The sequence below is a fragment of the Pseudochaenichthys georgianus genome, chromosome 13 (genome assembly GCF_902827115.2).
Source record: "Pseudochaenichthys georgianus chromosome 13, fPseGeo1.2, whole genome shotgun sequence".
NCBI classification, from domain to species: Eukaryota; Metazoa; Chordata; class Actinopteri; order Perciformes; family Channichthyidae; genus Pseudochaenichthys; species Pseudochaenichthys georgianus.
The window spans coordinates 15,230,867-15,286,852 of record NC_047515.1 but is presented as its reverse complement, the minus strand read 5'-3'; the positions used below and the strand labels follow the sequence as shown (position 1 = coordinate 15,286,852).

Genomic DNA, 55,986 nt, shown 5'->3' with positions numbered 1-55,986 from the left:
TCGGCACGACAGATACCTAAAGAAAGGTTGTTCCTGGGCAAACATGATCTTCATCTCACGAGAATCACCTCACAAATTAAATATTTGTATATAATGTTTTTTAATGTGTGGTATGGTCTCCATCCAGTACCATCCAGGTTGCGGTTGGCCCACCTTTCAATTAACAGCGCTACACAACTATATAATGCAAATTGCAGTCTTCTTAGAAATAGATCAGTAAGATAGTACAAAAACAACAATACAGTAATCACCCATTTGTGAGTAGAAGCTCAACTGAAGGGGCTTCTTCCTGAATTGTTTGAACATGGGTAGTGAGTTCGAATCCACCATGATCCCTGTGGGTGCTCTCCACGTGTCAGGATGGGTTTTCTTCGGGTTCTCTTATTGTGAAGCCCTGTGATGGACTGTCATCGCCCATTGTCAGCTTGGATTGGATATTAGTGTTTTATTCAGCTCTAAGAAAAGCCAAATATGTCCCCAAACAGCTTGTGCAGCATAATCCAGGAGCTGTATACAAACTGTTGCACCATGTCCTTTATTAACCTCATTATTGCCTTTATTTTCCTCCTGTGGACAATTATCGCCTGAATGGACTGGGCCACTGCCAGAGAGCAACACGAAGGAGGTAATGAGGCAAACATTAGACATTTGGACCCGCTATGCAATAGTTTGGTAATGATGAGTGTACAAGATGCTAAGGGGATTTTACTGAACATTAAAGGACCTTACCGGTGTATTTTCGACGTTCAGTTCCTTAACTACCTGTAGGCTACACTTTACATTTGTGCCAAACATTTCGGCGAACAAATGCATTGCTTGTATTTCTGGTCGTCTCCATACATTGCTGTGTGATATTAATTATATTGGCAGGATAAGGTAGTGCAATACATCACAGTTAATGTTAGGTCTTCGTATTTTAAAATATAAAATGATTCGGATCGTTGTATTGTCATATCATAATGGGATTTTCAAATATCATATAGGACGTGAAAGGACTTCAGATCAGTACAATGTATTTCATATCTGCTCCTCCCACAAGTTGTAAAGCAATCTAACATTTGATTTACTTCACTTGATCCAGAGTGTTAAATTGTTTACCGGCAAAATTGTAGTTTAGAGTTTATTGCTGTATGTACCGTTGAAAACTTTTTTAAAACTGTGTCCGCCCGAATAGGGACTTGAACCCTAGACCCTCAGATTAAAAGTCTGATGCTCTACCGACTGAGCTATCCGGGCTCTGACAGACATGCAACGCATTACGTTTAGAAAAATGACACAAACACCAGGTAGTTTTGTGATTATGGTTTAAATGTTTGGTTTCAATTCTTGAAATGTTTAATCGTCGAAAAAGAACAATCATGGCGACATAAAAAGTTACAACATTATGAACAGTGTGGACATTCAAACTTGTACACAAACAGACACAACAAAGCACATGCATACAATAAAAAATGAAAAATACGACATGCAACCATTTGAAAAGCGAAATCCGCTTTTATAAAACAATAAGACAAACAGGACTAAATGTTCTATCTATAACATTATAAATCGTCATGGAAAGTCTTACGAGCCTTTATGGTCAACTACCGCCATCTAGTGGCCACGCTGCACAGTACAGCTGAGTATCTCGCCCTACGTCATACAATAATAAGGAAGTAGCGGTCCAACAATCAACACGAGTAGATTATTTATGGGTGCCTTAGTCTACACGTTATATCTCAATGTAAACAACGAATACGAAAAGACAGAAGTCTCATCTCAAGAGCATACATCTGTTGAAACCAGTTTAGTTGTATTGTTGTCATCCTTTGTGGTTTCGTGTGTTTCTCAAGGAGCTCTATGGAGAGATACTCACTCCAGAAAGTCATCGGTGAGGGCTCTTTCGGTCGAGCTTTGTTAGTTCGGTGTAAAAGCAGTCAGGAGAAGTATGTGGTCAAGGAAATCCAGCTTCCCAAGGTATGTAATTTACCACATATAACAGCTGTATGATAAGAGGTTTGTGTGTAGGCTACTGTAGCCTACAGCCTGTATCCTTACATGTGTAATGGCACAGGGAACAGAAGTGGTGGACCCTGACAAAGTCATATCAGTAACACATTTGTTCTTCAGTGAATTAAACATAAACATATTTGAATTCAGACTGATATGTTATAGAAGGGGGTCAGATATGGAAATGTTATTTAACCTACCCTTGTTGCCCACACAGGGACGTGGGGGCTGGTGGTTTTGCATAACAGAGAATGTATTTGTGCTTGTATTTGCATTTTTATAGAATAACTCCAAATTGGAGAATCCGAGGAGAGAAGCCATCCTGCTATCCAAAATGAAACATCCTAATATTGTGACCTTCAGGGAGGCCTTCGAAGGTATTCACAAACCCAACTCTGTTACACAAGACATACAGTTGTTATGGTCTGGATTGTGGAATGTGCAGTGTGATTGTGTTTTTCCAGCTGATGGCCTCCTGTGTATCGCTATGGAGTTCTGCAGTGGAGGAGACCTGCTCCAGAGGATGCAACAGCAGAAAACTACGCAGTTCTCTGTGGACCACGTAGGCCTCGACTTCCTGCAATTATCCTCACTAGTTTATGTTACAGTTTTGTTTTAAATTTTGTTTCATTGTATTTATTTTTCCAGATCTTGAGATGGTTTGCTCAAATGTGTGCTGCGGCACAGCATATCCATGATAAAAGGGTTTTGCACAGAGATTTGAAGTCTAAGGTACAGTAGTACTTATAGTTTATACTTAAATATGTTAAAAAAAACTGTTAAACTACATGGATACATTGCACAGAATTCATTTTTTGTTTGTTCTCTCGATTCGAACATGAAGTAGATAATTTAGTTTATTGGTTGAATGCATGTTGATAAAATATCATCATCGTGAGCGCTGTGGAGTGAAATGAACAATGATAAAACCGCTGATCGAGATAAAATAACAACATTATCTCCCACTTCTGCATAATATCATCATTTTGCAATGGTTGGCAGCTTAGTTTGGCTTCATGTTATGTCATCACCTCTCTTTCATTTCCTTACCCAGAACATATTCCTGACAGATAATGGGACAATCAAGCTCGGGGACTTTGGCTCGGCGTGTATTCTGAACAGGTACAGGAGGAGAGCGGCAACAATTTACAATTTGCCTTCACTGCTGGGTGCTTGATTTGCTGCTACTCATTTTAACGGACTATTTTTGTGTTGCAGCTCCAAGGCATACGCTAATACATATGTTGGAACACCATATTACGTGGCTCCAGAAATCTGGGACAACAAGCCATACAACAATAAGAGGTTTGCGTTTGTTGTGCAAGTTTTTCTCCATTTAATATGACAGATTAAATGTCAATGAAAGGAAACACACAGAGAAATCTGTATATACTTTGTTTGTTCTTTTTCATAATTGTGGCCTAGTTTTAGGACAAACTTTTTTTTTTAAACTCCCATTTGTAGTTCTTTCGACTTGGGGATACTTTATGTGTGTACTTCTAAAACCACTTGGTTGCAAAGGGACATAACGTTTTTGGAAATGTTTCAAGGAAAGTTAAGACTTGGAACTTTGGAAAACTTTAAGATAAAACTTGTACTATTTTGTCAGTCACTTGCATTTGCAGCCCACGTTATTTCACAGTTTGAACCAAGAACTACATGTATTCATGTTAGATGTTGATTAAATTACCATTTTAAATGATATGTTTTAATATTGTTTATGATATTACAGTCAACCAGCAGATGGTAGCCTGATGCAAAGCACACACTGTGCTAACACCTTCTGCTAGTTGTTGTTAGCGAGCTGTTAGCATATGGGATGTAACTTGGTTGCGCATGCTAACTGAGGAGTTTTAATAATCTAATTCCACATTCTTTATAGTAAACATTTATTTTATGAGTTAGTTGTTTATTTACAACTTATTCTTAGTTAACAGACAGCACATATTGCCAGCTTGTGTTTTGAAATGACCTGTAAGTAATCCATTAGTAAACTTGCTAGCTAGCTAACTCACCACACAGCATATTGGATGCATTTGACAAATGATTGGATTTATTTGGCTCATAATGGATTATGTTTAATAATGATCAAGTAATGATAGTTTCTATTTGAATATGATACAGTAAATGCAGCCTGACCAAATCATCCCTAGTTATTTTCAACAAGATCCCCATGAATTCCCGTGTAAAGTTTCCATCTTGGATATTCCCAGAACAACAACCCTAGAAGTGATTATGTAACTGATGCGTGGGTTAACCAATCTTGTTTCTTTTTGCCTGTGCTGGTACATGACGCATGTCTGGTGTGAATGAATAACCATCTCTGTGTTTATGTGTTCTGCAGTGATGTGTGGTCTCTGGGCTGCGTTTTGTACGAGCTCTGCACCCTGCGACACCCGGTACCTCCCCCTCCCTCCTATCTGCATGTTCCAAAGATTTGACTGTGGGCCTCTCTCTCCTCTATCATTGTATACAATACTTCTGCTGTCATGTTACTGCACAGTCAGATACTGCAACACGATGGAGGCCCGGTCTCTTCAGCTGAGTTAGATTACCGGCTGTCTATTTTTTGTGGCTCGGATGTGTATGGTTTGTTGTCCCGGATATCCTCACATCTCACCCTTGTGTCTAGTTCCAGGCATCCAGTTGGAAGAGCCTCATTCTTAAGGTGTGTCGGGGTGCGTACCCTCCCCTCCCCAATCACCTGCCCTACGAACTGCAGTATTTGCTAAAGCAGATGTTTAAGACAAACCCAAAAGACAGGCCGTCCATGCACAGCATCCTGACCTCCCACAGGGTTTCCAAACTCCTCCGTGCACATCTGCCCTCCCAGGTACAGACCTAGCCCCCCTCTGTGCTCCTCAAAAACAGTTCACTGATCCTCCTGCCTGCATGGTGACAGTCACTCAAACAGTTGAACCTGATGAAGTGATTTTACTGCTACCTATCCATCAGAACGACAAACAGTCATAACATGGTGTCAAAGTGAGAATTTAAACTCTTACACAATTTCCCCTGCTGTGGTGACCCTACGTGGAATCTGACCTTTGACAAGCTGCTGTTGGTTCAGATGGCCGCGGAGCTCGTGTTATGTGTTTGATTTACGACAGGCGCTAGAGACGCAGGAACAGGGGAGGCGGACGGCTCGATGGAAGAGAGAAGAGGGGAAGAAGGTGGCTAATCTTCTGGGAGAGAAGAGGTTGATAACAACGTCGACATGTGAAGGTAGAGTCCAAGTCGAAGTTAACAATTGGTTGTGAAAAAGGGAAATACTGTTGCAATTATGAGACAACGACATCACATACGTTGTTGTGAAGAGTGGTTGGAGCATATATGTTATTGCAATTAGAAGGGAAATAAATCATGAATATGTTACGTGATTAAATGTCATGCCGATCTGAATCACAATTAAGATTTTGATCATTCTGATATGACCATTCTTTTTAAAACAAAGAAATATGTATCATCATGAGCACCTTCTCATTTCTCTCTGCTTGCTATTTCATCACCTGTAGATAGGTTTCCAAATCCTTTACATTTCCTTTTGTTTATTATTTGCTGCTCATATTTTTTCCTTGCTCTTTGTGTTTTTATGCATGCACCGTCTACACAGAATACAAATGTTGATTTAAGATAATATAAGATAAGATGGAACTTTATTTATCCCTTTGGGGAAATTCCGGCGTTTATAGCAGCGACAGTGTCAGAATGAAAAACAGGATTCACACAAGGTAAAAATAATGATCAAATAGAATACAATACAATAATACAACGCACAAAAAAGTGGTAAAGTAACTATTGAAACAATATTTTACAGTAAAAAGTTGAGTATTTGAGTATTGTTTACATAAGTGTGCAGATGTGAGGGCAGGTTAAAGTCTTGTAAAAGGTCCTTTATTGTCAGTGTTGTGGAAATATTTTCCAAGGCCCATAACTTTGACCCAGTTTATCAGTTCAAACTGTCCTGACTGAGCACACGCACCTCGTAACCTTGGCTGCTGTGCTCTCAGTGTTCTGTCTCCCTGTTCCTGCCTGTCGGCGTCAGCTGATAGAGGTGTTATGGTTCTATGTTCCTGCCTGTTGGCGTCAGCTGATAGAGGTGTTATGGTTCTATGTTCCTGCCTGTTGGCGTCAGCTGATAGAGGTGTTATGATTTGATCTTGTTATGCAGCATGTTGATGATGCTCTCGGAACTAGCTAAATACTGTACAGGGGTCTGAGGTAGAGTTCTTTAGAATTGACGTGTCAACCCACCCGTGCAGTCAGATCATGACTGCTGTGACTTGTGATGTGAATCCTCCGGCCGTAACTCCAAATAAACCTCCAGTGTTTGACATCGAAGCTCCTGCTCTACCGTGTCTCTTTCCTGAGTCGGTGACTCCCACTGCATTGCTACACAGAAGTTTCCCTTACAGTCAGGACCTTCTTGAAAACGATTAATATAACAAAACATTCACCATGAGTAACCCTTTCCCTCAGGCGTGGAGTTACATGAAGCCCACTCTGAAAGCAGAGAGCCGGGTCCTCGTAAGCAGTGGGCCGCGGGGCCCTCGGACACTGTGCTGCAGATGTTGGCCAACACCAGCCTCGTCTCCTCGGACAGCATGGGGTCAACCTGCCAGTCCCTCACAGGTACTATTCGGCGGAGGGGGGGGGGGGAATAGAAGTTTCCCCTTGCTATTTCTAAAATCTTCTAAAAATTCAAGTTTAGTCACTAAATTCCAGTATCAGAGTTTATCAGCTGTGTCCTTGTTTTGTCCCGTGTATCAGAGGAGCCAGGGGACAGCCGGCAGAGGAGACGATGGGACAAGGATCCTCCAGAGACGCTTCTGAGTGTGTTGGAGAAGGCCCAGCTGAGCAGAGCCTTCAGCACCTTTTTAATAAACCCAGGAGGTCTGTTCATTTCTGAATATTTTGTATTTGAATTGGGCTAACATGATCTTTCCTACATTTCAGTCATTTCCCTCTGATTGGAATACAGCTCCAGAAACAATTAAGAGACCACTCCAAATGTTTCTTAAATCTCAATTTCTACATGTATGGCAGACATTCCATTGTCTATTGAATTCAAACACAGATAACTGTTGTCAGTAGTTGAAAGAATAAACACACACCTTTAAAGTAAAACCAGAGAAACTGATCATTTCACAGTGATCTCTTAATTTTTTTCAAAACTGTATGTGGTTTTAGTGGGTGAGATAATCAGTCCTCTGGTTTTCCATCTCCAGGTGAGGACCCTCTGGTGGGACCCCTCTCCCAGCCGCAGGGGGACCACCCTGATGGTCCTGAGCCTGAAGTGGCCTTAGATGAGGAGCGACTGCAGCCTCGCTCTGATGATGAGGACACGTGAGTAACCCAGATACAAAGCTGTGTTTAACATGACATTAGTAAGGCAAGGCAAGTTTATTTATATAGCACTTTTCAACACAAGGCAATTCAAAGTGCTTCACAAAAATGAAAGACATTCAGAGCATAAAACACATTAGAAACATTCAAAAGCAAAGATAATAAAACATGAATAACACAGGAACATGAATAACAGTTACAGTGCAGTGTAAGATGTGAATAGTTTAATTAAAAGTAGCGGCAAAAAGAAAGTATTCAGCCTGGATTTAAAAGTAGTGAGAGTTGCAGCGGACCTGAAGGTTTCAGGTAGTTTCCAGATATTTGACAATATACCAAATGTTCACATTTCTCCACCCCTACCCATCCCATGAAATTATAGTTTTTTGACAGTTTTCTAACCTTTTTATATTCCTTTCATCCTTCTCTTTCAATCATTTTGCATCCCCAGACAACACATTTCCCCTGTTTTACTGTTACCCCAATCCATCTTTGACCTTTAAACCACTTTTTTAGTAGCTAGGAGTAGATCACTATTCTAGACAGAAGAGAATTGTAATAATTGTAATTAATAGTTTAATTAAATATATATTTTTGTGTTTGTATTAGGGATGGGAATTTGAAAGCAAATGTATATTCGAATATTCGACCCCCAAAAAAACGGTTAGCCGATTAACGGAAATGTACATATCCTATAAAAAAAAAAATTATTTCATTTTGAAAAATAAATAAATACATGTTCAAATAAGTATAGAAACCAAGTCGAATTTGTCAAATGTATTGAACTGGTGATCAGAGTTTGAACAGTTGACAGCTATAGGCCTACAGCTTTCATGCTTAAAACATAACTTGGTTTTTAAATGAAAGAGGGATCAAACACGAACAACATAACCGGTTAGGTTAACGTAACCCGTGACAACAGAGATCAACAACCTATAACAGGGCCTATGCACAGAATGCAGCTATTCAATACTCATTCTTTTTTAAGAATGTCTACATGCTCAGGGGAGAGGCGGGTGCGGAGGCGATTCACAATCAGGCCAGCTGTAGAGAAGACCCTCTCAGCTGGAAAGTGGGCATAAGATGAGGTTTGAGTCTGCGTGACCTGCGTGTAGGGAGGGGCAGCAGCCATATCATTAGCTCGAACTAGCTAGATCTGATGGATTTGGACATAAACGCGAGTGAAGTATAACCGGACGCGAGAGAGAGAGAGAGATCAGCACCTGCAGCTCTGCCCACTGTGAGGGACCGGTGAGCGGAGCAAAACACACCTTTTAGATCTAACACATTTAGCTATTGAACTGTCGTATACATTGAATTATTCCATTTGATAATATGTAATCAACTTAGGCAGCACTCCCAAAGAAAAATTAAAAATTACAATACAAATATTCATAACTCATATTCCCCCACCTGAATAATTTCTAATATTCGATTAATCGTCCCCATCCCTAGTTTGTATACATATGTATAATACTGTCTGTTTACATTTTATTTTGTTAAAGAATCCTGTAAGCACTATTATTTTTTTGCTGATTTGGGAAAATGTTCATTCCTTTGCTCAGATTGAAAAACAAGTAATGCTGTTATGTGTGTGATGTTTCAGGGAATGTAACCAGATTTTATGCAAATAGATTTAGGTTGTTTATATTAAAGACCGCTTTCCTACAATGAGAAAATTATAAAAATAAAATATATATATAAAAATAGCAAAATATCGCTTTGGCTCATACTTGTGTTTTGACAAAGTGTTTATGGGTGGGAAAGATATGATACTGAACCCATGTGTCTGTTTCCTTTATTTATCTTTATTTAAATATTTATGTTGCCAAAGATAAATTCTAACAAAATGTCTGACTCACTCTTTTTTGAGCTTCCAAAGCAGAGACATATTTAGATAAATAAATAAAAACATTATCCACATTAAAATTCACATGAAATATGAATGTACAAGGAGAGGTTTGTATGAATCTCTACTGGATATCCGTTCAATGTACAGAATGTCCTGTTTTTGTATGACCTCTCAGATGATAACAAAGTCAAAATGTGTCCTACTGTTTCTCCTTTCTTCACAGGGACTTTGAGGAAGAATATCCATGCGATTGGATGGATGAAGTTGAGAAAATGCTTTCAGAACACTAAAGTCTCATTTCTAACAGGATGCTTACACAATCACACTGTAAACAATCACAACAGACACTAACTGTTTGCCAAAATCATTTCACATCATATATATGAGACCAGGTCTGGATCTTTTATCCAAGTTTACAGAAACCCAGTTAAGCTCTAACACTGGGTTATTTATAGTGTATGTTTCAGGTGCTGCATTGATTTTTGTATTTCGCAAACATACACTAAGTTCAAATTGTATACTGTTAAACTTGTTTTCGTAAAACCTCTTTTACATAAAGATATCTGAGTTGTGTGTGTGCTCTGTCTCTAATTGGATTTGAACATCTGCTGGGTACTGTTCAGGTTACCAATGATAACATTCCCAGCAGAATGAGGCCGTCTGACGGGGGGCTTCTGTTTGGCTTGTCGGGGAAGCAGGAAGTATTAGACTCAGAGCAGCTGGGTCTCCAAGGGGTCACACCATTTTGAGCCCGCCCTCAACTTTTGATGTCAATTTCCGCTGCAATATCAAAAGTAGACAAAACATGTTGAGTCATCGGTATTCTTTGTGTTTTATTCTCTTTGCGAGACACAAGCAAACCCAACATCTGGACCCTTTAGCTGTTGTGTTATTTTTAAATGTCTGTGACCACTAATGGCTGACAGAGAGGGAGATGACTGCTCGTCTTTCATACAGCAAGTGTTCATTTTGTACCACTAGGTGGAGTTGAAATCACTCGTGTGAACCTTTGTTGTGGGCAGGAGTGAGAAATGTTTAGATCCTGGTTCAAATATAGATAAACCTTTGTTGAAATAATTCTGCTTGTTAGAATCTTATAGTCCGAAAAGTGCTCACCGTGCTTGTATGTGAATATAAGGGACTCTGCTCTTGGTTTTAAGAGCATAAATACATTTAATGAGAGGGGACAAGTTAGTCTTTGTTCTGCCAAATTAGAAGCTCTACATAATGGAGTAATTAAATAGCCAACTACATGTTTGGCAACAGTAAAACCAAAAGAATGCTACGCCCATGACCGTTTGGGCTCAACAGGATACATAAACTGCAGACCCTTGAGTCAACAAAACCATAATGCTGCTGATTCACCAACAGTCCTGCTGCCAAAGTTCCTCCAGGGACTGAACCTCCCCTCGGCTGACAGGAGGACTCTGCTATATGAGAGGCTTTTTCCAGATATCTGCCAGCGATGTGTTTAATTGAGGAAGCTCTGGTCCCTTATCATGAAGCCACACTGAATCCCCCTCCAGGGCTCACACCACAGACCCCTGCTTTTTTTTTATTCCCACTGTGTTTCCCCTTGCCCCTCCAAAGATGTCCATGTTTAGTAAGGATACAGATTAAGTGGTGTCGCATAGCTGAGCTACAACACCCCCATGCTGTGTGTCCTGCAGATAGGAGGGTCTCCCAACAGTTTCACAAAGGGCTTGACTGCATCTCTCTAGTTTAGCCTTCTAATATTAACTGAGGAGTTTAAGCTTGAATGGTATAATGAGGATCGGGTTATTAAGAGCAGTACAACATGTTTTTGAGGGTTTCATTTATTGAATCAACTGATTTCTGGACAGCCTTCAGTATCAAGAAGTGTTAGGAATTGTAAGTTGGCATTAAATGTTCAGTCAGATTCTTATGTTTGATTATTTATTTAGGTGAAGGTCTTTATTAGACACTGATTCTTTCAGCAATTTGGCATTAAATAAAAAACATGCTGACATTTATGTATGTACTATTTGACTACTCTGATATCACATTGACACCAGTGTTAAACCAAGGCCTTAATCCAAGTGTGGGGCGATGTTTGTAACACATTGTAATATTAGACATAATACATTTTGACCTAGAATGACTAACCTTGTGCAAGTAGCTAACAAACAACATTACAGTGAAAAAAATAGTACTATAGTATAAAGTGTTGTCTTTTTGTTGTGGTATTTTCCAAACTGTTTATAATTTCTTCACTTTTTTTATCTGATTATTGAGATTCTATTCATATTTACATTATTCTCAGTGGCACTGATAAAGCAAGCCAGAAAGTCGGCCCACGTAGCCTTGAGTCCCAGCGTCTGCTATTTTTTGGTAACAATTAACATAGACAGATGTTGTCATTAAAATATAATGACAGCATCTCACACTATGTGTTTTCTAAAAACAACACCAAAGACTCTCAGAAATTAGCATCCCTCATAAAGAAAAAAGATGATTATATCTTTGTGAATTTAAACACGATTGCTTTACGTAACATTGTTTTTCTTAACAAGTATAAGCAAAGACCACAAATGTCCCTGTTCTGTACCTCGCGTGCAAGCTGAGCAGCTAAAACCAAAATCTATGAAACTAAGGGCACATATCGTGATGACATTTCCTCTCCATTCTTTCTCTGTTCGCCTTACCTTGTCGTCTTACTCATTTGATAGCAGGCTACATCCTGTATTTCAGTATCTATTCAGAGGCACAGTGAGGCTGAATCTCCTGCCATTGCCCAGACACCTAATCTGAAGTACAACATTGATTTTCCTTTCTGCTCATCCTCGTGACCTGATAGTAGCTTCCCCTCTTATCAAAGGATTCACAAAAAACCTTTCATTTTGTCTATTTGGAAGTGGTCTGCACACCGCACACTGTCATCACCCTTAATGAAATATTGACACTTGTTATCTGCAACAATCTCCGTTCCCCTTTTGTTCGCCTGTCATAGTGCTTCTTTTTCTGGCCTGCTTTCTGAGCGCCTCTAGCTTCACACAGGAAGAGCGCCGCAGATGCAAGATGACCCAGTGAACTCCGTCTAGCTAGCCATGCTTCGAACGGCATTTTTAACCAAAAACCTCTTTCAGTGTTCTTATTCAGAGCAAACTGAGTTGTTTTAAATGTTCGTCATTTCTGCATTGTATTTGCGTTTTTAGGGAAACGTTTAAATCCACAGTGGTATCAACCACACACCATGACTCACTCATAAAGAGAAGTGCTGTTTATTCTTCACGGGGAGCAGCTCTTCCTGTTAATAACAAAGCACTCAGGCGCTGCAGTTGGGAGTCTCTTTGCAACTATAAATACGGGAAATGTCATTGTTGTGATTATTTTAGGCCATCTGCCTTGACCCTCCATTGTCTCCTGCATGTTTTTTGTAGCTCTGCACCAGACAATATAAGAGCAGGGTTTGTCGTGGAGCTCCACAATTCATCGGTCGCTCACTGTACAAAAAGCTATGTGAAGGGGGACAGTGCAGGTTATGTGGCCATTTGCAATTAGAGACTCTGCTATTGTTTGTGGCTCACACATTTGTCATCTCCTGAGGGGATGCTCCACCTTGAGGCTGGGTCACAGGCTCTGCTGCCTGTCCCTTTGCCACCTTTTCTCTGAGATAATAATACAGCAATAGCAGACTTTTCAACAGTCTTGAAAAGTTTTCCTTTTGTAGCTTATATAGATTTTAATGAAATCAAAAATAAAGAAAGTAGTATAGTAAGCAGAGAGCAGAGGTAGGAAACACTATAACTAAGTACGTCGTTTACACAACTTGAGTATTTCCATTTCAGAGGTAAATTGTGTATTTTTACATCATTACATTTATTTTGTACCTTTAGTTACTTTCGATTAATGATGAAAAATATACTCAACACTTAAATCAGACTTTAGTTTCACCTGGAGTAAATTCACAAGTTTCACGGCAGTATACAAAGTCATTCAAACTAGCTGCACCTTTACCAGCTTTGATAAACACATTAATGCATCAATAATTATAATCAAACATATAATACATATTTTTCTGAAATGAGCTGATCTGCTTGATAAGTACTTTTACTTTTGGTACTTTAAGTATATGTTGATGCTAATACTTTTGTACTTTTACTTTTGATTGCAGGACTTTTACTTCTAGCAGAGTATTGCTATTCTAGTAGGCTACTTCTACTTTTACTCAGGTACAACATCTGACTACTTCTCCCACCTCTGTAAGTAAGTATATCGCTCTGATGAAATGTATTTAAAAGTAATACACGTATATATTTTTGTTTTGAATCCCATTCATTCAAATTGTGAAACTTATCCTTCCTCGTAATGCTATAAAATGTTTCCTGTGTAGCTCCCAGGGACTAGTGTCATGGGGCATTGGGCGTGGCAGATTTTCCTGGCAGTAAGGAAACTGTGAGCATCTCTAGTAAAATATATCCAGCTTAGTTCTCAGATGTACTATATTGTGAACTCTTGGCCTAATGTTCTACTCCTGTCAGAGAAGAAAGTTAAATGTAACGCTTGCTTTCTTTTCGTTGCACAATTCTTCTACCATTCTATCTGTTTCATATCCTGTGAAATGCAACACCTTGCAAGAGTTATGAAACAAGTCTAATTTAGCACTGGTTGATACCTCTATTACGAACACATGCACAGGAAATGCCAACAGTATACCTCTGCTCTTCTTGAAAGTGTTACTTTTTCAATAAAGTACAGCACTGAGTTTGATGCAAAGTAAGTTCAGAACTGCTGGAAATGCAACGTATAGAAAAATGCTAGTGCTGTGTTTCCAAGCATTCTGTTTTAGAGGCACAGTTTGCATGTCTTATTGATTTTGAACCATCAACACTACACAAGTTCAAACAGGAAAGGATGACGAGTTAATGATTTATGTTTTTATCAGCCATGCCACTTGGAATTTCCCAGCACAGCCAGCACTGTCCTCAACACTTAAAAATGTCACACAGTGAAGACCAAAGGGAAACTATTGGTGTTAAAAACGTTGCTGCTTGAGATCGGAGGACCATATTAATGATGTTTCATGTTTTAGCTCGTAAACTTAATCAAAATACTTTAGAATTGTATTCCAGTGTTTCTAATGTATTTCCAGCAGCTTTTATTTATTTTCGACTCTTCAAGTTGTGTGCCCTTATCAAACAAAGCCTACATTTAAAAAAAGAAGAATCTTGGATTAAAGAATGAAGGAAGTAGAAAAGTGCTTGGTAAGACAAGGGGACTATTGTTGAAATGTATCAGTGTAAGTTGCCCATTGACGTGTATGTGTATGAAATGTGCCCCTTCTTTTTTTATTGCATGACATATTACGTTTGATGTTGTTGCTCTGAGCTAGTATCTTAAAGTTGTGTAATTAATCATATTTAGCTGTCAGATCCTCAGGGCTTTATCATTACATCATCGTTGTAATGAAACAATTAAGTAGCTGAAGAAATAAATCGAAATATTCAATGTGATGAATAACACAATCTAGTGTTTAAGAGGAAAGACATTTTTACAAAGCTAAAACTCCACGTGATGTTCAGCTAAACAGTTTTTAGCATAGGAGTATTCATGACTTCTTTGTTAAGGAGCTAAGACTTACAAAACATTCCCCTTATTCTCTATTAATGGATTACAGGTAAAGTAGTACAATCAATATTTTATGATCAGTTATAACTTGCCTTTCTTGTTTAATGATACCAGTGGAATTATCTTGATTGTATCAGTCTGGGCTAATTGTGTGTGTTTTTTTAAAGATGACCTCAGGGGTATCAATGAGCTGTGTCCTTCCCCACCCTAAGGCCACAGTGTTAATACATTAGGTGTCTCCCCGGGAGCCTGGTTCAAAGGGACATAGAGGTCGTATTTTAAGCTTGTCCTTTTTACATTTGACACTCACTGTTCTTTTGTAGGAGATAAATACCTACAGAAACCAACAGGAACTTGCAGAGTAAACATACACTTGATTACATCTTAGTGAGAGCTGTGTGGATTTCTGTGAGCAGTTGGTTGAGAAGATGAGGACATCACCTCACTTGGGAATTGAAGAGTGACTTCTTTCTGCGGTTGAAAGAGACAGCTCATAAGAGAGGGAAAGTATTGTGTGGTCTGAGAGGCTCTACTGAAATTCCTCATGGGGAATATGCTGACCTCGATGCTGACCTGTCAGCGTCAGCTTTTATGTGGTTGTGCTGTGGAGTGGGCTATGGGCATTTGTTTATGAGTCTGTGCTGTAGTATTAGTGCCGGGGCCCGGGTATCACTAATCCTGCCATGCATGGAGCCGCTGTGTAAAACTTGATAGGTCTAGTCTCAGTAGTTTTGCTGATCAGTTCTTTACTGTATAATTCTGTTGTTGAGGAATATCATTTGCCCTTTGCCAAAGCTATGTACAGTGAACACACAGAAAAGTATTCAGCATTAAGAAACAGGTAGTCACTTTAAAATGTGCCCCTAAACCAAAAAATGTCATGTCATACTGTGAGCGAAAGTATTATTATGGTAATTGGTTGATTACTCTTCAAAAAGGTTTTATTATTTTATGTCACCTAAATATTGACTTTTAAAGTACAAAATCATGAATAGATGTTCACATAGGTGGACAATGTTATTTTTCATGATCAAATAAAGTGTTTACAATAAAACTAGTAAGGCTGAAATGTAATATTGTATTTATGAAGCAAGGTATAGCATAATCATACATTTTCAAGAAGCCCATTTTACAACATGTTGTTGGTTTAATGCCATCATTTGGTGTAAAGGCGCTTTGACAGAACATGTAGGGCATGTGGCTGCTGTGGGGTTTGACCCATCGACCCTTCCCTTCTCTCATGAGACTGTCAGTCGCACCAGTGGGCTGTCCTCTCTGGTTAGAAGCTGTAGCTCCCGGGGAGGATTAATGTGTCCACATTGGCTAGTCAGACATTGTTTAAATCCCCAGGAGTTTCCAGAGGAAGGACTCACAGCTAAGGAAAGCCCAACCTGTCCCATGAAGCAGAACACACCTAATCATAAAGTTTGTTTTCTTCAGTCCAACAGACTGTAATACCATGTTCATCCGGGCTGAAACTCCCAGACTGAAACAAAGGCAGCACATTGCATGTACTGTTGTACAGTATGTACTGGGGGTAGAAACAGTCTCCTATGTTTAAAGTACTTTGATAGGGGTGTTTCCGTACTGAATTATTGCAACAGTGTGTATAATCGCGTGTTAGTGTGAATTCCCCGCTGGATTCCCAAAAAAGATTTAGTGATAACTGTCAACGCCTGTTCCTACAAGTCATATTTCCTGCTGGGGCTGCAGATACACTCCGGTGGTATTTCACATCTTTAATTAGGTCCTCGTGAACAGCCACATATGGTCACACAGTCAGTTTCATTTTTACATTATTACATTACATTGCATTTAGCTGACGCTTTTATCCAAAGCGACTTACAATAAGTTGTTCTACCCACAGAGTACTATAAATGTTCCTCTATCAGATCTTTCAATTTCACAAGAAGTTCTTGGCTCCTATTGTTATGTCACGCACGGCAACCACCCTTTTCCAGGCTCAAACAAGTTCTGAGTTTTTGCCTAAAGGTGAAGACTCATCCGGTCGATAAAGATAAGATTAATTACCAGTATTGTTCATACATTCTTTGCCAAAGTGGTTGAAATGTCCCAATTGAATTTCCTGGCTGCATTGCTGAAATATATAAGAGAGCAGCATGAGCTTCCCTGTTCATAACAGGCTGAACACTTGCATGCTGCGTACATGTTTTGGGTAAATACCAGGGCACCCAGATGAAGGGAGTGTTTTATCGACATTTTGTTTATGCTTTCTGTTTCATTCCTAAGATGTTATGCAACCAGGAGCTGATCTGGTCAAATAACTCCTCCAGGGATTGATGAGGGCTGTTTATGGTTCCAGGCGACGGGGAGTTAGGGAGGATTACTGGTGTGTGCAGTTATTTAGCCTACCTCCCTCCTCGTAGACAGACTGGTTATTAGTTCAGTGCTGCCTCTGATTTTACAATGAGTGAGGTTGTGTGCTAGCACAACAACCGTCTTTTTTTGTCAAACCGCATCCTGACAAATGGTAATTTAATGCAATTTTCTGTCTCCCGCATTGTGTGTTTTTATTGCCTTCTCTCTCCCAGTCTGGAAAGTTGTCATGCAAGCAAGTAATCTGCCCCCCCCCCCCCCCCCCCCCCAGAGAGCAACAAACTTTTTACTGAGCGATAATAATACCTGTTTACCCCTAAAAGCAAGGTGGGATAATACATACCAGAGATGTTGAATGTGATTGTGATTCCAGTGTAAGTGTGGGAAAATGTTGAAAATGTTTAAATGGGCGCTGTTATTATCAGGTGATTAGCAGCCATTTCCTCCTAAATGTATCCTGTGAGCCATGCAGGAGAAATGGTGGATTATCCTGAGACCCCCTTCCCCCCACAGATCTTTTATTAGTGGGACAGGCACTTCCCTTGTCATGTGATCCTGAGCTGTGGAGTGAATCTGAGGACGAGGACCTCACCCCCTACCCAGCTCATCTCCCCTGAAAAAGCACACACACAGAGGTCCCCTTTAATGCCCCCGCAGAAATTACTCCTGACACGAGTTCTCATCACACCCGAGGATCTCCAGTCAGTTGGGTCTGACAGAACTTCAAAGCAGCCATTAGGAGGTTCATTGGAGAAAACATGCTGGGTTTACCACAGGGGAATAGGAACATGAAGCTATAAGTTAAAGTCTGGATCCAGACTTGTTTGTGTCTTCACTCAGGCCTGGAGGATGGCACTGACTGATGACCCCACAAACGTCACATTGTTTTTGTTGTGTGACATTTACTTAAACATGTATTATTTATATGATGCATCCCTAAAGGCTGATCCATCAAACATTACATGACAAATGTAATTGAAATGACTACGCAACATATTATTATTAATATTATTATTATAAAGAATACTTCATAGAGACAGCTGGCTTCGTCTCCATGTGTGTTAACATTTTACTACAGGAATATTTCACCCAAGAAAATGACCATTTCCCTAACATTTACTACAATTGTTCAAGACTTTTCTCTGATTTTTTGTTCAACATGAAGGCAGGCAAGGCAAAGTTATCTTCACGATTTCTACAGGGCCAGTAATTGATATACAAATTGTCATTTTGTGGGCTGCAAATAAGGTTTGCATGACAACCCTTCTTTGAATGTGATCATCTTAAAACTATAACTGTATGCAATTGTGAAGATTTTCGACATATCAATCCTAAAATAAAATCTCTGAGATCCTCGGCCTATCTTGTACTGTACAAAAAGACCTTGATGCAGACTCCCATCTGAAATTACCCGAGCGAAGCAGAACAGAGTGTTGTGTGATGACAAGCAGTGTGCGTCTGTGTTTTCTCACCCTGCAGCCCGCTGAGAAGGAGAGGTCAGGCTGATTAGATAACTGTTGTGTATGCAGAGGAGCCTGCTGGGCTCACATGAGGGGTCCCATCTCTGATACTGAGAACTTATACAACCGTAAGACTTTACTGTATACAGAACTGCATGTCCTTAATATTAGTCATCACAGGCTTTGTTAAATGTAAACAATTAATATTGAGTTTCATCAACCATTGTTTATGAAGAAGGTTCATTGTCCGAGAAGATGCAGAGATATTCAGAGAAAACTGCATTTGTGCTGCTTCCTTTTTTTAGTTTAGTGATCAAGGTATTAACATATCTTAACTGAATTTGAACTGTGACTTCCTGTTTGTTCCTGTCCGTCTGAGTCCTGACCTTTGACCCAGATGATAACAACCTTGATAGTGGTTGTATGTGCTGAATACACACCACCCTACTCATTCATGCAGTTAAACCTAGTTAAACATAGTGATTATAACAATGACGTCTGAGGAGTCCTAGTTAATGATGCTCAATAAGCTTGTGGCCAAGTCGCAGCTACTATTATGAGGATGCTACTCCAGTGCATCTCATCCAGATGACGTGAATGCCTCAGATTACAATGATAAATTATTATTTATTTTCACAACAGCACAACATCTTTGACTCGCTCACAGAGCCAGAGTTATAGGTGCGGTATGAATAAAGTGCCGCTGACTGACCTTCAGGCTATGTCAATAAAGTTAAAGCACCATGTGCTTTCTGTTATTCACTCTCATGCTGCGTTGACTCCTCGCTGATGCTATACCACTTGTGAACTTGTCCACAGCTGGACAAATATTTCATACATTTGTAAATGATGTTGGTTTTTTTCAATTACAATTGGCTATTTCTATACACATAAGGCTGTGAGCAATTTAATAATTCTCTTTTCACTAAAGGACCAGCCTTGTCAGTGACGTTGTTAAAAACACTATGTCCTTGTGGAGGAGCAAAACAAAATGTTACCGGACGATAAAATGGAATTCATATCAAAGTTAAGTTCAACAAAAAAGATACTAAACTACTCTCACTCCAACTAACTCATCTGCTCACTATGTTTTATGGCCTACAGTCAAATGATGCTGTTTTTCAAACTGGTGGATCACATCCCCAAATATTTAGCTAATGTTTCCCCAAAAGTCTGTTTTTGTTAGTTGCCATTAATAAAGACTTGCTCTCCTCTTCCTCTAAACACTGGTTACCACACAGGAAACTGGCACTCCCCATTGGGTCCATCAGACTTCACTTCCATTTCTTTACCTCTAGTTTTTGTCTCTTATGTTCAAGTTTAACATTTAAAGCATTCTACAATTGAATGACAAACAGTGCAACCATTTTAAACAGTACATGTCTTTTATTCATTACTGTGGCACGAGTGCAGTATGTGAAATTCTGTGTCAGTGCATTTTAAGGTCAATAAAGGCATAAAGTCTACAATGAAATGGTGCCGCGACAACAAAAAGGCACTTCTCTGACCTATTTGGAATTCACAATTAAAAAAGAAGTCCTGTACATTCTATAGCTTGATATACATTTATGTTATTTAATAGTTACAACTCGAGTTATCACCAAAACTTACCACGGAAATGTACAAATATACAGGCACATGAAGCATTCAAAATCAAATGTGTCCTTTTTTGCAGTGATCACATTGCCCTCCAGGTCACTTGCAGAGTAATTGTGCTTGACACAAATACAAAATATTCCCCAGGAAAGGGAAATTAGTCAATTAGAATTCCACAGATGGGCCATGAAGCTGTAATACAGCAGAGCAGGGGCTGTCAATGACAAGTCCAAACAATTGCCCTGAGATGAAGGCTTTGGCAGGTGCTTCATAAAGCACTCCCAAAAAATCCATTCCCATTGTGTCAAGGAGGTTTGTTTTTCAACGGATGGATTCAAACACCTTTCAAGCTGAGTATAGCAAACCGCCATCACACCGAAGACTCATTGTGAAATACTTTCGCTTTGAGATTCCTCAGGCTACACTGCAGGTTCGTGTTGGTTTCTGACTGCAGGGCCTCCGAGAACTTGACATCATACGAACGGCCAACCTGAGACTTCCTCTTCATGGAGTTCTGGATGGTCTCCGAGGTGAAATAGTAAACAATGGGGTCGAAGCAGCAGTTGGACACAGCAATGCAGAGGGCTATTGGGTAGATGGTTCGGACAACCGACTCCACAAAGCAGCCTTCTAAAGTTTTAGTGCGGACCAGAGCATAGAAAACCAAGTTCACATTGTAGGGGATGAAGCAAAAACAAAAAATACAGAGGTGCACAATTATCATGCGCAGGATCTTTGTTTTGTTCAGCTTGCCCCCATGACTGATGCTTTGGGGCCGCCGCAGGGTGTGCAGCACCATGATGGAACAGCACACGTTGAGTAGAAGCGGGATCATGAAGCCCACCAACTCTATGAAGATCACCACTTTGGACAGGTGCGATTTCCACTGCTTGGAGGAGAAGTTCTCAAAGCAGAAAGTGGCGTTATTATTGTTGTTCTCACGCGAGGTGGACTCCAACATGAACCCTGTGGGGAGACTTCCTGACAGCACCAACACCCAAACAGCAACACACACTATCTTAGCGTTGCGCTTGGTCCTCAGCGCCCTTGAGCGAAAAGGGTGCACGATGGCTAGAAAGCGATCCACGCTGATGCAGGTGAGAAAGAGCATGCTGCCATACATGTTGGTGTAGAAGAGCGAGACGGAGACCTTGCAGAGCATGCTTCCAAAAGGCCAGTTCATGTTGATGAAGTAGAAGACCCTGAGGGGCAGTGTGCAGACAAACAGCAGGTCAGACACTACCAAGTTCATCATGTAGGTCGTGGTCTCGTTCCTCAGCTTCAGAGAGCAGGTGAATATATAAATGGCCACAACATTGGTGATCAGTCCCACCACGAACACAATGCTGAAGATGGTGCTGTACAACGGGTACTTAAATCCATCGTTCTTATGGCAGGGAGAGATGTCTGTGGAGCTGTTTTCCGCCCATGTCTGGGTGACATTGCCAGTTGGGAGGGTATTGTTGTACATTCTGAGAGACAAAGAGTGGAGGGATGACCGATGATGTAATAGCTATATAATGAAAGGGCTTCCCTGCACAATGAATTCACCATGAATGGAAGACATGGAAAGACACAGCTGATATTTCAGGCCATTGGTACACAGGTTTCTTGCCAACACAACTGTCCATGTAAGCGAGGACTGCAGCACATGTTCAGTATGATCCCGTTACTTGTCTTGATGTAGTTATCTCGAGGGTAACCTCATATTGAAAAGACCCCTCCCAGAGGAGAGAGATTCAGGCTGGATTGTCCTCCCCTCCCCCTGTGTTGTCTCTCCACCAGGCTGCACCCAGCAAGTTAGGCTGAGCTTTACTTACTCAGATAAATCAGTCACACAAATATGTCCCCTTTTCACTCAAGAAGTCCTTAATCACAAGCTGCTGAGTCCACAAAATGAATGAAGTCCAGGTCTGTTAGAGAAGGAAAGACGTCGGCAGAAATCCTTCCTCTTTGTCAAACTCACTCCTGTGATTTTCAGTTCCAAAAGCAGCAAAGTTGTCATTAGCTGTCCATCTTTTAAAAAGGTCCTTCCCACAAGCCACCAGGCTTATTCTCAGGAGCACTGACTGGAGCTTGAGTGGAGCTCCTGCTCTCGTCTGTGTGTCACAATGTGAGTGTGTCACAATGTGAGTGTTTCACTGTTTGTCCTCAGGGTCTGTTTCCTGTCCCCCCCCCCCATTCTATCTCTACTTCTTTTCCTAACTGACTGACTCACTCAGTGTCTACTTCTCTCTCTCTCTCTGACAGGCTAACAAGCTTTCGCTCAGCACGCATTACCCTCAGACAGAGCTCTACTTCTCTTTGTGCCGGTATCACAGGCAGGTTTTGTACTTTGGAAGAGAGAGCAGCTGTGGTTACTCCTCCTACTGCCTCCCATCTAACTCCTCCTACCCCTTTGTCTGCTCTGGTTTAAGTGGGAATCAACCAAAACAACTCTGCATTGGGAATTCATCACAGGTTTATAAAACATGCTCATGATAAGCTGGAATACTGTAATTCTTATATAAACACTTAGTAATGCATGGCAAAATACTTAATGCTGCTGGGCTATTCTGACTAGAGCAGAGAGAGAGAAAAAGTGAAATCATCGGTGGTGATAAAACATATTTATTTATGTATATGTGATCAAAGGCCAATACTATTATACTTGGTATTAATATAAAACTCACAGGAGACATTCTTTTATTTTTGTATGATCAGGATGTAAGACATGTAAATGAATGTATGTATTGTCCCTTAGGTTAAACCTTGATAGCAGGATCTGTACTTTCACATACATAAAGCCTAAAAACTTCTTATACCACTGCATACCATGACAAGAAAAACATCTAAACATTCTAGATAATATTGTTTTTTGACTGTGGTTTGGATTTTTCTTCCTCGGTCAAGCTATTAATAGACAGGAGGGCAAATGTTCCTGAGGAGTTCACTAAAACCCTATAAGTGCCTGCGGTATGAGTCACATAAATTGAAATGTCTCCTTGTTATTTCTGACAGCCTGTGTAGGCAGCAGCTCCTCTAAAGAAGAACAGTTTTATTTGGCAAGGAAATGAGACTTAACAGAAAGCTTTTTCTATTCAAATGCTTTTTTAGCTGCTCCTTGTCACTCCATGCCCACAGCTTTCAGCGCTCCGTGGAAAAGCAAAGTCCCCTCTTGGCAGTCAGTAAAAACATTGAGGCCTTTGTTGTGTGTGAAGTAGCTTAGCAGGGAGGAATGTGAAGTTTATAAATAATTAGTCTCAGATAACTTGAAAGCGCTTTCAGTGTCTTGATCGTCAGTGTGAGATGAATACTGTAAACTGTTTGAGTGTATTTCTGTTGGGTGACTGTAACTGTGTCAAATAGGAAGTGTACTACCTGCTTGGGTTTCCTGTCTGTAAACGAAAGGTTTCCAGGCAGAGCAAAAAAAAGTGTATTTCTCTGTATAAAATCCTGCAAAGATAAGATAACTTGTTCAGCTTCTCTTTTTGAATTGGTCTCAATAACATGTTCACATTTTGAACTGACTCCAGTGATACAAACATTTCTGTTTTAGCACGGTAATGTGAAACTAATCCAACAATTTGACTTCACAGACTTAGTCTTAGCAGGAAGGGCCCTCAGATTTGGAGATACCCCTACCCGAGGTAGAACAAATGACAACAATAATTTTTCTTATCTTTAGGGTCTCCCATTAATGAAATTGATTGTTGTCAAATTTTATTTTGGGGGGGGGAAAAAAATGTTGGTTTTTCTTTAGAACTACCCCAATCCCTGAAAAAGAGCCAAATTAGACCAGGCCGAATGTGGGAAAGGTGACAAAAAAGCCCATAACTTGAGAATGACAACTCTTTTCCTCTTCAGATTTGCTGAGGTATGAACCAGGTGGCTGTCCTACATCACCAAATAGTCAGACAATTACTTAACTAAAAAAATACTGAATTATAGTCCTGTAAACTTAGCTTTAGTTTAGACGGAAAGTGTACTTTTGGTGATAGGAACATAGGACTCCATCACTTTTCTCTCATTTATCAGAAAAACAGTAATCCCTAAAAAATATACCATTACTGAATTGTCTAGGGTGCTATTGAACACTAACCAGTAGTTGTATGGAAATATCTGGTACAGTTCTATTTCAAATGAGATTTCTTTAGACATAGGCTTACCTCTTCTCTGCAATTACCAGCAATAGCCAAAGAAATGAAGGAAATTCTCACAGAGAATCAAAGAGACAGTGGGTGTTTTACGGCCACTGTGCCTCTCTTTGTCAGTCCACTGCAAAATAAACACCATCAAGGCTAGTGAAATGTACAAGAAAAATAGAAAAAACCTGCACTATTGTCTTTCCCTGGCAAAATAGTTCCATCTAGCACATAAAAACAATCTCTTCACATGCAAGTATGTGGTCGCTAAACAAAAACATGTGCCTGAAATCCCTGGGCTGTTACATTTCTCACAATGCCAGGAAACTGTCTGGCTACCCCAAGGCCAAGACTGAGGCCTTTCAAACAGAAGAGAAACATGAGAAAGATGGTCAGGTTATATTGCTGTGTAATGATCATCAGCGGGCATCAGAAGTTACGTCAGTCACGATTTACTGTGTTGATGATGACTTCAAACTCTACATGCTACTCAATCGGAAGCTGTTGGTACCTGCTCATGTGGATAGTTATTGTAAAAATTGTAATCCCTGTAATGATGCTGTAAGATGTCCTTTTTGTTGTTCTGTTTATGTTTTTATGTTTCATGTGGAACCTACTTGAGCAGGTCTCCCTTGAAAAAGAGATCAATGATCTCAATGGGATACACCTGGGTAAATAAAGGTTTGAAATGAAATGAAACATTAAGGATTTAACAGACTTACATAATGTTTCTTCTAAATTGATACACACTTAAAACCCAAAATAGAAAAGTCTTATCTCGTTCAAGATGCAAACCTCTGAAACTAGATTATAAGTCATACTGTATATGAAAATCATACAGCTGGATAAATGTGCCATAAACCAGACCTTTAAGTTACAATAAGCTAAAAATAAATTAATGAATAACACTGGGTTACACCTTTGTTATTACCCACAATAATTATGTTGTGTATGCAGCTATAGTGCTAAGTTAAGCTTACTGCAATCAATAGCATCATATTTACTCTACAGACATTGCGTGTACATTTTGCAGATCTAAATCTCAGCAAAAAAAGGAAGGAAAGTATTTCCTAAAAAAATGTGTATAGAAAACAAGTAGTGAGTACATTTCACTATAATGGCCATGCAAATACGTTCTGTTTTTGTTTGACAACAGCATGGGGAAAAAAATCAATGAAAGCAGCACGGCATATATCAAAGAGTAAATAACGACAATATTTCTATTAGCTAAGTAATATGTGGTTGGTCAACACACTCTCACTCTCTAAGCGTCCAATAGCGACGTTTGGTCAGTGTCCGTGGCGTCCAATTGTGACGCTCCTAGGCTCCTTCAGCGTCATAAAGGGACGCAAATAGCTTTCAACTGATTGCAATGTATTCCCATCTGCGTCGGGATTTGACGCTCATGGAAGCACGGCAGTCGTTTGTGTCGGCTGCCCTTAAAGGTAATGTGAGCGTCCATTCCCATTGGATAACGGAGAATTGTACACCCGGATGTAAGTATTCCTCTTACTGTCGATTGATTTTACAGTGATATCTGCACTACTCATCGACTAAAAAACACCAGATTATCCTTGTTAATTACACAACATTGATTGGCTTAAATTGTGTGCAATGCTTTTGTATTTTTCCCCTTCGATTCGGAGAAACAAATATTAGTTCTGAGTAAAGGATGGCAGAAGACACTACACTACCCAGAATCCCCAGCTATCGTTTGGACTACAGGCCTATTCAAATGGCGGCCCGCGGGCCAGATGCGGCCCAGAACCAACTCCCGAGTGGCCCAGCCTCTCGTGCCCAAATTCCTACACTAGTACAGACCATGAACGCAACACTCCGCGTTGCTAGAAACCACCAAACCACAACGCAGCACGTTTTTTGAAAGTGCATCTAGTGGTGCTAGTAACGGTGGTCCTATGATAGCAACTCTAAAACATGTCTCTCTCAACTCTGAAGTGTAAACAAAGACAAAACGGTCATTGATCTTGTGGAGCAGATGCGCGAGTCATTGCCCAAGTCAAGCTGGACCTTTTCGCGACCGACTTGAGTACGGGTCGGATGCTGCATTTTCCGACGCTCCACAAACACATCACATCCCCGGCACAAATCACGGATGTGATGACAGATTTCATTGCGAGGTTGAAAGAGAACTTTGGTCAATTGGATGGACTTGCTCTGCCCACAGAGGTGATGGGCTTTGTCAGAGACCCCTTCACTGTTGCAATGGAGGGGGGCGTATCCACCAGAGCAAAGGAAGTGGTCCCCTCCATCGACGAGGGGAAATGTACACTGAAACTTATTGACATGCATTCATCCGTAACCGGATGCCCCAAGCGCAGCGCACTAACGGGCCAGCGAAGTTTTGGAGTGATGTCAACAAACAGCAGTTCCCTTCGTTCAGAAAGTAGCGATCTGTGTGCTCAGTATGTTTGGATCAACATACAAATGTGAGTCAAGCTTTTCACACATGAACTCAATCAAAAGTAGCACTCGCTGCTCCCTGACTGACAGCACTCTTCACCAATGTCTTAGGATTGCATTGACATCCTATGAGCCAAACATCACTGCTCTTGTTCAAAACTAAAAATGTCACTTCTCCCATTGAGAAAGTTAGCGATGACACATGATCACACATGCGGTGATAGTAAGCACCTAGTTTACCATAGTAGACGTGTAGTGTAGTATTCATTCATGTTAGTTACCCTTATCCCTTGTTATGGGTTTGTGCACTGAAGGGTTTGACAGTTATTTTTGTATTTAAATGCACTTTGTAATGTGTCTGGGTCGAAAAAAATTATCTGAATATTTTACTTCTAAAGCGAACACATGTAATGCTACAACTGTGCACTTTTTTTTTTATGCACTTTGAGATGCCTCAGATTCTGTTAAATTAATGCTAATTTGTTGTGTTTTTATGCACTTTTGTTAGATGAACAATGAATACAAATGGCATGTTTTTCATCGCAGTAATATGTGTTGGTTTAAAATGTGTCATTACCCGCTTTTTACAGGCCGCTGAATGTCTGGCCCAGCTGAATTTTGTAGTTATAAAATCTGGCCCAATTGAATGTGTAATTGAATAGCCCTGGACTACACCATGTGCTCTGTTTGACAAACCCCGTGATAGTCCTCAAGCTCTGTGATTGGAGAGTGTGCTCCGAGGGTTAAGCCGATTCTCGAACAGCAATTGAAATGGGATGGAACCACGGCAGACTGTCCAAAACTGGATTTGAACGGGTCCACCGCGTCCCCCCTCCCCCACCCCGTCCCCAGAACTACACATGCTGGCTATTCTGTTTCGCAACATGTTCTCTATGGCACGTCTCTACTGGGAGTTGTAGTTTTAAAAGACGTTTTCGTATTTCCCATAATAAGAAGTTGCCATTATTAAACTGTGTACATCCCTGGAGGTTTAGGGGACAGGAAACACTCACATTTAAAACATATAATTAATAAATGGGTGAACATTGCTTGTGCCCATTATGGGCAGTATTAATATATATATACCCACATGCCAGCTAAGGTCAGAAGAGCTTTATCTAACAGCTGGTCTTATGTTTGTGACCCCTGTGATAACATTACATTACATTACATTAATTGATAAGCCTGAAACATGCACTTGTCAAGGTTCAGAGGCACATTTTGCAAATATGGCAGTAGCCATCGATCGGCTTAAGATAAGATATACTTTATACTTTGATCCCAAGTTGGAACATTTGCATTACATCAGCATGTGTAACAGTTAAATATGCAGTTGTGTTTATTTGAAAATCATTTAGTATAATCACACACATTCTGTGTTTTATATTCAACAATTCTGTGTTCTTTATTTATTTATTGTTCAATACCTGACAAGGCCGGAGATGAAATATCTACATACATCTTAAAAGAGTATAATACATTATGTATAATATCAGTTAAAATAAGTGCTTCAACATAGTTAACATTGCTGGAGGTATGCACAAATATTGATAGATGTCTTGTAATGCACTGTTGAGGAACCTGCGACCCAAGTTTTTCATTCAGTGCAGAACTACACCACAGTTGTGTAGGCCTATATGATATGTCAATAAACCTTAGAAAATCTTGAAATCTTGAAAGGGATGTGCAAAATAGTCATTATATACAGTATTTACAGTAATTAACTATTAGTAGAGAATAACGAGTAATGAATATACTTTATAGGGATTGTATTAATATCTAATAATAAAAATAATTAAATTCAATAACATGCTTTAACCACCAGGTGTCCCTTTATATCAGCTGTGCACCTTTATTGTGTAAATACAGCCTATCTACCAATTGGATCAAATATAAAAGTGAGCCGAATTAGTGTTGATACTGCAAGGAGAGGTATTGTGTGAAAAGAAATGTAAGATGTTGTTTAATGGCTGATATATTTATGATCCACGTCACGTTTTCATTTCCTCATGTTTGTCTAGAGGTCTTCTCATCAGGGCTCTATAAATACAGAACTACGGCAGATATGTAATATTTAATGCAGCCGAACCGTGTATTACAATGCCGTTATGTGATGACTTTCAAAGAGAAAAGCAAGCAAACTCGGAATAAAGTATTATTATTATTTTTTTTTAAATGTTTTCGGTCTGTTTCCGGTATTTGTTAATGACGATGTGCTGTGAGATGTGAGACTGGAATTGCACAGGGGGAAATAACATAGGCTATCTTTAGATGCGGATTTTGTTAAACTAATATGTTTAGGCTGTGGACCAACACTATACATTGATGGGGAAGGGGGTAGCAATAAAGATAACACCATTAAACAGTTACACAACATAACAGAAATAATATCGATAGCAGCGTCCCTAGCAACCACCTTGGTAACAATGAAAACGTTGCGATTTCCTGAAGTAATCTTCGTAATAACTAGCAAACTAAAGATCATGTACATCCACTGCACACATAATCTGAAATAACAACTCATATTTCTCGCATCAAATGACATCAAAACGCATTTTAATGGCCAAACTAACTTTAAAATAGGCATTTTCCACCGAGAATAAAACGAAGTTCGGCCATGTTTTCTTTTTCTGCAGGGAGAAATGTGAAGATCATGTGACATAGACGCCAGCCATGGAATGAATGGTGAAAAAAACGGGGTTTGTCAAACAGAGCACATGGTGTAGTCCAAACGATAGCTGGGGCTTCTGGGTAGTGTAGTGTCTTCTGCCATCCTTTACTCAGAAAAAACATTTGTTTCTCCGAATCGAAGGGGAAAAATACAAAAGCATTGCACACAATTTAAACCAATCAAAGTTGTGTAATTAACAAGGATAATCTGGTGTTTTTTAGTCGATGAGTAGTGCAGATATCTCTGTAAAATCAATCGACAGTAAGAGGAATACTTACTTCCGGGTGTACAATTCTCCGTTATCCAATGGGAATGGACGCTCACATTGCCTTTAAGGGCAGCCGACACAAACGAATGCCGTGCTTCCATGAGCGTCAAATCCCGACGCAGATGGGAATACATTGCAATCAGTTGAAAGCTATTTGCGTCCCTTTATGACGCTGAAGGAGCCTAGGAGCGTCACAATTGGACGCCACGGACACTGACCAAACGTCGCTATTGGACGCTTAGGGAGTGAGAGTGTGTTGGGTTGGTGTATCATTTGAAATGTCATTACGTTTAAAGATGACCTGTTTAAGACTAAAATCCTGTGCTTGGACTCGGGGCACTCACTGTTATCAACTCTGCAACATGAAAACTTCTGAAAAAATATCTAACTTGGCAGAAACTACTACATTCAACGACGGACAACACAGAGCTTTAGTGCCACTTTTGGCTGGTTCACTCATGTTCACCTTGGAAACGGTTGGCAAAAATGTTGTGCTGGCGCCAATAAATAAATAAACGAAAAGCAAAACCACCAGCAAAACCCGACAGAACTACAATTCATACCAAAACCACAGAGTGAAAGTGTGTCAAGGTTACCAGAGCAACAAAGTAAGTGTAGAAACCAGGGTCCTAACAGCTCTCACAACTCACACATCTTTTTATAAGAAAATGGTGTCACCAGAAAGAAAACAATCTTTAAGGCAAATAAAAGAAATGTCAGAGAAGGCACAAAAGGGAAGATATTATTGTATCAGTGAAGCTTTGTTGTTATGCCCCAGATTGTAATACATTGCAGAAACATTTCCATAACTGATCTGAGCTTTGCACATGTGGTGTGAGTTCTGCCTTATCATCGCGTCTTTATCTTTTGTTTTGGGAAAAGTGTGTTTAGTTTTACAAAAAATTTCAAACCGAGACAAAATAAAAACTATATCGGAGACCTGACATTAACATGAGTCATGCTGCAGGTCTTTGAAAGGCTGTGCTCGACCACACCTCCTTATCAACATCAAGCTTTGTAAAACAAATACTCTCCCCACCCACCCACAAATACTTCACCCTCCCCCACTGCAACGACTCACTTTAGGTATAGTAGTTTTAGACCCCTGCCACACGAGGACGATAACGCTAACAGACCGCAATTGTTATCAAAAAAGGCTTCCGTCCACGCGCAACAGGCACCAGAAACGTGTCCGTTCAAACGAGACCGCTCGAAAGCGCTGGAGACCCTGTAGTACATATGCCAGGCCTGTAAGAGGCGCTGTACTCCTACCACAAAAGCAGCGAAGAAGACTTCCTGCGCATGGTTGCCATGGTTGCCCTTCTGTTTATTCTCCGCTGTGGACGCTCTGGCTCTTTTTCTCCCTCCTCGGGGCAAGCGTTTGCTCCTGCTGTAAATCTCTCCGGTAGTCCACCAGCAGATTAAAAACACCCACCTCTCCGCCTCTTCCAAGGGACGAGGGGACCGTGCAGCAAAGTTTCAGTTCAATTTATTTTCGACGGTCAACATGTCCGTTAAAGTTTAAATCTTCTGGACAAAATTAGAAAAGTGCAGGTCAAAGGTCTTCGTTGTTATTTATTGAGTTTTAAAACAAATAAATAACGACTCTATATTAAGGTGACCAGATTTTCCAAATTAAAACCGGGGACATTTTTAGTTTTGCGGTCAAAATCTCATTAACATGTCAATTTTTCTTCACTGTTAAAGAAAAAAGGGGGACAATTCTGCTTCAATGTAATTCGAACATTTTAACTGTTGGATACAAACAGAAGGACGATAGCTCATATATGAGACTTCAAAGGTCTTTAATTTTGAAACTGTACATCAGATTGTCCTGATTCTCTCTGAGTGATTAGATGGGCTGTCCTGCTATCACCCTGAAGTGAAATAAGTCTTTGATACTGGATAGTTTTTGTTTTATTCTTATCTAAAAATAGAGGGATGATAGCTCATATATGAGACTTCAAAGGTATTTTATTTTGAAACTCTACATCAGATTGTCCTGATTCTCTCTGAGTGACTAGATGGGGTGTCCTGCTATCACCCTGGAGTGAAATAAGTCTTTGATAATTTGACAGTTTTTTATTTATTGTTGTATAAAAACAGAAGGACGATAGCCCATATGAGATTTCAAAAGTATTTTATTTTGAAACTCTACATCAGATTGTCCTGATTTTCTCTGATTGACTAGATGGGGTCTCCTGCACCCTGGAGTGAAATAAGTATTTGACTTCGAATGACTCTTTGATTATGGACAGTTTCCATTAAATAATAATCAAAATATAGATGGACAATAGATCTAATTTGAGATTTTAAACAGCATACATTTTAAATTGTGCTTCAGAAAGTAATGTTATTTTAGGAGTGTTGTGAGATGGTGTCAACATCAATTGAAATTAGTCACCCAGTGGAAATGTCAGATATGTCTTCACAACTGTACATTTTACATTCACTCAGTTATAATGTGGTAGTTATACGTAGTATGTTTTAAATTATTATTGATCACACTATATAGTACATATTTCTTAATTCAAGCTCCAGTATATATGAATATGTTTGGTGTGTTTTTTAGTTATATTTGTTATTGACCGAGTAAACGCTTTTATTTTGAAGGCAGTTTTTACAGGCCTCTACCGTAATGCATAGGATATTCGCGCACCGCAATACAACGTGCAGGCTGGCTTGACTGTTTTTTCTGAAGTGGGGGCTGGCTTGACCACAGTCTGTAGTGTTTACCCAGTTTTTACTGACATGAAACGTTTTATTTCACGTTGCTATGTGTTTTTAACGTATATTAAAAAACGGGGACATCTCCGGGGACAGTTTCAACCGGGGACAGGGCAATACAAACAGGGACTGTCCCCGGAAAATGGGGACGTCTGATCACCCTACTCTATATAATAATATAAGAATAAAAAACGGAGCCCCTCTTTTCCTCCCCCTCTTCTGAGAGCCCAGCAGCTGATAGGCTTGTTTGAGACAAGCGAGACCAACGCAGACCTGCGCAATTGCGATCAACGTCTTGCTAATAGGCTTGTTTGAGACAAGCAAGACCTGCGCAGACCTGCGCAGTTGCGATCAACGTCTTGCTAGTGCGTTGCATGATGGTTAGTCATTTTGTCCGACTTGCTCTGGAGGCTCGCCCACATGAGACTTTGAAATCTCGCGGGACAAAGACGCCCGCAGCCTTGAGAGCGAGGCGAGGCGAGTTGGCGCAGTTGCTCTCCACGAGCTGCGGAAGCGAAATGCTTGATGGGAAACGGCTCGCTGGTATCTCGAGCTGAGCGCTCATTGGTGGTGTTTACCACGTGCTGCTGATGAAACTCTCCAATTGGCTGGCAAAAGTTTGTTGTTGTTTTGTGTCAGTTTTACGTCGCCACATCCATTCCCATTTTTCATCATTGTTCCACAATGTTTATCATCATGAAATTAATATCTATATATTTTATACTATACTGCTTACCGTTTTCATACTTTATATATCTTAGCATATTCATACACACTGTTCATACTGCTCACAGGCTGATATCTAGTGTATTCATACCCCACTGTTTATTCATCATTCAATTCATTCTATATGTTATTCTGTAGATTGTGTACATTACTTTCCACTTCACTGCTTGTTGCACCTGGTTAGAAGCTAAACTGCATTTCGTTGTCTCAGTACCTGTAATATGTGCAATAACAATAAAGTTTCTCTTTAAGTTAAACCAAATCATTAAAATAAAATCTATTGTAATGTAATGATATGGTTTAACCTTATTTATTGAATACATCATTTAAAATGGCAAGATTAAATCAAATTACATCCATGTTGTACACATCATAAAGCTTAAAGTGGCAGCTAAAGAATTAACACAGCAGCAGGTCTGTTCAATTCATGCTCATTAAGCTTCATGTGTGCGGATCTGAAGGGACTGATCATTTGTAGCCTGTCCACCTATCAGTTTTGCAAACATTAAGAGGGAGGAGCATTTCTATTGCACCCACTTCATCTGCAACGAAAAACGCCAACGCAATTTCCGCCATTGCAAACCCAGCCAGTCAAGCCGACTCCGAGTCCGAGCTGTCCGACTTAAGACGAGCTTTTTGACACCTCCCCCGGCTGCGATCGGCTACTCTCGTCTACTTTCGAGGCGAGCCGCAATGTGTCTCAAACAAGCCTAGTACGTTGCATGATGTCCGACTTGCTCTGGAGGCTCGCCTACATGAGACGTTGAAATCTCGCGGGACAAAGACGCCCGCAGACCATGGATTTAACTTCTGTTAGACAGCTATCATACTGAATAAATATGTACTGTGAATGTATGCAAAAATGTATGGCATATGGCTGTCTAACAGAAGTTAAATTCATTTCTCACTTATTTTGACAATGTACTTAACCCCAAATAAAAGAACCCAATAAAAAGAGTTGTTAAATAATTTAGCGACTTCTGGCGACGTTCAGACAGCTAATAGCTACTTTCCTTACTATTATATGGAGTTCGCAACACTGGTCACACACAGTCACAGCCATAGTCACGTCGAACCCATGGTCGAACCTGATGACTGCGGGCAGTGCGGGGCTAACGGTTCGTGTCGCTACCAGTCCGCTGACATGGCATGTCAATCAACGGTAAGTTTTGCCCATTACTTGCCCAGTATTACTTTGAATATTATTATTGAGGATTAAATCCACTTTGAAGACCACCGTTTTATATCGTGCAGTTTAGCGGCAAAATATAAAATACAAAAATATCGGTCAGTTAGCCAGCTAACGCTAGCTTTGTTGAGTTTATGCTATTTTCTATTTAGCTAACGTCGAAGTAGTGTATGTGAAATCAACCTCACAATAAGATGTGTGTATATTACAATTATTAATGTCATATTTCAAGATGATTACTTAGATATTTCAATATGGTTGGTTGAGCTGGAGTTCATTATTGAGCTTACACGTGAACGTCACAGTCTGAAGAACGAACCCAAACCTTGTTGTTTGTATTAATTGCATTACCAAATTGGAATCAAATAAACAGTAAGCATTGGTAACACAACTTCCAAAGTTACAATAAAATAAAAAGGACCCTGACTCGGACAATACACAATCCAACATGTTCAACAGAAGAGAATCAGTTATATTGTTTGTACACATGGTACTTTACATATATATCTGTTTGTTTAAGGTGTCCAGGTGATGCAGACAGGCTGGACCAGAGAGTGAGAGACAGAACTGGACTCCTCACAGCAGTGAACTTCAGCACAGGTACAAATAGGCTACTCTTTTTTCATACTGTACAAAGAATCAAGAAAGATATTGGTTTAAATAAATGAAATATTGACTTGAATACACTGATATATATTCCATTAAACAATACTAAATACTAGATCACCTACACATCAGTGAAGTTGAGGGGTTTTTCCATGCAAAAGGTTACATTTAGATGTTAACAAGCAATATGACTGTCAGCTTTCTAATGTATTGAAGGCAAAGATATTTAACACAGAGAGAATTGCTACTATTTGTCTCTCAATATTGTCTGTAAAAACGTGGTAAAAGTTATTCTTTCAGTGAGACAACAGAGCAAGCTTCTACAGTTGCACTACGTTTGTAACAGTTAAATATTATTTTGATAATAAAATATATTTCAATGTTGATGAGCTTCATACTGTTCATTCATAATCTGATTGTCTTTGTAGCTCACTGTTGAAATAAAAAAAAAACATTACAATTACAAAATAATTATATCTACAGCCCATACTTGCCAACCTTGAGACCTCAGAAATCGGGAGCATTTCAAAACCACCGCGGGGGAGGGGTGCTGCTAGTGGATCGCCGGAGCTGGATTAACATTAACATGCTTATTGTAGTTGTAAGGGAACTGCCTTGCGGCCTGTAGCACCATCCTTTATGGAGCATATGTGAAGGGCAGGAGTGAGCAGAGTTGTCAATTCTTGTTCTGTTTTCTGTGACTATTTTCCCCACCCTCTCAGACTTTCAGTTGCACGCGCTGCTAATGAGACGCGCTACCATGGAAACCAAACAATGGTGTAGCTGTATTAAAGTCCGAGTGGAAACAGTCCTGAGTAAATCTGATTTTGTCAGAAATCGGGAGAAATGCGGGAGAAATATGACCCCGGGAGGAAACCGTGAGAGGGCAGTGAAATCGGGAGTCTCCCGCGAAAATCGGGAGGGTTTGCAAGTATGCTACAGCCCCTAAACACACAACTTTCATAAATAACACACTTGTTCTGCAATAATATGTTTTATGTTTCCTGTCATTTTTGTTAGGAAAGGACATGCCTGAAAGACACAACATGTTCTCCTTCTCTGAGGGTCAAGAAGAACATCCAAGAGGAACATTAAAAGCTGATGTTATGAGATTTTAAGACCAGTAGCCTACAGGACGTTCACTAAGAAACTACTTTTATTGTGAAAACAAAGATCTGTACACCGAATATTTTTGTAGTCTACCAGGACCATCATTTGTTTGTGACGCTGCCTGCACCTCAGAGAAGGGGTGGTTATAGTCAGGCTTATAAAGTGTGGCGAAAAACATAGTCAGCTGATGGGATGCATCTATTTCCACATCTACACTCCATCAGCTGATTATTTCTATTTGCCTCACTTTATGAGCATCACATCACTTGTGCCTTGTACTGCAGAGTTTGCAACGTCACAAATAAATGGGGCCATTCTTCAGTCAGATGTGAATGTGTAATCTAACATTTTCAGTAAGAATAATGGACGAAAGGAGTGCAAATACAAATACAATTTATTGAAATGTGAACCAAAAGTTAATCAAAAATGTTTTAAATAGAAAGCACATATGGACAGAAGGTGTAAACCTATTAAATGTATAAGTAAACCCATTTAGTCAAATAAAGTGACAGACTAGGCCTGTGCAGCTGGTATCAGCTATGCCCAGCATGGGCTCCTCCATCAGGCCTGGTCCTCCTAGCTGAGGAAAGACCCTCAGTCCTCTCCAAACCAACAGACAGGACGTCCATCACACGGAGGTTTCTCCCTGAAGTCTCTGCAGCTCTCTAGACACCAGGCTGTCTCAATCCGTCCACACTGAATATGAGAGGGGGAAAATGAAAATAATAAATGCTTTAGACAATAAGAAATATAAAGTTGACAGTTGAGTTACTCAGTTTTTTTAGATTGTCAATACTATTACTGTATAACTAATATCTCAGGTTAAGAGGCACCTTCAAATAAAGATTGGTCTTTAAATACATTTTGTCTCTTGAATTGTTTGTCTAAAGTCAAGGATCTAGAACTGGTACTTGCAGTTTTAATGATACAGTCCGGTTATTATGCTGTTTGGGGGAGGCATCACAGGTAAGAGTACTAACTAGCTACCATCCCATGTACCTTGGCTTGACTTAAATGTATTAAACGTATAATTAAATGATGGCAAAATATAAATAATGTCATGCAAACATATTAATATTTGCTTGATTCCAGAGTTTAATTTAGCACAATTGCATACACACATTAAGGGATTTTATGATTCTGAAGTCTTCGTTCTAAATAGAAAATAGCATGGATAATTTACAAAGGCTTTCAAAACACAGCAGGAGCCCAAGATAATTATAAAACTTGCCATTATTTCAGTACAGTTCAATTGGTTTTAATTTCATAAACGGTTATCAACCGTTAGTGCCAAAGCAGTAGGCTAATATGAATTACTGCTGTAGTCTATCAGATAGACGGTTCGGTGTCGATAACGGGTCCCTAGGTGGGTAGATCTGCAGACGAAATGCTCTAGCCCCACCTCTCCTGCTCAGAGATCTGCTGGGCTGAAGTCGAATAGTCCATTAGTTTAGGAACCTTCCTAACGGAGTGAAATGACCCGGAAGTCCCTCAGTGGCAGCCATGATAAGTGCCGTTCGAATTCTCTAGTTCAGAGAACTGTAGCAGATACGACCGTTATCGTCCTCGTGTGGCCGGGGCTTAAAAGCTTGTCAAGGGTACAAATTGTCAACATTCTTGTCTGTCTGTCTGTCTGTCTGTAACGCAGCCCCAACAAGACTCAGTAAACACTGTATACAACAGAAGGCCTACCAATACATAACTGATGAACACATTTGAGCAGCTAATGACTAAATAACAAATAGTCACCATCTCTGAATCAAGGACTAGATATTGAAGTAATTTTGTGATCAGGTCGCTTGTGATTGTTGATGCTGTGTATCTAATTGTAAAGTATTTGTTTCCTAGATTCAGCAAATAAGGTTGCATTTAAGAAAAGGTTTTGCACTTACACCAACATTCTCAAGTTAACGCACTGGTCTCCTCGCACCACTGGCCTGGACACCATGTTTGGGATTTAAAGAAATTGGCTGTGTTTTTCTGGATAAAGCCTGGTAGGCCTATATATGAATTTGGCGATAGTTTACTGACCAGAAATAGACATGCAGATGCTTTCATTTTCCTGCGTCAGGATTCATTTACATGTCTTACATCCTGAATGAGCTGATTGACTATCATTTTGTCTCCAGGGTAAAACAGGCTTCACGATATGCTTGAATTGATATGCAGAATATTTAAGTTATTTCTGAGGGAAAAACAAGCCAGAGATGTTTGTTTGCAGGTTTCACAGATACTGCAGCATTAAACTCAAAAAGGGAACTAACCAACTACACAGGAGACACAAGTTGGGCTTTTATATCAAACCAACAACTTCCTGTGAACACAGAGGCTACGGATTAATATTTAGCCCAGACTAAACCACCCGTCAAAGCCGGATCACTATTGGTTTATATTTTTCAAGCGTTACAAAAAAACAGTCCAGAAAGCTCTTACTCACGACATTACCATTTTAAGGTACTTTAATGTTGCTGAAAATACTTGTCAACCTTACACAAATGCAGAAGTACTTGTCATGATTTGTTTACAATGTTACACTTCTGTTTCCTTAAGAAGTAAGAGAGCTTTCACCACAGCTATTTTTAGGTAAGTCAAAAGAACTTACCGGGATCAAACCCACATTTTAAAATGTTGTCGCAGTGTGGGGCGGGGGTTGCATGTGGCGGGTTGCCAGTTGCCGTTGGCAGCTGTGTGCACTTCCTCATTTTCCATGAAAGACTGTTTAACATGTGTCAGCTTTGTTGAGTAATTGTGTGTGACAGAGTACATACGTTTAGTCTGAGGCTTTTATCCATAAAATATCATATGAACTTGCCTGGCAGCCTAATTCTGCACTGGCCCCATGTTCTCTGAGAAATGTAGTAAGGTGAAGTGAAATGTGTGGCAACTGTTATGCTAAATGTAGGGATCTAAAAAGCCAAAGTCACCATAGAACTTCACAATAAATAGTCTTCTAAAAAGGAAAGGAGGCAACATCTCAAAAGCCATCTGCTTATCAATTTAACCTAATTTGTTTAGAGAGAATAAGCCAATGGAACAAAGTAACTGAATTATCGTCTGCGAGCTGCTGATCTGGTTTTCATCACAATATGCACAGACATACTGTTTGTCAGGGCTTGGCACACTATGAAGCTTATTGTGTTTTTCAAGACTGTATTTAAGTCAAATCGAAATATTGTGAACACACACATCTTTGTTCTTACACAGAAATGATTTGGATTGCCATGATTTGTAAGGTGTTCCCGTTATTCTGACCACACCTTGTACTTTCTGACAGCTTTTGTGAAATCTGGAAGAACTGGATGATGCAACACTGATGTTGCACTTCAGGATATACTCAGGCCTCCATGTAGAACAACAGGAGCTTCCCCTTCTCACAGGAAGACTTTGAAGCTGTGTGTGTTACATTTCAATGTGCTAACATGATGTCAGATGGTATTACATCGTACACATATTCCGATCATCCCCTCCGCATCCGGCACAAAACACATAACAGTAGCAATAGGATGAGTTGCTGCAGTCATATAAATGAATTCGTTTCAAGTTTATTTTGCTTGCATTTCACTCACTGGACAGGGTTTGAGATTAGAGTAGGAGTAAGTGTACAATGCAAATAAGAGTTGAGGGTATATAAATAAACCTAAGATTTTGTCGAATAGCAAAGTGAGGCAAGTGTTAAAACCGCAACATGTATGTTAGGTAAGCGACAGGCTCTCAGCAAAGAAACGCATCAGTATGAAAAGATATTCAAATACAACACACTACCCCCCCACGGTTTAACACTGCTATTGTTAAAACTCAAAATAGCACAATAGAGCCTCTTTAATGTGTATGTAACTGTACATTTGGCCAAACATATATTCAGTATATATATAGTATATATTCCATATTTTGTGTTAACATGAATGTGATGGCTGTACATTACTGCACAACATAGAGCACGAATCGCAGCAATAACACATACATCAAATTATCTAGTAACTAGTTTTAATACATTTTAATTTATCAAATGTTACAATTAGTGCTGCTGTCAGCAGCTTATATAGTTTTCCATACAAAATGAAAACAGGCATTTTTTGTAATTATCAAAACATTAAAAAAAATACAATACTTGGCTTGTTAAAGTAAAATCATTGGGTTATGTTCTATTAAGACAGATGCAGAAATTGAATGTGGAATCATCTAGTTACTACATTTTCAAACCTTGCAGTTATATATAGCTATATTAAACATATTCAGTTGGCATTTACACAAAGTCAGCACTATTTTATCACCACAAGGTTCTACCAGAGAAGGGATATAGACCATGACTTGTAAAAAGATTCAGGAGTTTGATGCCAACATAAAAACAATTTAAAAAAGAAAAAGAAAGCAATTAACAAGCAAACTTTTGTAAACATACCAATTTGCAATGAATTTGTAGCATCACACAGGAATCAATATGCTTTTGTAAGCCAGACACTGTTTCCAGCTGCACAGAGAGCGTTAATCTGAACACAAGTAAACAGAAGGATGTCCTTATCTCTCATAACTGTCTAGACCTATTTATAACAGTTGCAGACCGTCTGTAAACTGTTTCAACTGTGCAAATGTTAGTCATTACAAACACCACTCAGAAACCACACGTTTGGATGGCAAAGGTGAAAAACTACAATATAAAACAACGTGGCAAAATGTAACATTAACTTACGCAAGAGAACAGAAATGGAGAACTAAAGTTGTTTAGAAAAAAAAGTGTCAAACATGTGTATCTTTCCTCATTAAATTCAGAACGTTTAAGAATCAAGGCTTCAAAGAAAAGCAGCACGATGTGAAGGGTCATAGCTACGGAAACATTTACACTTTGATTTGTTTGACTAACTGATGTGACAAAATAATGTACTTACACCTCAATGCCAAACCCTTTTATTGCAATGGTTTATATTTAGTAAATAGCATTACCAGGCTTCCTGTCTGAGCTGGTTGTCACTGTGAGGGATCCCATCTGTCTGTGGATTAGCTTTATGAAAACAAATCACACACATAATTGACCAAGCCTATTGTCAGTGACACAAAGACGACCACTGTGGTACATCTTTGTATTCCACTGCTTGTGACAGACCGAGTGGTGTAAGCCCTTTATTTACGCCCCAAAGCAGCTACTGTGTTTTGGCTGGCTTTAGAGCAGTAACACAGAGGCATCGGTTAGAGGGAGAAACATTAAACCCTTTGCCTCTCCAGTGTTAAAATCCCCAGCGACAAGGCTTTTGAAGTGCTGAGCAGCCTGGTGTTTACTTTGTTCTAGGGTCGACTCTCAGGAGCGAATCCATCACAACAGGGGCCTTCTAGTCAGTTTTTGAAGGCCCCGTAGCAACTGGCTTTGCTAATGAAGTTCTTGAGTAGGTCGTGGTCCATGTCCGCAAAGGCCTGGGTCTGCGTGACAGCTGTTAGGTGGTTGACGCAAAACTTGAAGCAGAACTCCTCCAGGTCCTAAAAATGAAGAGGGCTGTCTGGTCATTGCTGAGGAGTATAACTGACTAGCTACTTTGAGGGGCTCCACCACGAAGCTGTTTGACTGTGTGTCAGGAGCTATGAGCTTACCCGCGCCTCATACTTGACAGCGGCAGAGAGCAGAGTGACGGCGTTCTCCTCAGAAATGCCTCTCTTGATGGTTTCCTGGCACAACCTCTTCAGCCTCGTCTCTCGGTAGAACGTGGCCAGGTCTAGCAGCCCTGCACACACAGGAGAACACACACAGGTGAGTGTGTTTCTGCACCGACTGTCAGAGTGGAGAAAGACTGAGGACCATGTCTGGGTGCTTACCAATGGCATCCTCTGGTGGCAGGTTAATAGTGTCTGTGTAGAGGTACTCCAGAAAGGCTCGGTACACCAGGTATGAAAACTGGTGAATTTCTAACGTATCCTCATCTGTTTCATTAAGCAATGTGCGAAAATGCTCACATCTGGAGAGGGAAGAAAGGCAGCTGACTACTCCAGTTACTTCAAACATTTATAAAAGTTAATTAGCATGTTTTAAAATGATGTATTACACATGTGTACTTAACATGTACTTGCTATTATACAAATAATGCTGTAGCAAAAAAAACATTAGGCACGTTCACACCGAAGTACTTTTCCCCGTACTTTTCCCGTTTAGTCCGTTAGTACCCCTTAGCCGCGTTCACACCAAGTACTTTGCCGTACTTAGTTCCCAGCACTTAGTTCCCCTATGGAACTAAGAGCCGATCGCATTCACACCGGAATAAGTTCCCTGAGGGAATGTGCCGCTGACGTCACTTTGTCTTCTTCTGCTTTGGGTTTACTTGCAGGCCGCAAACAACTTCACGGCGTATTCTGCGTAAGCTGCTGGGACTCCCAGCAGCTTCTACTTATGTCGCGTTCACACCAAAAAGAGTACTTAGTGCCGGGAATTTTTACCCCCATTTTTAGTGCCTGCTAGAGAGGTCGTACCAAAAAAGTACCAATTTCTATTGGCTGGGCGAATTGCAAACCACGCCCCGTAAAACTCTGAAAAGTTTTATTGTATTTGCTGGCATTAGCATTATTAGCATTAGCCCTGCGCACCAACGGAGAGAGAATAACTTATGGCAACAAAAAAAAAAACATGGGAGCGGTGGAGATGAGGAGGTGTCGGCGTTCTGGCTGGGAGTCCCAGCCGCTTCTACTGAAGCCAATCCCCAAATACGGGGACTTCCGGCCGGGGACTTCGGGTGGCAGTATACGCCGTGAAGTTGTTTGCGGCCTGCCAGTAAACCCAAAGCAGAAGAAGACAAAATGACGTCAGTGGCTCATTTGCGTAATCTTCCCTCAGGGAAAAGTACTCCGGTGTGAACGCGATTGGTACTTAGTGCCCTGCACTAAGTACGGCAAAGTACTTGGTGTGAAAGCGGCTATTGGCATTTTTTTCAAGAACCAAAAATGAGGTTTGCATTTATTTGTTGTCAAATGATTTGACCTTTGTGAGATAATGCAATGCAGTTTTTACTTGCAACAAATCATATTTTGACACGATGAATATTATATTTGCAGGGAAAAAATTAAAGAAACCTGGTACTGGTTCACTGTGATCGATCACACAACTCAAGCAAGAGTCTGCTAATTCAATGGCTGCCTATAAAGAAGTTAGGGTACCTGCAGCTTACAACAAATAAATAATTGTGAATTAAAACTCTGGGCTAATTTTTTTAAATACAAAAAAAGTAAAATGAAAATATTTTCTATTCATGTTTGCAACTATTATTGTTCACTATTTTGTCTGATTTGGATAAATCCTGTTTTTCACTGATACCATTGTATTTGAATCTCAACATGTATCGTGCTTATGTTGTTTAACATACTGCTTTATTACCATAACATCGTTTTGAATTGAAATTGAAAATATATATCATGTATTCTTTTGACCTACCATAAAATTCTATCTTAATACCATTTGTCCTCAACGCTAAGACACTGCTTCCCTATCATTTCTTCTCAGGACACGGTTAAATAAACAACTGAATCTTCATTCCCGAAGTGCATCTCAAACGTGTCATTTGCATGTGATCTTGCCAAAGCACGCGTTTTGCTCTATTGCATATTCGTGTGAGCGTGTGCACGAGGGTTGAAGTCGCAGACAGTCTGGCTCCTTCCTACTGACAGTGCAAAAGAGCAAGCAACTGGAATGCTGATACTTTGTGTCCGAGTGTGGTTATAAAAAGAAAAACAGGAAACAATAGGTCTGTCTCTGCTCCCCTGTGACATTAACAGGAAAGACGAGGAAACCAGATAGAGTTTAAATATAGGCAACACAGCATTCAGTATGCAACATACATGTTAAATGTTATAGAAAGATAAGTGTGTTTGCTATCATCATGGCTGCCCTCTTAACATAATGATTTCTCAATTAGGTGCTTCTATTTTTAACAATCATACAGTTCAAGATCAAAGTAAAATTCCTACTGTGGTATACCAAGCGCATGTATTACTCATGACCAAGCACGACCTCTGAATGTGAAAAATACACTCATGTGACCAAAATGAAGTCAGGGTGGAGAAGCAGGCTACGCTTTTAGAACCACAACAAGAAGGTAGTCTAAATTCAATCAAATAATCCAAGTACAGCTCAAAATAGGCAACATATTGTAAACCTAACCAGATACACACCAGCTTCTCAACATGTCATGTGATTGGACATTGACAACTGCATTGTTGTCGCTAGTTTTAATTAATTTACACTGAGTTAATATGGCGCAAAAGAGAGAGAAACTAAAAGAAAATCTGAAGACACTAAAAACTAAAAAAGGTGAGACAATAAAATATTCATATATAAGTGGCACTGGTAAACATTTTCTGTGAACTTTGAGAGTGGTTGTTTGCTATACCTGATTTTCAGCAGGGCTTTGTGAACATGGATACACTTCCCATCAACCAAGAACTTTAGGTCTGAAATCTCTGGGCTGTCAAATTCCTTCTTCAAAGACTGGGCAACCGTCAGGTAGTCATCACCGTCTGGCAAGAATGAAGAAAAGCTATTTTGTTTATAAAGAACAAGTCAATAACGGCCAAAATACTGTTAAATTACACCTTCTTTGAAACTAAACACAACTAAATTAAGCATTATGTCTATTTTACAGTCCTTAACGTATGTAAAAAACATAACAATAAAAATGACGCCTTAAGAGCCCAATGATATGACTCTCTCCAGTATCTGTCTTATTATCGAAAGGAAATAAACACATTGCACTGGCTTCTTAGTTAAACAGTCTTTTTCAGAAAGATGTTATTAACTTAAAGAAATTCAGGGTTCAAATGAGATCAATTGGTTAACACATAAGTGTTTGAAATGGAGAGGAAACGGAGCTTCCTGTTTATTCTAAGACCACTTCCAGGAATGTGTGCCTATGACACACAGGAATGCATTGTGTGCTTACCTTTAACCAGTAAATGGGCAAAAAACGTAGATGTTTTAGTAATGCTTTGGAAATGTGTTATTGTTAATACATGTCTATATTTATTTCCCACTAACACTCTTACCTACTGAGAGGAGGTGCCACGTGACGGCTGGTGTGGCGAAGCAGGCAAACACATCGTCCGTGCTGCTGAAATGGGTGAGGTGGGGGCTGGCTACAGCCTGACCCCGACACTGACCCCACATCAGAACCTGCCCGCTCTGGGTCTTGGCAGCTGACGTGTGGCTGGTGTGACATGCAGCCACCTCCACCATCCTAGTGACAGAATGCAACACTTTGAGTCCTCCCTGTCCAGACTGTATGCTGAAATATGTCTGATACAGATGCTAATAGGGCATTCTGCCATAACTATTAAACAGCGCATTACTTCTGTTATTACACCTCAGCTATCAGTCTCTTATTACTCTATGATATCCCAAAATCTCTCAAAATTGTGTCATCAGTGACCTGTAGTGATGGCAGAGGTGTCATGGCTAGTTTAGGCCAGGGTAAAAACAAAGTACTGACCTCTCCTTGTCTGTGTTTATAAGTGTGGGAAGAGCCTGGTTACTCTTATTGCCTGTTCCCAACTGCCCATAGGAGTTGGCTCCCCAGGCGTAAACCATCCCCTCGTCTGTGAGTGCCAGTGTATGAGCATATCCACAGGCAACCTGTACACGGGAAGAAGAGCGATATTAAGCTAAATAACAACTGAACCTTTTTTTTTTTTTTTAAATGTATGAGATCCGTCTCTCCGTAGGCTCTTACCCGGACGATGTTGACCCCTTGGAGAGCAGCGATCCTGCATGGGGTCTGCTGATTTCCATTGTTGCCCAAACCTAGCTGTCCATTGCAATTGTAGCCCCAACCGTAGATCTACACACAGGGAAATAATGCACTGCAGACGCTTTATCACTGCATTGGTGGGGCTTGGTTATCTGTATGTTTAGGGGTGATTGTTTTCAGCTTCTATTAGCATTTATCTGCATACTTTTTTTAATATTGTATAAATTAACTTTCATTTCAACAGGCTTTAAAAAAAGTTTCTTCACTTTCATTTGGTACTATATTCTGAGATGTCAGCATTTCTAGAAACACATGTACTGTTAATTGCAATCAACACTGTTGTCTTGTTGGAGAAAACAGCAATTTTGAAACCTTTTTTCCTTTTAAGTCATACAAAAAAGAAAGAAAAAAACATAAAATGATGGGCCATGCTTCTAATATACAAACTGTTAAACACATTTGCATTAGCCAACCCCCACTCCACTTACTGAGAGCACTGATTGACATTCATGCTAAACATCTGCAGTTTGATGACCCATTACCTCTCCATTGTCCAGTACAGCCATGGAGCAGAGCTGACCACAGGCGATGTTGACCACCACTTTGTTCTGCAGGCAGCTGCTAACGCGGCGTGGTGTCGGCTGGTTGGCCGTCGAGCCTGAACCCACTTGTCCTGAGTTGTTGTAACCCCATGCGAACACCTGAACAAGGACATAAATGTTCTACACAGCGTAGGCAAAAGAGAAACAGCAGGACGTATGATATGTCACCTCTCCGTCAGTTGTGAGGGCGATGGTGTGGTGGGAGCCACAGGCCACTTCTGTCACTCTCTTGCTAAGGAGGTTGGTGGAAACCAGGGCAGGGGTCAGTCCGTGGTTGGTGGTCCCGTTGCCCAGCTGGCTGTAGCCGTTATGGCCCCACGCAAACACCTCTCCGTCTACGGCAAGGCAGGCAAACTTTCATTCATGTTGTCTCAGTGGTTAATATGTTATCAATAGTTAAGAAGCAGTCAGCTTCACATGATAAAGTAAACACATCTGGTTTATAGGCAAATCGTATCACTCTGAAATTCATTTACGGGTCTTGTAATACACAACTGACAACAAGTAGATGAATGTTTTGTTTAATTGTTCATGATGTAGTTTATACCACTGACTGGAGAAAACACTATTATTAGAAATATGAATAGTTGGCAAACAGAATGAAATATTTTTATGTTACAATCAAAATAACTATGTGAATCATTTCTACGGTCAATTATTTACAGATTGATGCAACATAGTGCAACTATTTTAACTAAAATCAACAAAAATAGTCCCTTTTGTACCAAAACACACTGAATAGTCAGTCTATAAACCTGTCACTTGTAAGTTACAATTACCCAAAAAAAAGGCAAATTAGTTCACATAACATTTAGTGTATTCACTCCAATCAGACACTTATGAATAGTAATCAGACTCTATCTCCTATCATGTTTGTTTACGTTGTACTGTTCTTAATAAGGTGTGTTTAGAAAGTGCATGGGCAGTGATGACTCAGTATCATCCTAAAGCGGATACTAGGCATAAGCATGCATCCTCTTGTTGTTTGTGATGTTATTCCTCTGCATCTTGAGGACATGAGCCCTCAGGGACAAATAAAGGTTTCCTGGACTGGATTACCTGTAGTTGCGATAACCACATGCGGTCCGGTTCCATAGCTTAGGGACTCAATTTTCTTTCCACACAAGACATCAATCCGGCGCGGCTCAATAGTGCTTTGAAGGTCTCCGAGCCCTAAACAGCCGCTGCAGTTGGTGCCCAGAGCGAAGACCTGCAGACAGCAAGCATCACTTATGATACCCATAAATGATGCATAAATGCTGAATTCTGTTGTTAACTGATAAATACTGACACCCAAATAAACCAAAAATATTTGGTTGGATGAAATACTAGGAGAAGACGATATAAGTTGACCTTATGAAATGTTAAATATGTTTTATGCTGTTCAGGTTTATTGATTAATTATACAGACCTACAACTATATCGGCTATTTTCTTCTTGCTTACATTTCTATAATTGTGTTGAATCAATTGTCCAAAAGACTCTAAAATGTCAGATAGTCCCAAAGTGCATAGATTTTGAAAAGTATGTTTCTGTCGAATGAATGAATAATTGAAGGACTAATCATTTCAGGGGTATTCACACCCAAAAAAACACTTCTCCTGCAGTGAGTTTTTTGCATATTTCAGCATCTTATATTCCAAAATGTTTGACAGTTATATGAATTAATATCAACTTAATAATAGATGTTCTCCTAAGTAATATATAATGTAACATCTTATCAAAGCCCCAGAAAAATCTTCAAAATGTAATCTTTGCTGCTAGTCATGTGGGAATTATTTTTTACATGCAAAATTGTAGTGTTGAAAAGATATGTCAAATATATTTATTCCCAGTCTACTTAGTGGTGTTAATAGTGTCGTTCTATAGCAATTACTATACATATTTGAAGAGAATTCACCCAAATATTTATTTTTATTACACCACAACTGACTATTACCGAAACATAAACTGTTTGGGCCACGGGGACAAACAGTTTAAATAGGTGAGCAAGATCAGGGAATACCCTACACACCTTTGCACAGGATAAGAATGGAGCTTGCTCAGGGAATAAGCCTGCATGGCTAAAGATAGCCTCGATCTGCTTATCCCCGTGACTATAATTGCAACCTGTGTACACCACATAGTGAATCCCTGCAACATTTCCCTATCCAACCCTTAAACAGAATAGTCAAATTATTATGAAAGCAGGGTGGATAGTTCAGGTCGTGCGACGACAACTTGTAAGCAAGAGGATTAAAGCACTTTTGCTTTAAGCTAAAGTGTTACCTCATCATTAACTGTGACATAAAGGGCTTCATTTGCAGCACTGCCAAAGACACAAGCCTGACGAATAAGCCGCAGTTCCTCTGGAGGAAGGAGCGCAAACACTGGCCACTTCCCCACGTCCAGCATACTCAGCTGTGAAATGAGGAGAAAACACAGATAAACAGATGTAAATTATTGTATATCCAGTCATCAATTGTGCTTAAAAAATAGTGTACAAAAGCAGGAAATGTGGGAAGATAATAACATATTTTATTTGATCTAACTTATGTATTGTACTTTGTTAATTCTAGTGAACTTTTGAAATAAACAGTAGATTTAAATTGTAAATTAAGTGCCCAGTCAAACAGGAGTATGGTGAAGTTTTCTTTTATAACCATTCTTACTCTGTTAAATACATTCTCAATTTAATATATACTTTTACTGCTATTTTTTTTTTATAGTGCAGTTATGGTAAAGATTATAAATGGCAAACATCTGCCAACAATAAATCACAATCATAACAGTGTTATGATAACACCAAAGGGATACTACACCAAACTGGAAATCAAATATTGCCCAGTCTGTAGCAACCAACCAATGTATACATTAAAAACTGAGATGGTTATTTACCCACAAGTTTATCCCAGTCTTTGAAGTGCTCGGCTCAGACAGAAAGTTGGCACTGAGGCCAGCATTGTTGACAGATTAAAACATGACATGCGCGTGGATTGAGATAAACCCATTTACTGTGTTTGCTGATAGAAGGAGAGAAGTTCAATTGAGGTTTACTACACATCTTTTCTTTGATTTTTAAAATGACAACTGCTAATCTGTCAAAACTACAGTGTTTGTGTCTCAGTGAAGTTGCACTTGTAACCCAGACCTCATGAACACAGGCTTTTATGGTATAATAAACATTTAAATGCCAAAGAGGACACACGTAAACAATGCACAAGCACCGGGTTATGTTGCCTTGTAAGACTTGCAGACAGGTTTGACAAACTAGCAATATAAAGGTTGCTAATGTACCATATTAGCGGTAGCCTGGCTGTATAACTCAACCATACAAAGTATTAAGCCAATTAGTGTAAGGAGTGTTGTTGTTGCTGGGAGTTACCTTGACGTTGTTCTAGCTAATGTTTCATCCGCGGTGTCGTTTTCTTAGCATTGAACACTGAAACAACACAAAGTTGTCAGCCAACATATTGAGGAATCAAGTTGTTGATGAACTCATTTCGGTAATCGGGTACTGGTCTAGCTTCACTTCAGCTGCTGTTTGTGGAAGAGCCTTGTTGTAGTTAGCTGTGAGCGCTAAAGCACCGACTGAACAAAAACACACCGCCACCGTACTTCCTGTAGTTCGATGGTGCGTTCACTGACAGTCGGAGCTGTCAAAAAATATTCATTACCATTAGATAACAATTTGTAAAAGCCTTTGTAATTGTAGATGTTTCATGAAGCAAATATCTGCATACACGGTGCTAAACAAATACAAATGTATGTATTCTGAATATTAAAAAAACAAAAACTAAACTAAAAAAACTAATCCATGAAACGAAAAAGCAACTACACATAAAGTGATTGTAAAATATATCTTCATTTGTACATTATTTCCCCACTAGAAGCCTCCAGCAGTGGTCAATGAGCTAACTTACTGTTGTTTAGGGTGCCTGATTTAGCAGCATTTCTGGAGATTGTCCTGTTGGGGTAGTCTTGCTTCTTTGAAAATGCAATGCCTCGTGGTTATCACAGTGAAATGGTTTATGAGTCAATTGAACACTGCTGACCAGTGCTCTAAAATATGGTACTAAAACAAATTATACATTTTTTTAAAGAATATGTATTTGTAAAAGCACATAATGTATGTATTGCTGCATCAACATTCAGATTGTAATGGTATTGATAAAACATCCACTTTACTTTCCAAACTCCCCATCCACCAGCCTGATCTCACTTCCATTTCTCTGATACACATTATCCACACCACTAAACTGTAATTGCATAATAATCATAATTATTTATGTTTGATTGCTTTTGCCATTTGATTGTGAATGATTTACAATAAACTAATCTGCTGTTGTTTCGGATCACAATTTAGACCAGACTAATTTCCCTGATTGTATGTTGTCAACACCACCAATGATCAAAAGAATGTTGGTGCACTTGAGAGGAATGATTGAAAATACAATATATTTCTTTTTGGAACATTTTCACATTATGCGAAACTTCTTCTAAATAAATATAGATTTTCAGTAACTCTGTGGCAGGGAAGCACTTAGTGAACAATCTTGACACTTATTTAAGAAGCACTTTCTGTACTGATTTGAACTGTCATCAGTCTCCTGTATTAAATAATTGATTTACAAACAAATTGGAATACTTTGTGTGGGGAGTTTAACATTTTTTATTTTGTAAGGGGATCTTTTTAGTATTCATAGAAATATAATTATTTCCCACAGTATAGGTGCACATTAGAGATTAGACCAGACTACCACCTGCTTTTGATAGTATATCATAAGTAAGTATATCATTAAAACTGTAAATTCAATTGTCAAGAAAAAAGCCAAAGTAACCAGCAGGTGGAGCTATGCCTGATACTGCATGCAGCATGACACATTGCACTTTTGTGCCAAAGCTTAAAAGTCCCTCACTTTGACAAACTCATATTGTATTTGCATGTGTGTTGCGTGTCACGTAACATTCCTGAGACCCAGAAAGAAAAAGGTTTCAAATTTCCTTTTTTTTTTGATTACACAAATATATTTTTATTTTTGTTTTATTGTGTGTCCTTTGCAGAGGACATCGGGTGTTAGTTATGCGAAGCATATACAAACAAGTTGAAACAACATTAACATACAAGTACATTTAGACAAAAACAACAACTCAATGCAACACATATTGAGTCCTCATTTGTAGTACTCCATCCTTTTTTGAAATGCAGAGATACATCTGACACTTGAGGCACTTGATGTATGTTTTCCCACTGCATCAATCTGTCATGAACCCTACAGAAACCTAAGTGTTAGTTTTGGCCCATAGTGGACTCCATTTGTGTTTTATAAAATGGGGGAAATAAAAAGTTAGCAAATCCCCATGTCCTCCTCAGAGGACATTCATAAAATCATTTTGTTTGTAACTGCGGTCAAGCCAGCCTCCACTTGGGAAAACACAGTCAAGCCAGCCCGCACGTGATATTGGGGTGCGCGAATATTAGAAGCATTACGGTAAAATCCCAACTCTTACTCGGTCAATAACAAAAGCACCTATAAAAACAAACCAAACATATTAAATTAAGAAATATGTACTATATAATGTGATCAATAATTATTTAAAACAAACTACGTATAACTACCACGAGTAAATGTAAAATGTAAGGAGTTTCAAAATAAAAGTCCTTTGAAATCTCATATTGAAATCTCATATATGAGCTATCAGCCCTGTGTTTAGATAAGAATAACACGAAATCTCTCCCTGGTGCAAGACTCATCTCACTGCAGGGTGATAGAAGGACACCCCATCTACTCACCCAGAAAAAATCAGGACATTCTGATGTGGAGTTTCAAAATAAAAGACCTTTGAAATCTCATATATGAGCTATCAGCCCTGTGTTTAGATATCAATATCTGCCTCCCTTGTTTTAACACTGTGTTTGGGTCCTACCTTACCATTTTATTTTGAAACTATATATCAGAATGTCCTGATTTTTTCTGGGTGAGTAGATGGGGTGTCCTTCTATCACCCTGCAGTGAGATGAGTCTTGGATCAGGGAGAGATTTCGTTTTATTCTTATCTAAACACAGGGCTGATAGCTCATATATGGGATTTCAAAGGTCTTTTATTTTGAAACTCCACATCAGAATGTCCTGATTTTTTCTGGGTGAGTAGATGGGCTGTCCTTCTATCACCCTGCAGTGAGATGAGTCTTGCATCAGGGAGAGATTTCGTTGTATTCTTATCTAAACACAGGGCTGATAGCTCATATATGGGATTTCAAAGGTCTTTTATTTTGAAACTCCACATCAGAATGTCCTGATTTTTTCTGGGTGAGTAGATGGGCTGTCCCTCTATCACCCTGCAGTGAGATGAGTCTTGCATCAGGGAGATATTTCGTTTTATTCTTATCTAAACACAGGGCTGATAGCTCATATATGGGATTTCAAAGGTATTTTATTTTGAAACCCCACATCAGAATGTCCTGATTTTTTCTGGGTGAGTAGATGGGGTGTCCTTCTATCATCTTGCAGTGAGATGAGTCTTGCATCAGGGAGAGATTTCGTTTTATTCTTATCTAAACACGGGGCTGATAGCTCATATATGAGATTTCAATATGAGATTTCAAAGGACTTTATTTTGAAACTCCTTACATTTTACATTTACTCGTGGTAGTTATACGTAGTTTGTTTTAAATAATTATTGATCACATTATATAGTACATATTTCTTAATTTAATATGTTTGGTTTGTTTTTATTAGGTGCTTTTGTTATTGACCGAATAAGCGCTGGGATTTTACCGTAATGCTTCTAATATTCGCGCACCCCAATATCACGTGCGGGCTGGCTTGACTGTGTTTTCCCAAGTGGAGGCTGGCTTGACCGCAGTTAGTTGTAGGTCAAATAAGTATTTCACTGCTCTGAAAACTCACTACACTAACTCCTAAGATGTCCCCTTGCTATACTTAATTAAAAATATTGAACTCACAACCCTGGTAATTACAAAATTACAAATTTACCATTTATCTTTCTATAAATAGTGCTTGTGTTGATGGACGCCATTTTGAAATACAATGAAATTATATTTTTCAAAGCCACACCCCCACATATGTCAAATGTTTGAAAAGCCCAGGATGTCCTCTGTGGAGTACAATTGTACTTAATGCTGTGGCATGTATATCCCGGTATATCCTCAAAGTAATGGACCAAAACCCAATGTTCTCCACAGAGGACAAAAATGAATGGTTGTGTCTCTGGAGGATATTTCCCAAAAGTAATAATTTGCACGTTTTAATGGAAAAGCAGTTGCTATAATATGACTTATTAGCATGTTCAAGTGTTTCTTGATTAAAACTAAAGCATACTATACAAATTGTAAAATTGATTATAGTAATTTAAATACACTTGTAAACAAATGATCTGTCATTCTAAGGTACATTTTGGCACTGCAACATACCACAACATGTAAAGGACTGCATACAACCAAGACATGATGCCATAGTGAATTTGCCTTCAAATTAGGTATTTTGATGTGATACTGAATTGTGATGTTTCTCAGTGTTGTTCCCTGTCCAACAGTAACAAGTCCCTGGGACTTTGTATAATAAGGAGATGGCGCCATATAAATTGACCACCCATGCATAACCAAAACAATATAGATTTGGGCCATGATAAGAATCTAATCAAAGCCCCAGAAAAATCTTCAAAATGTAATCTTTGCTGCGAGTCATGTGGACATAATTTATTACATGCACACTTGTAGTGTTGAAATTATATGTCAAATTTCCAGTCTAGCCTACTTAGTGGTGCTAATAGTTTCGTTCTATAGGAATTATTATACTCTAGGCCAGGGGTAGGCATAAGTAAGTTTGGCCTTGGGCCAATTGTTTGCTGAGCCACAAGATGGCGGGCCAGAACATAATCAAAGCCTAATTCAAGGAATTTATTTTGGTAAAAGGGCGCAGCGCCCCTGTTCCCCGGTTCAGAAAAAAACTCTGATATCGCTGATGACCCTCCCCATCAACACTCTGATGCGCAGTCAGATCCGCTGATTGGTTCACTGATGATATAGGCGCCCAATCCAGAGCCTCTGGCTAGACCCGCCCAAAGGGAGGCTCGTCCTCTCTAGCCCCATTTCAGTCCCAACGCCAGGGCTATTATCTGTATTTTAACGGACTTATCTTTTAAATTGAGGTGTATTTATTGTTCTCTTCAAAGTTTATTTTTCTCTGAAATTTTAGGGAGGATGGTCCTCCCTTTCCTCAATGGACGAGCTTCCACTGAGTTAAGTAGAGTTATTAACTAGTTAGCAGTGTTATTTAACATACTTTTATTCTGATAAGTATTGTCAAGTTCTCTGGGTTTTTGGCATTTATTTGAGTGTTTGCCCACATTTGAGAGGCTTGAGGGGCAACAGAGGACGCATGGACAACTGGAATCCTTTTTCCTTTTCTTTATTTCAACTTTTCAAGGACACATTAGGATTCTTTCAGGTTGAAAACCTTTAAAAAATATCAAAGGACAAAATAAATCAATTACAGCATGTTTTGCTTTGCAATTTAATATATTATAACCTAAATTAATCAGTAACCAAGTATTTTACTCAAACTCAATGTATTTAATAGTTAAATAAGTACTTTAATTGACCTGGTTCCCCACAACCACACATTTGCCATATGTGACCCGCTCGATCGAAATCAGTCGAAAATCGCAACGGCTCATTTCAAAATAAACGCGGATTTGCGTAAAAAAAATAGTTTTTCGGGGTTTGGGTGTTTTGTTTGATTTTAAATAAACAAAGTCTTGGCTTTCAGAATATGAAACTTTTATTTCCAAAATCACACGATAAATACATGTTTGAAGCTTGTAAAGGGAAGATGACAGCTCTCCCTCGCCACTCTGCTCTTCCACAGCGTCGCTTCGCCTCCCTCTGCTGACATTATGAATGTAAGCGGATACTGTATGTCGGGACAGAATTTATTTTACCGGACAAATTTGAAACTTACCAGTCATGTTTCAATAATAATAATAAGCAGGGACGTGCACAGACATTTGGAGGGGCTATTGCTCTAAACTGGAAAAAGGGCCTCCCCCGGAAAAAAAACACAAGACCTTTTTTTAATGTAAAAGAAACCAAATGATTATTACATCAACTAAATTGAACAGTAATTCACATCTCATAACAAAATAAGCTAAGGCGACTACTTGCATTCGGTGACTTCATTTAAAAAATGAAAATCAGGGACATTTTTTGTTTTGCGGTCCATATCTCATTAAAATATCTAATGTTAGTAACTATTAAAGACAAAATGGGGACAATTCTGTTCTAATGTAGTTTGACCATTGTAACTGCTGTGAAGTCCAGACATACTGATAAAATAGGGCTCTAACCAGGGGTTAAATTGGGCCGGGGCTGTCCGGGGCTCAGCCCCGGCACATAGGGTATCTGATCTCTCTCTCGGGTCCGGTTATACTTCACTCGCATTTCTGTCCATATCGATCAGATCCAGCTCTCCTGATCGGCCTTTATAAAGAGCACCGATCAAACTATTAAGAGTGAATATCAGCCGATAATGACTGGCGGCCGATCGATCGGAGCATCCCTAATTATTACCAGACATTTTGACCAGCAGGTTTTGAATTTACCGGTTTTGAATTAATTTTACCAGATAAAAACTGGTAATTACCGGCTAACGGAAGCCCTGATGT

At 39.5% G+C, this 55,986-nt stretch overlaps 3 protein-coding genes and 1 non-coding gene across 5 annotated transcripts; 1 reads left to right on the top strand and 3 right to left on the bottom strand.

Annotated features, from left to right (window-relative positions):
- The first annotated feature begins 551 nt into the window (after positions 1-551).
- On the top strand, positions 552-9,759 carry nek3 (NIMA related kinase 3). The gene is made up of 14 exons (XM_034097867.1): positions 552-625; positions 1,833-1,956; positions 2,273-2,366; positions 2,454-2,551; positions 2,638-2,721; positions 3,044-3,111; positions 3,208-3,294; positions 4,334-4,388; positions 4,622-4,822; positions 5,100-5,214; positions 6,469-6,621; positions 6,760-6,882; positions 7,218-7,335; positions 9,408-9,759. The coding sequence occupies exons 2-14, from the start codon at positions 1,840-1,842 to the stop codon at positions 9,472-9,474; spliced, it is 1,380 nt and encodes a 459-aa protein (XP_033953758.1). The 5' UTR covers positions 552-625; positions 1,833-1,839; the 3' UTR covers positions 9,475-9,759.
- trnak-uuu (transfer RNA lysine (anticodon UUU)) lies at positions 1,164-1,236 on the bottom strand. Its single transcript has one exon. It is a non-coding gene; the product is annotated as a tRNA-Lys (tRNA).
- A 10,177-nt stretch (positions 9,760-19,936) lies between the features above and the next one.
- On the bottom strand, positions 19,937-22,508 carry lpar6a (lysophosphatidic acid receptor 6a). Its single transcript, XM_034097610.2, has one exon. The coding sequence runs from the start codon at positions 21,635-21,637 to the stop codon at positions 20,537-20,539; it is 1,101 nt and encodes a 366-aa protein (XP_033953501.1). The 5' UTR covers positions 21,638-22,508; the 3' UTR covers positions 19,937-20,536.
- Positions 22,509-39,534: 17,026 nt separating this feature from the next.
- On the bottom strand, positions 39,535-49,914 carry rcbtb2 (regulator of chromosome condensation (RCC1) and BTB (POZ) domain containing protein 2). 2 transcript variants are annotated; one of them, XM_034097104.1, is made up of 12 exons: positions 49,685-49,914; positions 48,589-48,720; positions 47,380-47,530; positions 46,489-46,655; positions 46,261-46,419; positions 45,701-45,808; positions 45,461-45,603; positions 45,018-45,208; positions 44,366-44,492; positions 41,808-41,947; positions 41,586-41,716; positions 39,535-41,474 (listed from the first exon to the last, which is right to left on the bottom strand). In XM_034097104.1, the coding sequence occupies exons 2-12, from the start codon at positions 48,712-48,714 to the stop codon at positions 41,334-41,336; spliced, it is 1,584 nt and encodes a 527-aa protein (XP_033952995.1). In that variant the 5' UTR covers positions 48,715-48,720; positions 49,685-49,914; the 3' UTR covers positions 39,535-41,333. The 2 variants fall into 2 exon arrangements, with proteins under 2 accessions (XP_033952995.1, XP_033952996.1); XM_034097105.2 differs by lacking the exons at positions 39,535-41,474; positions 41,586-41,716; positions 41,808-41,947 and having other exon boundaries at positions 44,379-44,492; positions 45,022-45,208.
- Between the last annotated feature and the right edge of the window lie 6,072 nt (positions 49,915-55,986).

Coding starts and splice junctions, on each gene's coding strand:
- nek3 (XM_034097867.1), top strand. CDS start 1,840: ATGGAGAGATACTCACTCCAGAAAGTCATCGGTGAGGGCTCTTTCGGT. Junction 2,367..2,453: donor CTTCAGGGAGGCCTTCGAAG/GTATTCACAAAC, acceptor GTGTTTTTCCAG/CTGATGGCCTCCTGTGTATC. Junction 3,295..4,333: donor AAGCCATACAACAATAAGAG/GTTTGCGTTTGT, acceptor TGTGTTCTGCAG/TGATGTGTGGTCTCTGGGCT.
- lpar6a (XM_034097610.2), bottom strand. CDS start 21,637: ATGTACAACAATACCCTCCCAACTGGCAATGTCACCCAGACATGGGCG.
- rcbtb2 (XM_034097104.1), bottom strand. CDS start 48,714: ATGCTGGACGTGGGGAAGTGGCCAGTGTTTGCGCTCCTTCCTCCAGAG. Junction 47,531..48,588: donor ATGTCACAGTTAATGATGAG/GTAACACTTTAG, acceptor TGCTGTCTGCAG/GTCTTCGCTCTGGGCACCAA. Junction 46,420..46,488: donor CCCTCACAACTGACGGAGAG/GTGACATATCAT, acceptor GTCCTTGTTCAG/GTGTTCGCATGGGGTTACAA.